This window comes from Papaver somniferum, chromosome 9 (genome assembly GCF_003573695.1).
Source record: "Papaver somniferum cultivar HN1 chromosome 9, ASM357369v1, whole genome shotgun sequence".
Classification (NCBI taxonomy): Eukaryota; Viridiplantae; Streptophyta; class Magnoliopsida; order Ranunculales; family Papaveraceae; genus Papaver; species Papaver somniferum.
This window is the reverse complement of record NC_039366.1, coordinates 94,169,660-94,241,748: the sequence shown is the minus strand read 5'-3', so window position 1 is coordinate 94,241,748 and position 72,089 is coordinate 94,169,660. Positions and strand designations below refer to the sequence as shown.

At 35.2% G+C, this 72,089-nt stretch overlaps 3 protein-coding genes across 4 annotated transcripts; 1 reads left to right on the top strand and 2 right to left on the bottom strand.

Annotated features, from left to right (window-relative positions):
* Positions 1-21,199: 21,199 nt before the first annotated feature.
* Positions 21,200-22,081, top strand: LOC113312291. The gene has a single exon (XM_026561053.1). The coding sequence runs from the start codon at positions 21,200-21,202 to the stop codon at positions 22,079-22,081; it is 882 nt and encodes a 293-aa protein (XP_026416838.1).
* A 16,017-nt stretch (positions 22,082-38,098) lies between these two features.
* On the bottom strand, positions 38,099-46,685 carry LOC113307752 (importin-5-like). Of its 2 annotated transcripts, none has more exons than XM_026556202.1 (20): positions 45,333-46,685; positions 44,826-45,029; positions 44,470-44,574; positions 44,317-44,382; positions 44,068-44,232; positions 43,352-43,426; positions 43,094-43,248; positions 42,393-42,528; positions 42,241-42,310; positions 41,968-42,095; positions 41,785-41,841; positions 40,728-40,913; positions 40,547-40,639; positions 40,281-40,366; positions 40,134-40,200; positions 39,978-40,065; positions 39,756-39,892; positions 39,133-39,224; positions 38,926-38,992; positions 38,099-38,757 (listed from the first exon to the last, which is right to left on the bottom strand). In XM_026556202.1, the coding sequence occupies exons 1-20, from the start codon at positions 46,563-46,565 to the stop codon at positions 38,593-38,595; spliced, it is 3,375 nt and encodes a 1,124-aa protein (XP_026411987.1). In that variant the 5' UTR covers positions 46,566-46,685; the 3' UTR covers positions 38,099-38,592. The 2 variants fall into 2 exon arrangements, with proteins under 2 accessions (XP_026411987.1, XP_026411988.1); XM_026556203.1 differs by having other exon boundaries at positions 39,978-40,044; positions 45,333-46,565.
* Positions 46,686-47,836: 1,151 nt separating this feature from the next.
* On the bottom strand, positions 47,837-56,675 carry LOC113308165 (importin-5-like). Its single transcript, XM_026556644.1, has 20 exons — positions 55,314-56,675; positions 54,716-54,919; positions 53,993-54,097; positions 53,845-53,910; positions 53,601-53,765; positions 53,258-53,332; positions 53,010-53,164; positions 52,021-52,156; positions 51,867-51,936; positions 51,641-51,768; positions 51,451-51,507; positions 50,516-50,701; positions 50,334-50,426; positions 50,077-50,162; positions 49,926-49,992; positions 49,766-49,832; positions 49,544-49,680; positions 49,040-49,131; positions 48,827-48,893; positions 47,837-48,676 (listed from the first exon to the last, which is right to left on the bottom strand). Exons 1-20 carry the CDS (start codon positions 56,532-56,534, stop codon positions 48,512-48,514), a joined length of 3,342 nt encoding a protein of 1,113 aa, XP_026412429.1. The 5' UTR covers positions 56,535-56,675; the 3' UTR covers positions 47,837-48,511.
* Positions 56,676-72,089: the final 15,414 nt, after the last annotated feature.

Sequence of the window (72,089 nt, the reverse complement as noted above, 5' to 3'; positions counted from 1 at the left end):
AAAAAAAATTATCCTCCGAATATTACAAGTTCAAAACAAACCATGCCATGGCTCTAGGTGGTTCCAAGGGCCAATATAGAAGGTTAGACAACCATATTCGGAAGTTTGGGTAACTAAGTTTAACTTCCGATTATTTCAAGTTCAAAATTGAAAAGTATCAGTTTTTCCCAAATTCTGATTTTTGGGCCATCGTACATTCGGGACTTTACAAAAAAAATTATCCTCCGAATATTACAGTTCAAAACAAACCATGCCATGGCTCTAGGTGGTTCCAAGGGTCACTATAGAAGGTTAGACAACCCATATTCGGAAGTTTGGGTAACTAAGTTTACTTCCGATTATTGCAAGTTCAAAATTTGAAAAGTATCAGTTTTTCCCAAATTCTGATTTTTGGGCCATCGTACATTCGGGACTTTACAAAAAAAATTATCCTCCGAATATTACAAGTTCAAAACAAACCATGCCATGGCTCTAGGTGGTTCCAAGGGCCAATATAGAAGGTTAGAACCCATATTCGGAAGTTTGGGTAACTAAGTTACTTCCGATTATTGCAAGTTCAAAATTTGAAAAGTATCAGTTTTTCCCAAATTCTGATTTTTGGGCCATCGTCGGGACTTTACAAAAAAAATTATCCTCCGAATATTACAAGTTCAAAACAAACCATGCCATGGCTCTAGGTGGTTCCAAGGGCCAATATAGAAGGTTAGACAACCCATATTCGGAAGTTTGGGTAACTAAGTTACTTCCGATTATTGCAAGTTCAAAATTTGAAAAGTATCAGTTTTTCCCAAATTCTGATTTTTGGGCCATCGTACATCGGGACTTTACAAAAAAAATTATCCTCCGAATATTACAAGTTCAAAACAAACCATGCCATGGCTCTAGGTGGTTCCAAGGGCCAATATAGAAGGTTAGACAACCCATATTCGGAAGTTTGGGTAACTAAGTTACTTCCGATTATTGCAAGTTCAAAATTTGAAAAGTATCAGTTTTTCCCAAATTCTGATTTTTGGGCCATCGTACATTCGGGACTTTACAAAAAAAAATTATCCTCCGAATATTACAAGTTCAAAACAAACCATGCCATGGCTCTAGGTGGTTCCAAGGGCCAATATAGAAGGTTAGACAACCCATATTCGGAAGTTTGGGTAACTAAGTTACTTCCGATTATTGCAAGTTCAAAATTTGAAAAGTATCAGTTTTTCCCAAATTCTGATTTTTGGGCCATCGTACATTCGGGACTTTACAAAAAAAATTATCCTCCGAATATTACAAGTTCAAAACAAACCATGCCATGGCTCTAGGTGGTTCCAAGGGCCAATATAGAAGGTTAGACAACCCATATTCGGAAGTTTGGGTAACTAAGTTTACTTCCGATTATTGCAAGTTCAAAATTTGAAAAGTATCAGTTTTTCCCAAATTCTGATTTTTGGGCCATCGTACATTCGGGACTTTAAAAAAAAATTATCCTCCGAATATTACAAGTTCAAAACAAACCATGCCATGGCTCTAGGTGGTTCCAAGGGCCAATATAGAAGGTTAGACAACCCATATTCGGAAGTTTGGGTAACTAAGTTTACTTCCGATTATTGCAAGTTCAAAATTTGAAAAGTATCAGTTTTTCCCAAATTCTGATTTTTGGGCCATCGTACATTCGGGACTTCAAAAAAAAATTATCCTCCGAATATTACAAGTTCAAAACAAACCATGCCATGGCTCTAGGTGGTTCCAAGGGACAATATAGAAGGTTAGACAGCCCATATTCAGAAGTTTTGGTAACTAAGTTAACTTCCGATTTTTTCAAGTTCAAAATTTGAAAAGTATTAGTTTTTCCCAAATTCTGATTTTTGGGCCATCGTACATTCGAGACTTTACAAAAAAAATTATCCTCCGAATATTACAAGTTCAAAACAAACCATGCCATGGCTCTAGGTGGTTCCAAGGGCCAATATAGAAGGTTAGACAGCCCATATTCGGAAGTTTTGGTAACTAAGTTAACTTCCGATTATTTCAAGTTCAAAATTTGAAAAGTATCAGTTTTTCCCAAATTCTGATTTTGGGCCATCGTACATTCGGGACTTTACAAAAAAAAAATTATCCTCCGAATATTACAAGTTCAAAACAAACCATGCCATGGCTCTAGGTGGTTCCAAGGGCCAATATAGAATGTTAGACAGCCCATATTCAGAAGTTTTGGTAACTAAGTTAACTTCCGATTATTTCAAGTTCAAAATTTGAAAAGTATTAGTTTTTCCCAAATTCTGATTTTTGGGCCATCGTACATTCGGGACTTTACAAAAAAAATTATCCTCCGAATATTACAAGTTCAAAACAAACCATGCCATGGCTCTAGGTGGTTCCAAGGGCCAATATAGAAGGTTAGACAGCCCATATTCAGAAGTTTTGGTAACTAAGTTAACTTCCGATTATTTCAAGTTCGAAATTTGAAAAGTATCAGTTTTTGCCAAATTCTGATTTTTGGGCCATCATTGGTACGAAACCTCAACGTCCATATTTTCAGAATCCTCAACGGCCATATTTTCAAAAATTAGATCCGCTGGAACTCTAATCTTTATAAGGAGGGTAACCCCATCCGATTTTCAAGTTTTCGAAAATTTTATTTTGAGGCCACTGTTATATTCGGCAATCAAATAATGTTAAACTATTACCGATTGTAAAGGATAAAAATACTGAGTTTTGAAATTTTTTGAGGAATTCGTTTTTGGGGCCATTCGGGGGTAAATAACTCTACATAACTACCGAATGTAGATTTTTTTGGAAAACCAGTTTGGGGTTTTTTCTCATATTCGGCAGTAAACTTCTATCTTGGAACTACCGATTATACATATTTGGTACTCAGTGTGTTATATTCGTAAGTTTATTCGAGAAATTATCTACCGAATCTGGGTAGTTCATGGCATTCAATGCATGCAATAATCGGTTTTTCTTGTTTACAAAAGCACACAAACGCATGCAAATCGAGTATTTGAGTTTCTTAACACAATACCTGTGTTTTACATGCATTGTTAGCTTCAATATCAGGCGATTCTCCATTTTCTTCCATGAAAGGGTCGTCTAGGTTTTTTTCTCTCCACAAAAGTTTGGATCATTCAACATTTTTGTAGTGATAAACGGTCGTGAACCCTCAACATTTTGTTCTTTGCCATGATTCTCACCTTCTTCTTCATATCCATCCATTTTTGTAGTGATAAAATGGGTTTTCCCTTTTTTCCTTCACCTTCTTCTCTATAACTCTAACAACTCAAAAATGAAAAAGAAATGGAAAAAATGAAACAGAAATCACTGTAATACTGCACCGACTACAATCGGAAGTCTGAGTAATATTTTGGCTTCCGATTGCAATCGGAGGATAACAATGTTATCATATCCTCCGAATATATAAAGATAATTTCGCCATTACGAATTACGCGAGATAAGGGCTGGCTATATTTTTCCTTTGGGTGACCTTTTTTGTTTTATTGATGGCCCCTAAATCCTTTTGAGTGGCCCCTAAAAACGCGAGGCTAATTAGGGGACACATCCAACACACCAATGTCTTAGGAAACACATCTCGATATCAATCAAATTTTTATCTTGCCATATCATGTGCCTATCAAAGAGAGCTTACGCAAAGCCATAACGTCACTTCCCAACCCAATTCGCAATACAAGACTTGCTGAAATTCTTTAACATCCCTTCTCCGACGACACTAATATTTCACTTTTAACTAAACGCGTAGTGAACCAAACCGACAAGCAACTACCATTTTCTTACAATGGAACAAAAGGGAACACGTAAAACAACCATGATGAACTGTATCGAATACGAGGTCCATACTCACATGACCTTAGAATCACTCCACTCATAATTAAGTTCATGGTAAATGAAATCGTAAAACATATTTAGTTTCTATATATAATTCAACTTGTGTTCCTGCTATAAATCGTCTCAACCCACTTTCCGAATGGCAAATCAAGCAGGTGGCCAACTACCCTTTTCACATTCACACACAACAAGGAAATAAGCCAAGGGAAACAAATCCATTAGCAATCCTAGAACACCATACGAATTATATATAGTTAGATTTAGTCCAAGAAACCAAGCCTAGTATGCCCTACTCATTATCCTTAGTACATGTATGATATTACCATAAACTTTCATAAACTAATCTTTAACAGTGCACACAAGCAACATAAAGCCAAAATAGGCATCATAGAAAGTACTACAAAATATTAAGCTAGTCGTTCATAAAAGAAACATTCGGATGTCAAGAGTTAGCCTACAATAAGAACAATTCATCACATGTAAACAAAACAATGGATCAAGGGTACAATAAAGGTATATCATTTGTTTTCAACAAACCCGAGGTATCGTTTCGAAATTCTAATCGAAGGCTAATTAAATAAATCTCTAAAATCTTTCCCATGAAGAGAGTCTAAAGAAAACTTGCCTTAGATTTGTTTAGCGCATCCAAAATCCAATCTTTTCAAAAAAAAAATCAACAACTGGTGGATCTCTATAGCATTACAAAATTGTAATCATAATTTAACCATTGATTAGAAAAGAACATCTAAAAAATCCCACTAATACTTAAAATTTGTTGCGCGTCTTTAACGAATCCAACTGTTTCCCTGCGAGACTAGATTTTCACTTCGGCCGTCACTATCCTTTTCTCTTTATTTTTTTATTTTTTTTTCTTTCTTCTTTTCAGATGATATACGAGAATTCCTTTGCTTCTTAAGAATTCTTATAACCCTAGGAAGACTCTAAGGGACCACCTACACTTGTTAAGGGGAAACTACATTTTAGGAATAGCCAATAATCCCTAGGTGATACATTATTTCAACCGCAAGATATTTAAAATGCAACTAATATCCTAGTATAAAAGACGTGTATTACAACCTATTACAAGTTGGAGGGGCAGGGATACTGAGGAAATCAAGTGAACTATAGGTTTAATTGCTTGGTCTCAACTATACGAAGTTGGTTTGATTTTTTATAGTGCCTTAATTCTGAGACTATTCAATTCTGGACTACGTCCCGGGATTTTTCTGCATTTGCGGTTTCCTCGTTGACAAAATCTTATTATGTCATTTACTTTTATTTTCTGCAATTATAATTGTTGTTATTATAATTTAAAGTAAATTACACAAACGTTAATTCCTATTTACTTGATAGCAATCCTATTGTGTTTGGTTAAGTCCGAACCCATACTTCGTTGTTGTATTGTCTCGATCTTGTATCCATAGTCAATCACACAAGTTATCTTGTTGTCGTATTGTCTCGATCTCGTATCCATAGACGATCACACGAAATGTGAACCGATTAGTTGTATTATCTCGAATCAGTCCATAAACAATCACTTTCGGAAAAAGGACTTATAGGTGGAAAAGTTTTAGATTGAGGTATATTTGGGCACCCTCGTATTTTCACTTTGACATTTATTTTCATATACATTCCATTGGAGAAGCTCTTAAGGTCTTGCTTTTGGTTTGGCAGATTTAATCAACGAGGGTTTAAATGCTAAAGGTAGTGCAAATTTTGGGTATCTAAAGTAATACACAAATTTTAGGAAATGAAACAATTCAAATGAAAATAAGCTAGAAAAAGAGGGTGGGATACACTGGACACACAGTAAATCATGTTTAGTGCGAGTTTTGGGCTCATGGCTCACGCTTGTGTATGCACCTTGGATATATATCAACCAAGGTGTTCTTTAACGTTTTTTTGGGATCATGGTTTTTTTGGGACCATGGTTCTATTTTTAGTAAGACATTTAGAAGTAAAGTGAAGCCACCCCTTATCTAAATGTTTGTGTTAATACCAAAATTACCCTTCGTAATTAAATTTATGTAACGATTAGTTAATGTAATCATTTGTTAGTGTAATTAAGTTAGGTAAATTAGTGACTAGTGTAAGATTAAGTCAATATCATTTTTCTTAAAATTAAGTTATTGAGAGGGAAGAAGGAGGAGAATATAAGAGTTGGAAAAACTCAATTATTTTTTTTATTTTTTGGATCCGTACCTTCAACCCACCCAAGCATTCTTCAAATTTAATTTTTTGTCGCTTGAATTGGCCAAATTTTTTTGAAAATCAGAGATTTTATAGCTTGATTTGGGCTAAGTCAAACAAGTTCGGGTACAAGATCTGAAAAACAGGTAGCCGAACTTATCTGCTAATGTAGTTCGGCTAATGCTCATGAAAGCGCATGTAGCCGAACTTAGTTTTAATGGAGTTTTTTGCTTTCAGAGAAAAGTTCGGTTAGGTGAAAAATTTGCGATGTAACCGAACTAAATATATAGGGAATTCGGTTAGGAGAAAAAAATTGCGACGTAACCGAACTCAATATATAGACGGGATTTCAAAGAAAAGTTCGGTTATGAGGAAAAAAGTTGCGACGTAACGGAACTTTTATGTGAAAATTTGGTTAGGAAATTAGAAGTTCGGTTAGGAAATTAAAAAGTTCGGTTAGGAACATTTTTTTGCGAAACAACCAACATGTTCTTCATCTCCAGTAAGTTCGGCTAGTTCGACAAAGGTTTTTCACAAAATTCCTAGCCGAACTTCTCTCCGCAACTTCAATTTTTATGATTACTACTCACTCAATTTATCAATCACAAATGTATAACTAAAATAGGGTTAGTTGGAAAGTACATCTAATATACAATTTTCTAAACCCCGGATTCAAAACCATTATGAAAATATAAGAGAAACCACGAGGACAAGAGAAGAGTTTAAAATGAATTTTGATTAATAGATAAGATTGTGTTTTTGTGTTAATGAATTTGAGTTTTAATTAAGTTAGTAGGTTTATGAGGGAGGTTATTAGGTTAGTCTTTAAACAATGAAAAAGGATAAGTCAGTCATTTCATAACTTTAGGACACTCCTTATAAGTATAGGGAAGGTGACCAAAGTAAATCATGGTCCCCTCAAAAAAACCATGGTCCTCAAAAAATCAGACTCAATCGAGAGCTTTAGCTATCACTTTTCCATCATTGATTAAAATCAGACTCAAGCTTTCATATGAAATCTCAAGTTAATCATCAAAAAAAATATTAAGGAATATAACAGGTTTATTAATACTAAATCTAGCAGGAAACAATGGCGTTACAGAACGAGATAGTCATCATTAATAATAACCAGATCCCACTAATTACAAAATTGAAGAAGTAACAGATTGAAAGATTTTTTTGTTTTTTTAAATCAAAGTCGTTGGGGAGGGTACAGATTTTGACATACTTGTCACCCATGTCCAAACTAATGAAGGTTCATTTTGATATGTGTAAGAATTCAATCCGTTGTTCCTTCAAATCGACAATTGGGTTAGTAAATTTATGAATAATGAGCATGTAAATTTGTTCTTTCAATCTGATATTCCTTCAAGTTAATAACGAGTATGGTACAAAATTTATGAATTCCGTAAATTTGCTACCTATTATTAGATTAGTAGATTTTTCCCAATAATTGTTGATATATTGTATATACCGAGCTTAGCATTTTTGTTTTGGTATGAAGTTGGGAGTATAGATCAATGATAGAATAGTTGGCCATTGAGGATGCGTTAAACAATTTTTCAAGGATCTTCCAGAGATGATAATGATAAAGATAACAATGAATCAGAAACCTCATTCATGTATTAATATATTGAGATCACAAATGAATCAGAAGAAGCTAGCAAAAGTTCTTTATCAATCATCATTCTAATTCCGATAGCAATCACATGAAAACAATGAAATTTTTGAAGGTATTTTTTCCTATCGTAACAAAATCCAAACCATGACTATGAAAAAGAAGAAAAAAAACGTTCTCGAAAATCTAGTACGGGGAAGAAGTTAACAAAAACAAAAATCGTGCACATTATCATTGCTGTAATTTTCTTAGAAAAGATTAAAAAAAAAAAGTAAAAAATATCCTAAAAAGATAAGGTGGTTTTTGAAATTTTGTAAACCAATAGAGGAAGCCAGAATATGCACCCCGATTTTTAGGGGTGCATAAATTTGGACTCCCATTTGTTTGTATTATTTTTGTTACGTGAAGCCAGTGTCTGGCTACCAGGAACTTCAACTGAATAAACACAAGCGATAATCTTGACTTAATTAAATAAATCAGGTAGATAAATGTTCAATCCATACTTGTTTTAGTTAGATTTATTGCATATTATCCTTGTATTACTCTTCTTTTCTATTTTATTTGTTTCTTTAGGTGAATCATCCTAAACCAATGGAAATGGTGTTAAAAAGAGCTACAAAGAGGAAAGGAGTTCATTCCGGCATAAAAATAAGAAGTTGGAAGGTGCAAACACAACTCTTGGATACAAGTTACAGGAGAATTTACGGTTGGGAAAAACATCCTAAAACCTAACCATGAAAGAGATGAATTTCCAACATAATTTTCAGAAGGAGTTACGACTAGGTCCAACCCAACGTAAAATGAAGTGAAGAGATATAAAGATTTGGTTATTTTTATCATGTATAGGACGAGAATGCGAATGCAATCCCAAAATAATGAGTTCAATCAGACATCGTATGAGAAAGTTGTTACCGAAATGGCGAAAAACAAAAAGTGTACATGAATAATTACGGCCATGTCTAAGAGACTCGGACCTAGCCGTAACTCTAGGATGTTCACACGATTTTCTGGTCAGAGTTTCGGTTGGGTTGAACTTAACTGTAACTCTGGGGATTTTTGGTGAGTTTTGATGGTCAGACTTACGGTTGGCTTGAGCTTAACGAACCCAACCGTAACTAAGGGTATTTGGCACGTGTGTGAGACTATAAATCAAAGAAAACACAGGCCCAGAGAGATTTTGAAGACCTAATTCATGAGCACTATATAAAGACACTTCCTAAACATTGAGAAGACATCTTTTACATTACTTTGCAAGCTTGGAGAGGAAAAACAATACAACGAAGCAAAAGATAGGGTTTCAGAGCGGTTCACATCAATCGTAACGATTTCTTTTCTATTTTATCATATGTATAACATGGATGCTACTACATACATGAGAATCTAATCCCACACTTAATTTAGGATGAATTCTAAGTTCTAGACAAGATCTAAGTTATTATATGAATATATTTTGAAGTTTTTCACATGATTATTGCTTGTTTATACTATAAAGAATGTTTATGATTGATTGATAGATTGTTTAGGTGGCCAATTTAATTAATTTGTTGGTTTAATCTAATGCTAGTATTGAGTTAGGAGATAAGTAATTGTCGAGTAACTTTTACACAAGTAGAGAACACAAGACCTTGCAGATGGATTCTGTAGAGCGATTATGTGTATAAACAACATTAGAAAGTGGACTTTGAGTTAAACAAGATTAAGTCAAACTACTAGTATCAACCTAATTCACAAAATATAAAGCATTAGACCAAATTACACCTTGAGTGAGATACTACTCTGTGGTTTACACGAATAAAATCTGGTATTTGAGAGCTCTGTATTCAGTGATATAAGAAATTTAGGGAATAACACTGAGCTAGTTGTTATTCCATGGTTAGTAATAATTTGTGACTAATGGTATTAATGAATGAATATAATAACTTGATGAAGGTTTGGTAACGAAGAAGGATTCCTCAATCATCTCTCTCTTTATTACTTACAACTTAATCTTTTAATTGTTTTGTTTATTTACTTTGAAATCTAAAACCAAACCCAACGAATAAATCTCACTTCTCTGCGCGGGAGTGAACTTTACTTCCATTATATTTTTTATAATTGAGTGGAAATAAGATCACTAATTTGATTGCACCTACGAGACGCATCAAATTTTGGCCTCGCTGCCGGGGAGCCGTTGGTAGCTTTAATTGTTAATTCTTTTAGTTTTATTTTTATTTTTATTTTTGTTTTTAGTCTTTAAAAAAAAATTCCAGATTTTTGTTTTAGGTACTTAATCTCCGGCACCGAAACAGTAGGATTACCCGAAGTGCGTAATTCAAACTTGCAAGGGAATAGTACTACAAGCATATCAACAATCGCAACAAAAACCGTTTACACCAACCTCAGATTTTATGTTTTCAATCTTAAACGACTTGAAAACAACGATAGGAATGTAAATAAGTCAAGTTAGTATCACTATACCTCAAGTGGAAGGATGATGTCTTCGATGTCTTCGATGTAGTCGATACGTCTTCACGATCTTCAGGTCTTCAAGGTAATACTTGTATGTTTCAACATTCCTACACTTTCTAGTCTAACCTAAAAGAAGTTGACTCCAAGCGACTCTAGTTGACTTTTGATATAAAAATATGACAGCTAACCTCATACCAACGCTTGGTGGGTTCAACCGAGCAATGCTTTAACAACATGTGAGGTTATATACGATACTCTAATATTAGACTTGGTCATATTTGTTAGAGAATTGCTCGGTCGAACTCACAAGTGTTGCTATCTCGAGCTTGTTGTCAAATTTAGTTGTCAAAACTATATCTTGATTTCTAGTTTACAATTAGATAAGTCTCGGACTAGGATAAAAATGTAGTTGAGAAAAGTGGATCACAGCAGTCATCATTGCGTTCTACCGCTTGAAGGAGAAGATCAACCGAAGCTTTTGGAGAACTTCATCAACAAAAGGTAAGTGAAGACTGAATCACCTATTTGTCAAGTTATATTTACTTTTCTATCATTGAGACGATGTCGTATAACTAATTAGACTATTTTGCATATATACAAGAATTTCGAGTCAAGTTTATCTTGATAATTAGTTTTCGAAATATACTGCTAAGCTTATTGAACATTCATACTTGATGAATTTCGGTTAAGGAACATTTATTGTTCGCAATCAAAATCATGTTTCAAGTTTTATCATTCGAAAATAGCCTGAAACAGTGATATGTGGCATTGATGTTATTCGGGAATGATTCGAATCGATTTAGAAAGAAATATATAACTACTGTAGATTCAGATACAAGACAGTGTTATCAGTCTTACAAACTGGGAAAATTGTTATAAGTCTGAAGTCGTATTACATGTACTCGTATACGTAGCGGAGTAGCTATATATCGACTTGCAGATTTGTGGTATGCATATCCTTATGCACATCATGTAAAAATATGTTTAACTCGTGAATCGGATCGGTACACATACCCGTATGCAAACTGTAAAGGAACTGTGGTAACGGAACCAGTTTAGTGTCCATACCGGTACACGTACCAAAATAATTATGTGTTCCGGAACTCGGTTGTGTATCCATACCGGTACGCATACCAAAATAGTGATTTGGACTCAGGAACCGGTCATAGTCTTAAGGTATCTATACCGGTACACACCTAAATAGTTATGTGAACTCCAGAACATGGTTTGGCTTAACAGTTTACATACCAGTACACGTACTATAACTGACCTGAGTCACGAACGACTAAGATATTTGTACTTTATGCATTAACTAACCATGTCGATTATTTTCAAGTGTGATTAAATTATTTCTACGAGATAATTAGCATTTAATCAATTCTCTAAAAACACTAGACTTATTTGATCGCATGATTGTGACTCAAGGTTAATGTCTTAAGTGTTTATGAAAATAAGTATTAAGATAATAAGTTCAAATTGGCTAGCTTCGGCTAACAACCTTGAACATAGTCTTTATACATGGTTAGGTTACGGTTTCACCTAACCAGAGTGTATATCTTGTTTACGTAAATCATATTCAAAGATTCATCCTACGGTAGATATTGATTGTTTGGTTCCAAAGTTATCTTAGCTTAAACCTAAAGTAACCTATGCTTTGAATGTCTGTAAAAGAGGAACTTCAAGCAACTAGGATTTTTGATTCCCGACACTACTTTTTGGTGTGTCCTAGTTGTAACTAGAGTCGTCATCTTCCTAACCCTTATAGGGTTTAGCGACTACAAATACTTCATAGGGATTCGTGAAGCCAGGTCCAATTATATTTTCTTGATAACTCGAGTATCATGATCTTGATCGATTTTTGAGCTGATCACTTTATCAAGATAGATAGAAATCATCAAAGTTCTCTTCATCTCAAACTTTGTTGATTCCACAAGTTTTATACTTTTGAGGTGAATAATAGCCTAGGCTGCACTTCGAGTTGCATAAGTCCGGATTTTGAGGTTAGCTAGACTCTGTCTACTGTTATCGATTTTCATCACCTTTTACCAAACTTTTTAATTGTAAAGGAAATCACATATAAGCTTAATCTGTGAGAGGCAGATTGGTTTAAAGTCTTCAACTGATTTGAAGCAACTCTTAGTTGGTGTGACGTCATCAAAGGGAATCAATTTCGCGGAGTCTTGCTGAGATTCAATAAAATGCATAAGGAGCGCGATTGTACCTTAATCAGTGGGAGAATCGATTAGGGCTCAACTATATTCCAGTCTGAAGCTAATTGGTAGTATGCTAGTGTCTGTAGCGGCTTAATACAGTTTGGTGTTCAATCTGGACTAGGTCCCGAGGTTTTTCTGCATTTGTGGTTTCCTCGTTAACAAAACTTCTGGTGTCTGCGTTATATCTTTTTCCGCATTATATTGGTTATCTTTATAACTGAAATATCACAGGTTGTGCATTAATCAATCATAGTAGATACATCCGACCTAGTTTGTTGGATACGACTTGATTGATTCTTGGATATTGGTCATTGTTACCGTCCAAGCAATCTCTTTTTAATTAGGTTCACGGATTCGATTTTGTAAACTTTCTAATTGTAAAAGAGAGAGATATAACTCTAAGAAAAAGTTGGCGGTATATTTTGGTAGCCCCGCGTTTTCAATATTAGTATGATCAAAGTGTCAAGGAAGTATATGAATTACGAAGTATGACGTTTATCTTTTGAACTTCGTAAATGCGGCATCGACATAATCTATGTAACTTGTTACTTGATTGTGTATTGGATATAGGTGTAATTTCATCCTAGGAAACTATATTTGATTACATTGGTTTATGGAAGTAGATTTATAAACTTGTTTCGTAATCGAAAAGAAATCAATAGGTTTTTTGGTCCAGTTTTCTATGAAGATCTATTGGATGACCAATTCAAACCTAAAAAGGGAATTCAGGTAGAACCGATCTTAACTTATGTCGAGAGTCAAGGTAGAACCGATCCCTACCTATCTTGGGATACTTGGTATAACCGATCCTTGCTTTTGTTGGAATCTTGGTAGAACTGATCCCTACCTATACTGGGAGTCTTGGTAGAACCGGTCCTATATTTTGTTGGGAATCAAGGTAGAACCGACCCCTTCTTATATTCAGAGACTTGGTAAAATCGATCCTAACATATGTTGGGAGTCATGGTAGAATCGGTCCCAAGAGCAAAACCGATTTTCAATGTTCATATATTACTTTAGGGTTTTGTGTCAGTTTGGAATTAGGGTTGCTAGATAGGAAAGTTCTAGATGTCTACATAATTTGAACATGTACATAATTTTTATCATTGATTTCTCAAAGATATTCCTTGATATACTCAAGGTGATCCCAAATCGAAATATTGGAGAATCTTTTAAATAAGATTTTCAAATTATATGTTTTTGATTTTGCATCAATCAAAACATATCTATAGAAAAACTATATTAGTTAGGTGTTAAACTAATATTAGATATTTTATAAAAAGAGATTTCGAAATTACAGGTTGGAAACATGAAAATCGAAATTAGGTAATTTATTGCATATCTTGAGAATCTTTTGGTTTTGGAATTTCCTTGTTGTCCAAACAACTTTGGTCTATAAATAGTAAAGTTTTTTATTCTTGCAAACTATCTTTAGCCAGACAAACTTCATTTTTTTGTTGTTTCTATTGGATCCGACTACTAGTATTACTTGTAATACAATACCAGGGAGTAAAGTACCCTAATTAGGAGAAATCTCTTACACCCGCTCGTTTAAAGACTTCTGTGGAATCAAGAAGCTCTAGAAAGTACCATTGGTGGGAAACTAGATAATTGCATTGTTATTTTAGTTTTCGATTATTGATTTGATTGACTAATAGTTGTTGAAACTTTGATTGCACCTAGTTTGATTATTCTTGAGAACATTCTCTTCTGACATAAGGTCACTTAAACTAGATCAAAGTATCAACGGGATCTTCAGAACTATTTTTGGATCTGAAGACAACTTGTGATCATCCATTGTTAACAGACTTCGTTTTGTGCGTGATCGATCATAAGTAGAATCAAGTTTTGTGTGCATGTACAATTGAAGACAATTGAAGATTTGAAGATAAGAATATTTTTTTGATTAGTTTCGTATCTTGTGATGTTAGTACACACAATTGATCGTCTGGGATCCGACTAAGATCATATCTATCTTTGGTAGATTTGACCAAGTAGTCGTATAAATCCGCAACTATCATTTGGTGGTATTCTTCAATATCCGAATATGATAGCTTGTGAATCTAGATCTGATTATCTAGGATCTTGATTGATCTTACCCGACAAAGGAGTTTACTTGTTAAACAAAGTGGTTACCAAACAACTTTGTTACTTTACTATTTAGAATACGATCAAAAGGAGTTGAGTGCTTAAGAATTTACATCGGTCAAACAACTCAAGATAGTGATTTATATCTTGAGATTCACGTGCGTTGGCCAGACGGTTATAGGCGCGGGGATACTGAGGGAACTTAAGTAACTAAGGGTGGATTACTTGGTCTTAACTATACGAAGTTGGCTTTGTTCTTTGTATAACGGATTAATTCCGAGAGTATTCAAAATTGGATTACGTCCCGAGATTTTTCTGCTTTTGCGGTATCCTCGCTAACAAAATCTTAATGTGTCATTTACTTTACTTCCGCATTATAATTTTTTAGTTATAATAAAGTAAATAACACTTGCACGTTAATCTTAGACACTTGATAGTGATCCTATAGTATATAGGTTTTATATTGTAACTATTATCAAGTGTAGACCTTGTTGTCGTATTGTCTCAACTTTGTACATAGACGAACACTCAAGGTATCGGACTTATAGGTTGATACGGAAAGATTGAAGAGAAAGAGTACGGATTGTCAATATGGCCTGAGGAATAAAAATCTATAAAGAAGTTTCAAGAAACAAGAAATTGAAGAGAAAGAGTACAAATCGTCAAAGTTTTACGAAGTTCAATAGTTTATCATTAATAGTTGAAGCCGAAGACGACGATCTAAGTCTTAGCTTGTATTTTGGCGATAGAGCTGAAACTAAGACTTAGTTTATATGGGATTTCTAAAGTCAAAAGTATACACTGGTTTTACTGACCTAATGAATTCGGGAACGAGTCATTCTTTTTTAATATTATGGATTATTATTTTATCTTTGAATGTTGGGGTTAGGAGTTTAAAATGGAGTTTGTATGAGGAATCTACATCAATTTTACTAAGATGGCTTGAATCTGAAAATTATCTGACGAAAATAGATTAATGGTTTCACTATACATGACTACTTCCATTCATTCAGTCATTAAAGAAGTGTGTACAAGCAATGATCAAGGAAGAATGAAGATTAAATCTCGCCAATAATGCCTCAATGATCAGATAAAGATGATTCTCGAAGATGGAAAAGATAGTTTGAGCTAAACAAGGAAAGTCGCATTCTTAAATGAAATCAAAGGAGTTTAACTCAAACAAGGAAACCCAAAACTAAGCCAAAAACAGTTTTTGACTATTTCTTCGTACATGGTCATCCTTACATAATGAGTGGGATGCCACTCCGACCTTTGCTCTCTCTCATTAGCACAAGAGCAGACATGATTAGGATTTTGACAAAAATAACCCTGATTTTGAGATTATTATCAATATTCCTAAAAATGATTTTATCATAAGAGCCATGCAAGTCTTCAAATACTCACGGTTGAAACTCTACATACATGTCATTCAAAGCTTCTCCAGCTCCTGAACGCACCTGAAGAGTCTAAGGAAGGTGTGGAATTTTGAGAAAATAAAGGGAGTTTAACTCAAACAAGGGAAGATTAGCTTCTCTAGACAAACCTATCCATGCCCCCCCTCTCTTGCAATTGTGTTCATATTTAGATGACATTTAATCCTTCCCCTTTTTATCAAGAGCGAGCTCATTAGGGGTTTTGACGGAAATACTCTTAATTAAAAAAAAACATTTCTAAAACAAATGGTATTTTGGTAATACAAGGAGGTGGGTCGGTTTTTCATAACTAGTGCATGGAAAAAAGTACATACAAGATAAGTTTTATCCTCAAATTCTATCTCAAGATGGAAGATGTCAATCAATGAAAGAGGAATTTGATCTAAAAAATAAAATTAAAGGAATTTGTCTCACGTAAGGAAACCTAAGCTTTTCCAACTTCCAAAACCCAACCAAGCCATGTCCAAGCCCATTCCCGCATACATGAACAACTTTTTAGTTGGGTGGTACGTCACTCAGCCTTTTGTTTCCCTTCAAGAGCAGAATATTGAACAACATTAGAGTTTTAACAAAAATAACATTAATTCCAAGTTGTTGTTTTTTTATTCTAAAAGGGGATTTCTACTAAAATGAAAGTGGTCAAGTCTCTCTATTAACTACTTTAGCCTTGCAGCATGCCTGTAAAGTTTCTATATTTCCCATATGCTACGAAGAAGATCTCACAAGGATTTTTGATGAAAATATCCCTAATTCAATGTTTTGATCAATTTGGAAAGGGACGACATTTTGGTAATGCCAAGAGGTGTTTAAGACTTCACCTAGTCATAGTATCGGCCTCATGCACTTGGTCATCATGCCCTCTTAATTTATCAAAAAATCATAGTTGAAACAGAATACATAAAGAATTTTTTTTATAGAAAATAAAGGAAATTTGGATCAAACAAGAAACTTAAGTCAACAGTTTCCAAAAGCAACGCCAAGACATTCCCACTTATCTCCCATATTTCTTGACTAACCCCAGGTGTATTCATGTCTTCTCTCATGCAAAAATAAATAAATTTGATCATGTAAACCCTAATTCGCAAACCCAATCACCCAATGCATGAATTTCATCTCTTGAAGGTATCATTTACATGAATATTACGCTTCACAACATAAATATTTATAAGAATTTAAAGTGCGCATAGTCTAATGAACAAAGACTGAGCACTAATTCTCATAGTCCGGGGTACTATGCAAGCCTTAAGAAACAAAATGATTGTAATTCTGCATCTACTATATATCAAAGTATTTTGCACCATTTATATATTCATCACAAAACGATCAAGGTTCTAATCTGAGTAGGGGACTTAATGTAGATGGTGAAATTTTGATGAAGGGTAAAATGGTCACCTCAAATAAATTTTCGGACCAGGGGTAAATGATAATTTATAACTACGGGTAGATTGTTATTTTCACGACATTTCGAGAAAGGGGAAAAAATTGCATTTTTGAGGTTTGGAAAAACCAAAATCAAAGAAGTACAAGACCTAAAGTAAATAGGATTTTAAAGATAAGTTGAGATCTTCTTAGAAACACAAGATCAACCGTAGCCTCAACCCTCAATGTCAAAAGACAAGTTAAGTCTTAGTTTCATCTCTGTCGCCAAAAGAAAAGCTAAGTCTTAGCTATGACTCCTAGTACGCGTCCCCGCGAAGACATGCTATTCTTGGCCTCCATGGAGCATCATGAAACGTCAATGGATGTCTCGTTAGCACGATCTAAAACTCAATGTCTCCCGTAAGAACGACAATCGCTCTTATCTGAGATCAGAGCCTGACTATGAGTACACCCCCACGAGATACAACTGGTCATATCTACTTTAGGCCACGAATCGTCTTATTTGGGCCTCATTATTGGTTCCTAATATATCTCTTTGAGATACATTGACAATTCTGCCCCTAGGCTTCGCGACAGACTTCTAAAATATCCTTTCGAGATACATTGGTCTGGTCTGGACCATAATATGGACATAATCATGGATTGAATCCTAGTACATCTCTGTGAGATACACTGGTCAAATATGAGCATCCCAAAATTAGTCTCATTGATACAGTTCCATATTGAAAAAGGACATTATTAGCCTCATTCTCAGTCTTCCAAATTGAAGAGACTCAAAGGCTCAGTAAGTCACACACAATCGGGGGATACGAACTAGTGTTTTGGTATGGCAGTTTGCGGCATGTGTTAGAAATATACGGATTATTTCTCACTGCAAAAGAGAATAAAGGCGGGAGAAAGAAATAAGAGGATAAACTCAGTCTAGTTTATCCTCAGTTATTCCTGAAAAGAAGGGAAGAGTGTTCCGCACATCAAGTAATCTTTATTTTCACCGACTTGAGATTAGAGAGTTCATCTGTAAATAGGTCATCTTGTCATCAAGCTAAACACAACTTTCTCAACAATCTTAGAGCAATTATTCTAGAAACCTAGCATTATCTGATCTCTATTCTCATCTTTGCTTCCCTCCCTGAGACTAGCCCTAATCTCTCATATGACTGAAGCATCCCTTGTACGACCATTCCTCTTAGTTTAGGCAAGGACAATTCGTGCTCAACCTCCTGAACTCACTTTCGGAAACCCTAGAATCGCGCTTTTAGCCTCTCACCGATTTTAGGTAACTACAGTTTCTAACATTCACGTTGGTTTCTTCTATCAATGAAATATTCACACTCAAATCTAAGGTAAAAATTCATTTGAATTACGATAAGTTTCAGATTCGATAGTTCAATCAACTTTATTGAACTTATCTATCATCCATGAAAGAGTTTTTAATCATCTATATATATGAAAAATCAATATGACGGAGGACGATAATATCTTAATTAGACATTAATCCTAAGTTTTGACCAGTAGCCGTCAGTTTTAATCAATATCAAAATACCACAAAATGAGATCACTTGTGCTTATATTCACAGAGTTCATCAACACAAGAAGCTCAGGAGGAATCACCCATTCCCCATCCTTCAAAATTTCCTTCATATTTGCAGTGTTCTAAATATTTCGTAGATTTAAGCTATCTACCTGCCCTAAAGACACATCACCAAGGGTAGAGCCAACTTAGAGCATGGGTGTGCAGTTGCACCCCAGCCCAGCTGGCTCTCAAGCCTATTTTTTTACATTTTTGCGCGTTTTGCATCTCCTTCATGTAACTTTTCTTTTTGCTCGGCAAAGAAGGAATATTAAAAGAATGAAAGAATACAAAAAACCCAACTATCCATAGAGGCTAGAGAAAGAAAAAAAAAACTTACAAACTGGAAAAAAAAAAGAACCCAGAAAAGGGTACAGTCTAAAACCCAGAAAAGGGACTACAAGTCTACAACCTAAAACCAAAAGCTAACTCAATGTGGGTTTAAAAAGAATTGTTCCCAACCCAAAATTACATTAAATGTGATAGTTCCCTTGATGCAATCGAGTCTTTTAGACCAATTAAAAGCATCAATTTGATGTCACGAATAACTTCATGGAGCTTGAAAGTTTTACCATTAAAGGCTATAGCGTTGCGATCTTTCCAAAGACCCCAAGTAATTGCTTCCGGAAGATGTTTCCAGAGTTGATTTCCTTGGGCAGAAAGAGGATAACCTACAACAATCTCTCTAATAGTATTGGGCATAACATAAATACCGCCCATGGCAGTGATGAAGTAATTCCAAACACGAGAAGCTAATTGGCACTGTAACAACAGATGGTCTTCAGTTTCTTTGACATTTCCATAAAGGTAACACTTGTTAGGGGAGTCAAGGGCAGTATGTCTATGATGCAGATTAGTCAAAGTTGGCAACTTATTCAAACAAACTTGTCAGAGAAAAAATCCTACCCTATGAGGCTCCTCACCCCATAACATCACTATACCACTTACCAAACCAAAATATATCTTCCCACCATATGAAATGAAGTAAGCTAATCAGGATCAATGAATCTTGTTCCATTTATCTTTATTTTATTTTGATCAAGCTTGTTCCATATATTTATTTTTTTTAGTCTGTGTGATTTTTGTTTTGCTTCTTTTATCATGTAAGTGTTTCTTTTGCTTTAGTCTGTGTGTGGTTTTTCTTTTGCTACATTCGACCATGAAAGTGTTCTTGTTCGGTAGCTGATTTGTAATTGACAAGGTATATACAATAAAGCAATTTCGTTGTGCGATCACTTTTCTTTTGCATCTTGTGCCACTACGTCTTTTCGCTTAGCTAATTTCCCTGAATGTCCATTCAAATGATGTCTTTCATTCAACATATATTTGTTATATATCTCAGATGAGATGGCTTACCATGAGCAACTTTCATTTGTTGAAATCAGCGCACTGCATTTGAACCATCGTCTGTGATGGATAATTATGATCCTCAATCGGCATGATAAATATATGGCTTGATGTTTGATGTACAGAGGTGATGTTGTACTAAAGGTTGTTAATGCTGATGTTGCCACAGTCAAGACTAAGAGAACCATTCAGTTGTTTGATGTTAGTGCTACCAGGCACCAACTGTTGTTCCTTCAGAGAGATACAGATAGCATGGCACTAACACTCCAATTACATGAGTTCACCTCGTCTCACCGGTTACACGTGCACTCGGCACAGCACACAACACAAACTAGTATAATCATCATATTCAGCAGCATCTATATTTTAGCACCTTCAAGGGCTTATTTATTTGCCCTAAAGCTGATCCATGGAACATACTTCATTCACTAAACACAAATCCCTTTGTATACAAAAACATCAAAATTCAACATAAATTACATTAAAAAAAAAACAGCAAACAACCCAATGGTTGGGCGAGTCACGCTCTGCAGATCGGGCGACTAACTCATTTTCATTTTCTCGAATCCCCATCGTTTTCAAGACAATCAATCCATTAATACCAGGTGTTTTCATTACCCAGATATCCAAATGATTGGTGTTTCAATCAATTTCATCTTCATTTACGGTTAGTTTTTCAGTTTTTTCCCTTGTTATTCAATTCTTTTGTTGTTGAAATTCTTTTAGGTCTACAATGAATCCTGTAATTGTAGATCTTTCAAAAACTCCAGAAATTCATCCATCGATTAATTGGGTGAATGAGAAAGATGATTTATGATATGAAGCCTGGAAATATTCATTAATTGGTCGTTTAGATTTTGTTCACCTTAAATTTTCGGATGTTGCAACGATTTTTCGGAATCAATGGAAGCTAAAAGACAAATACCAACTTATTCCACTGAGCAAAGGTTTATTCACTATCAAATTATCAAGCATTGAAGATAAATAGTATATTACTTCTGGTAAATGGGAGGTTCAAGACCAGGTTCTTAGGGTTAGGAACTGGATTCCAAATTTCCGTCCTGAAAATCAAAGAACATCTAAAGCTATGGTATGGGTTCACTATCCAGGGCTTAGTTTGGAGTATTGGGATGAAGAAACTTTATTTACTATTAGTATAGCAATTGGAACTCCTATCAAAGTTGATGCAGCTACTTTACAATACCAGAGTGGATATTATGCAAAAGTTTTAATTGAGATTGATTTAGCTAAAACAATTCCCAATAAGCTTTGGATAATTACTAAGTATGAAGCATTCTCTCAGGGTGTAACTCTTACCAAACTTCCTAAATTTTGTACTAAATGCAAAATTGTGGGTCACTTAACTACAGAATGCAGAGTTTCACAACAATCTTCAAAAGCAGGCAGTTCTAATCAGGTGGAGAAGGTGATTATTATTGAACAAAATCAAAGCTCTCCATCCTCAAGTTTGATGCCTTCTGAGCATCAAAAATCCAGTCAAATTCAAAATCCTCATAACTCTGGTAATTCTATTATACCCCCAATAACTTTAGACATTGCTAAACTTTTTCAGCATCCTCATGTTTCCATGGAAAACCGTCCAACTGAAGTTACTGAGATAAATTCTGATCTGAATGTTATCAATTCTACTGTTGATATCAAAGTTACACATAACCTCTTTGAAGTATTACAAGAAAACGATAATGAGCTTACAGAACCTGAAGATGGGGAAATTAAGGAAATTAATGCAACCAAGCTTTTAGAATTTGGTACTATCCCTCAAAATATTACTATTATCCCAAGAATTTCAACTAGCTCTCAGTCAAGTGAAGAAGTGGGTTCTTCTAAATCTTCAAAGAAAAAGCCTCATCTAAAGCCAGCAGTTGTCACAAGAAAAGCTATTAAAGAATCTCTTAAGCATATGATTGATAAGGGGAGTTTATCTCCTCAACCACCACCTTTTAAATGAAGGTAATCTTTTGGAATATTAGATGCCTTAAAAGGCAAAAGGCCAAAGACAAATTGAGAAGTTTAGTTAACTCCAATAATCCTTCTCTTGTATGGATTGTTGAACCCAAAATTAAATCTTCAAATTTTCATTTTAAGCTTCCTGGGATGCATCATCAAATAATTCATAACTCTAAGGATAACTCTAAAGGTAATATTTGGCTTTTTTGAAATTGTACAATTTCTGCTCCTTCTGTTATCAGGGTAACTAGTCAGTGCATTACCGTTGAAGTAGGTGATGTCCTTGTCACTGGAGTTCATGTCAATTCATATACTATCAACAGAAGAAAATTGTGGCAAGACTTATCCGATATTAGTCTTATGAATAAGCCATGGCTAGTGCTAGGAGATTTTAACACTATTTTGTCTATTGATGAAAAAAGAGGAGGTAGAAGTCCTATTTCAACAACAATGAAAGATTTCCAGGATTGTGTAGATTTTTGTGGTTTGTTAAAAGCTCCTAAAAATGGGCTAGATTTTTTTTTGGTGTAATGGGAGAGCTGGCAACAAGAGGATTCTCTGCAACCTTGACAGAGCCTTATATAACTTAAAATGGTTGGATAAATTTAATGGGTGGCATTATAAAGTTGGTAATATAGGATTTCTGATCATAGTCCTCTTCTGGGTTCTGATGCTATCATTCCTAGAGCTCTTAATCCTCCTTTTAGATTTCAAAAAATGTGGCTGAACTACCCAAATTTCCTGCAAGCAATCTGGAATTCTTGGAATGAAGAAATTTATGGTAATCCCATTTATGTGTTCATGAATAAGCTCAAAAGACTAAAAAAGTTTTTAAAAGTGTGGAATTGGGAGGTCTTTGGTGATGTTAAGGATACTCTTAAAAAAGCAGAAGAAAAGGTATTGGAGGAAACTCTAAAGTCTGATAGTGATCCCACTAACATCAACCTGCTAATTAACTTGGTTACTGCTAGAGGACTTTGTGATATGGTTGCAAACAATTATAATACTTTTCTTAGGGATAAGGAAAGAATTAGTTGGATTCAAGATGGTGATGTTAACTCTAAATTCTTCCATACAAGCATCAAGTTAAGACAAGCTCAAAATGCTATTTCTGAAAATGAAGACTCTTCTGGTAATATTATTACTGATCAACTGGGTATTTCTAATGTTCTTATTGATTACTTCAGCACCAAATTTGCTCACCAAAATGTTAGTATACATGATTCTTTCTTTGAAGCTGCTCCAACTGTCATAACTGCTGAAGACAATTCCTTTCTGGAAAAAGTACCATCTGAAGAAGATATCAAAAATGCAGTTTTTGATCTAAATCAGGATAGTGCTCCAGGGCCTGATGGGTTTACTGGTAGTTTCTACAGGTTTGCTTGGGAAGTAATAAAAACTGGTTTAGTAACTGCAGTGCAGTATTGCTGGGAGAACAACTTTATTCCTAGTGGGATGAACTCCAATTTTCTTGTTCTGATTCCTAAAGTTCACGGAGCTAAGAATGCTAAGCAGTTTAAACCCATTGGTCTCAACAATTTCTGCTTTAAAGTTATTACTAAGATTGTTACCATGAGAATCAGTCAATACTTATCAAAAATAATTTCTCCTCAGCAATGTGCCTTCATCAAAAATAGGAATATCCATGAACAAGTCTTGCTTGCTTCTGAGCTAGTGAATGAATTATCACTTAAAAGAAGAGGAGGCAACTTGGGTTTAAAATTAGATATCTCTCAGGTTTATGACGCTATGAGTTGGGATTTTCTTTATAAAGCTCTTACAAGATATGGTTTTTCCAAGAAGTTCTGTGATTGGATTATGGTCCTCCTTAAAACTACAAAATTATCAATCATGTTAAATGGAGGCCCTATTGGATTCTTTGGTGTTGGCAGAGGATTAAAGCAAGGTGATCCCCTTTCTCCAATACTTTTTATTCTTGCTGAAGATATTTTAAGTAGGAACATTCACAAACTAGTTCATGAGAGTAAAATCCAACCCATGGTGATAAGAAATGGCATTCATCCCACTCATTTACTCTTTGTTGATGATATTTTCTTGTTCTACAATGGAAACATGAGAAGCATTACTCATCTCATGAATCTTCTAATGGAATATCAATCTGCTACTGGTCATATTATTAATACTTCTAAAAGTAGATGTTTTGTGGGTGGTACTTCATCTGTTAGAAAGAGACAAATTGCTGATTTTTTCCACATGGATATCTCTAATTTCCCTGACAAATATCTTGGTGTTATGCTGGTTCAAGGGAAGGTAAAATCAGCTCATCTTTGGCACCTTGTAGAGTATATGCAACAAGGACTTTCTACTTGGAATGAAAGGTTATTAAGCTTTCAAGCTAGATTAACTCTGGTAAAATTTGTTCCCTGTAGTATTCCAGTGTATAATATGTCAATCTATAAGTGGCCAAGAAAGGTTTTGAAAACCTGTGAAAGAATCATTAGAAATTACTTGTGGTTTGGGAATGCTGAAGATAAAAAGTGTGTTACTCTAAAATGGAACAAAGTGTGTACTTCATTTGAAGAAGGTGGGTTGGGGATAAGAATGCTAGAAGACATGAACAAAGCTCTTTTAATGAAGTTTCTCTGGAAAATGCTTCAATCTGAGGATGAATGGGCTCTGTTCTTCTTAGCTAAATACACTAGTAAATTTGGAAATTGGACTTCTTATTATAAAAGGTCTTCCATTTGGCCTGGCATTAAATGGATATTACAAGATTTCAATGAGCTTACTAGATGGGCAGTTGGGGATGGGAAGAAAATTTCTCTATGGAATAACAGATGGATTTATGATGAACCCATAAGTAAATTATATCCATCTCACCCCTTGATATCTCAAAATCCTAACCTAAAAGTTAGCAGCTTAATTGTGAAATGGTCAATGGATGATTTCTGAAGAATATCTCCAGCTTTTTCATGTTGAACATCTCCCTGTTCTTAGACAAGGTTCAGATACTCTAATTTGGTGCAATAATCATTTTGGTTCTTTTACTGTTGCTGATGCAGTTAAAAGACCCAGTCCCCCCATGCCTAAGTTGCACTGGTACAAAAAGATTTGGAATTCAGCTGTCTTACCCTCTACTTCTGCCAACATCCGGAAAATTACAAGAGAAGCTTATGCAACTAATGAAAATTTGACTAAAAAGGGGTTCAACATGGTCTCTAGGTGCTATATTTGCCAAACTGATAGTGATTCTCTGAACCATATCTTATGGAATTGCAATTTCAGCAAGTTGCTTTGGAGCTGGCTGGGAGGTATTTTTCATTATCTCAATCCACTTTCTTTTGAAGATGTCTTAAAGAGCGGCAAAACTTCTAGTCCTATGATAAAATAATTATGAGCCATTTGCTGTTATACTCATATAGTTGAATTGTGGTTCTTAAGGAACAACATCTGTTTTGAGAATGCAAAACCAAATCTTACAAGGATAAAACACAAAATCATGAGAACTGCTCGGGACTGTAAAAGAAGAATGAAAGGTATGATGTGGGGAACTGATATTGAAATTCAAATCTTGAATTTCTTTCAGATTCATTACTTTAATCTAAAGACCATAAGAATTATTGAAATCTTTTTCCATCTCCCTAATTTGGATGAAACTCTTTTATGTTGTGATGGTGCTTCAAGGGAAAATCCATGTCAGGCTGGATATGGTTTTATTGTCAGAATTCATACAGGTGCTTTCATATATGCTGAATCAGGTGGTTTGGGTATTCTTTCAAATTATATTGCTGAATTATTGCAAGCATTTGTGCTCTGGAATGGGCTTTGAATAATCAGAAATACAAGGTAATTCTGCAGTCAGATTCCAAAGCTTGTGTTGTTGCTTTGATGAACAATAAAGTACCTTGGTTTTTGGTAGCTAGATGGCAGAGAGTGGTAAATGGGATTTATTCCATTTGCTAGAGACATGTTTATAAAGAGGTGAATTTTTCAGCTGACCATTTTGCAAAGAAGGGTGTGCTTCTTCCTAAAAGTCAAGTTCAGAGATACAATGCTAGACCTACTTCTCTTACTCATATGGAATTCGCTGATCAACCCTAATAGATTTGCTTAAGTTTCTTTTCCTTGTTTAGCCTTTTTTAGCTTTTTGTTCTTTCTTTTCTATAATGGGCCTTGTTTGGTCTTGTACTTCAGCCTTTGATTCTTAATAAAATCTGCCTTTTCTCAAAAAAAAAAAAAAAAGTGCTTAAAAGGGTCGGTTTCTTTTCTTGGGGTGTTTCCCAAATCATGTAGTTCCCTAATTTGAGTTGTTTGAGTTTCTCAACAGAAATTAATATGGAACCTCCAACAATATCATCGATCCAACCATAAATTTCGATCTCAGATTAAAGAACGAAAATTTAAATGAGGGTATTTTCTATGATGACGTTAAGGTTAATCTTTACTACTACTACCATGCTAGTATCTCAACTTATTCACCAATTGAGAATATTTCAATACCTGTATTTTATCAAGTAGTGTAGTACAGATATGGATGGAAGCAAACTAGTTGCTAGTGTTGTGAAGATAGCTGAAGTTCCGTCAGGAACTTAGATAAAATCTGATTCTAGGATCTAGATTCTAAAGTAAAAATATTGATAAACAAACTTGATAATAATATTGAAAATAAGATGTATTTCTAAACAAGAAGGCTTAGCCTTTATATAGACTAGCATGATCGACTAAAAAGAAAAGAAAAAGGAATGTAACCTAAACTAGGAAAGTAAAGGACTTGCAAAGCAAGTAAACTAAAACAGACGCTTGGGGATCAACTGTCATAGATGACACAGACAAAAGGGATCAACCGGAACAGTTGATACGATAACGGAAGATATCCTACATCAGTCCCCCCTTCTTGAAAGAAACTCGCCCTCGAGTTAGCTAATAAGAAAAAATTCATTCCTTCCATATATTGCTCCAGACTTCGAGTAGTAATCACAGAATACAAGTTCTTTTCCTCCATGAAAAATGTAGAGATCACGTTTACCGTCTTACCACGATCAAACACAAAATTCATAGCTCTAGAGATTATAAACTGAAGTAGCCAAGAAATGTGTCTCAAAGCATCATAAGAGTTGTGCTTAAATTTTCCACGATCAAAGACAAAAGCCACGTCACCAGTGTTGGTAAAGAAAACCATGCAAATAGCGACTACCATGAGTATAGCAAGTATACCTTGAGCTATACCTTTGAAAGCCCTTTTTTGAAAAGCTCTAACCAAGTCTTCTGTTTTCAACATAACGCCTAGCATCAATTGTGTGATCTAGTAAAATCGCAACTAACGATGCAGTAGTAAGCGGTGAAAAGAATACGGAATTCAAGCCAACCACGTTAGGAGTTACTACTAAGGTCCTTTTTCCTCCTACTGTTCGGTTGATCCAAAACAAATATTTGACGATAAAACTATCTAGCTCATTATTGCTTACTTGGTAATCTTCCATAGTTTCTCCATATTTCATTTTTCTTAACGTTACTGTACCTCGTACCAATGTAATTGACACCTCAAAGCTAAATTACACTTCGTCACTACTGCCTCTTCTGCCACTTACAAATGGTTCACATAGAGCTCATAGTCCCAGCTGTTGTCGAGTGCAGAAGGTCTTCGCCTCTGGTAACAAATAAGAACCAACACAAAGCTCTTCTACTAGAATAATAATGCAAAATCCACGTACCGTGTGTATTGCAATTTCTGTTGTATTTGAGATTTCTTTGTCTCTCTCATAGTAACTGCCAATGTTGCCGGGAACATTAAATTCTGGTAGAACTATTTTATTGCCTGCACCACAAGCTACCTCTTTTGCATATGCAACAAACTCTTGTGCTGACAATTTGAATATAATCATCCCAATGGTATTCGATCCTGTGAATGCAACTTTGTAGATGTTCATGTGACTGGCAAGACCGGCACTACCAAATGTCCCAAATTCTGAGAGGAAAACTACAAAATTCCAATCATATGTAAGGGACAGAAAGTTTCGTGGAATAATATGTCCCCAAACACCCAGTAGCTCGTGAAAATTTTGAATATGGTATGCTTTATTGTAAGGAATAATCAGGAAATGAAACTTAGCATCCCAATCATTATGATATCGAAATAACCACACCACTATTGGTACTTCAATCCATGCAGCTTGTTCGAAAGGCTTTCCATTGTCCCATACATCGAGCGTTGGAATTTCATCATTATGCTTTTCTATCAAAAAGGAGTGAAATAATTTGTGCTTCACAACTACTTCAGCAACCATGAAAAACTTGTCTACCCAGTCAAACAGCTCTATAATTGGACTGAACACTCCACAAATATTATGATATCCACAAAGCCTTACGACAAAATTAATTTTCTCACATGCTGCCAATAGATCTAGTTCAGTACTCGCAGGTGGTCGGATTTCAAATGCAATGCCAGGGTTTAAATGTGCGTCTGTCCTTCTTATGATTCTTGTCGCTGGAAACTTCACAAGAGAGTTATTTACAATCAATAACTTAACAATTTCTTTGTCTCATTGGATTGTAAAAAGTGGTAACAGTTCCTGTTGTTTATCGTCGTCCTGTTGTTTATCGTCTTCCAGAATGTTATGTGGAACATCACCTCTAGTCCGAGCGTGACTAGTATGTTTGCCAAACTTAGCAATATAGCTAACACTACAAAAAAGAAGGCTTCTAGGGACGGCCAGTTTTGAAAAAACCGTCCCTAAAGAAGGATATTTGGGACGGTGATGGCCTGTCCGTCCCTAATAGTCATAAAATATTTAAATCAAGGCTAAAATATGGCCGTCCCAAAAAGAAAACATGGCCAAATAGTATTAGTGACGGTGGAACAGGGGACGGTACATAAACCGTCCCTAATATCTTTTGGGACGGTTTTTTGTCCTCTTGGGACGTTTTTTGGCCGTCCCAAGAGGCCTTCTGTTTTGTAGTGTAAAACATAAACCACCTGATACAGATTCTCTTATCGCCACTCCTTGTTCGTGCTGCAAGTGATGCTTACTATAAATAGATCTACAACTCCATTCATGATCATCGTCATCGACACTAGGTGTGGCAAATATTAAGATCTTCTCGAACTCTCTAAGATCAAAAATAGGTAGCTCTTCATCATCAACACCATTAACGAACATAATAAATGAAGAATTTCCTCCAGGATCCCAAATAACGTGCTGAAAACAAGATGTTCTGCAGTTCCATGTCTCGAGCACATCAAATTTTTCAATCTAAGAAAGAAAAATATATTTGTTATTGCTTGTCCAAAGTGTAGAAAAGAGTACTGAATGCATGTTTACCATCAGATTTCCACGACCAACCTCGTCGTCTTCCACCGGCTCATTCGTGTAACTGCAAAATTTCATCGTGACAAAGTATGATATCCTTCTCGACATTTCCAGGAAAATGTATCATATTGCAATCACGAAGAAGAGTAGAATTTTCGCTGTATACACAAGGATTGACGAAAAGAATTCGAAGATCTTGAAAAATATTGGGAAGTATTTCTTCATGCTACCACCAGTTCGAACACATTAATGATTCCCCACAGTACATGGGTCTGTTTGAATAAGAAGTAAATTCATAAAACCATCATAGTATACCGTAGTAAGAAAAACATTTGACAGTTCACGGAAGTACTTGGTATCATCAGTCCACCATGGAAGAGCAATCTGATTTCCTTTATACTTCGTAAACATAAGACCACCAGTACATGACCTCTCTTTGGAAAAATTATCTAACCAGGTGGAATATAGGATAGCCTGTACAAAACCGTTGACAGATAGTTTGAATTCCAAAAAAAATTGAAATTGTAGTGCAGTGAGGTCCTTCACGTAAGCAACATGGCATTTCTTGTCCACATAAAATGTAACTTCTGTTGAAGTATAACCAAATTTCTCAATATCAACAGCCGGCACATTACTCTCAACTGATGCGTGCTCAAACTTAATTTCCAGATGTTTACCCATCCATTCAGCGATGTTCACAAGTTCAGCTCCATAAATCTCATGATAGGACATAAATATTACTGACATAAGAAAATATGGTGGGTCTCCTAAACATAGGTGTAAAGGACCATCATACACACATGCAATAGCATCACTAACATGATACCTAATAGGAAGAATGTCAGGCAAACTAAGAAATAACGAACCTTTGAATCCTAGATCTTCAACTGCAGGTGAAAGAGACAAAGTTCTCCACCCAATACCTTTTGGTGTAGACCATTGCACAAACATCTCTTTAATGCAGATTTTATCATCGGAATATACTATGCACATCAAGCTTTTCAAATTCGACCAAAACCTTTCAGCTAAAACTTGTTTACCGATGTAATCTTCCATATAAATACATCTCGGAGATAGTTGTTCACTCACATGGACAGATATATCAGATGAAACAAAAGAATTATGTTGGGTTAATTCCATTAGTTGAACCTTGTTAGGGTTTGTATGCAATACCATTCGTGTATCCACTTGATCAGAATCTTGAGTATTATCAACAAAAGAGAAAACAGGCATAACAACATCAGAAGTTATTAAACTAAGATCCGAAAGCTTGCCGTTAGGCTCTAACGTATCATCAGTAACCTCTTCAACTTGATCTCCTTCGTTCTTCTGAGAAGTAATTTCAACACATTCCATCCCAATAGAAGTAATTGAAACAATTTCATTGTCTTCAGATGACGGTGAATCCTCGTGAGCTAAAAACGAAACTTCATTAACTTGATTTTATTCATCTTCTTCTTTAAAAACAACGCTCTTTTCTTCACGAACAGATGTAGTCGAAACAACAACAGTATCAGTAGAAGACGATGATTCCTCTTGAGTTGACGATGAATCCATTGAATCATGTAAAACTTCCTTCAGCTGGTTTTCTTCTTTTTCTCTAGTAACAACGTTTTTTTCAGCCAATTGAGAAGTAGTTGTTATCTCTTCTGAAACAGCTACGTTCATCTCTTCTTTGTTAACCAAACTTAGCTGAAACATCTACAGTATCATTAGAAGACGAAGACTTCGCTTGAACTGTTTTACCGGAAAGTTTGGTCATAGCAAAGTCATATTCACGTTTAGCTTTAGCCAAAGCAATCCTAGACTTTTCACGTTTAGCTTCAGCCAACGCAAACTTTTCACGTTTTTTACGTTCAGCTTCAGCAATCAGAAATTCGTCAAGCTCCTTCAGTATTTATTTATTTTCTTCTATGGCATGCAAAAGTTTTGTGATGTTTCTTTTATCTCTTTCATCAGGATCAAATTTTTTCCAAAGCTTTAACATTTTATCGGTTTGTTCTCGAATAAGAGTTGATAATTCTTGTTTATACTTCAAAAGCTCTTCCATATTTACCTTTCGTTCCATTGCATAAAACTATCTCAAGATCAAAAACGAGAATAAGAAAACTAGGATTTTTTTTTATTTTTTTTTTGATAAATAAAGATAGGGTTTTGAGTTTGCGGAAGCTGGGTAAGGATCTGTTTCTAGATAAGAATCTAAAAACTCTGTATCTGATACCAACTAGTGTAGTACAGATATGGATGAAAGCAAACTAGTTGCTAGGATTGTGAAGATAGTTGAGTTCCGTCAGGAACTTAGATAAAATCTGATTCTAGGATCTAGATTCTAAAGTAAAATGATTGATAAACAAACTTGATAATAATATTGATAATAAGATGTATTTCTAAACAAGAAGGCTTAGCTCAATGATCAAGGTATTAAGTCTGTGAACAAGGGCTTGAGACTATTTGCTTAAGTGCCTGCGATTTTATTTTGCTTCTTTAATCATGTAAAGCCGGGTTTGTTCAGTAAGTGATTGACAAGGCACGCATAAAGCAGCTTCGTTGTGCAGCCTTTTTTTTTTCTCTTTTCTTTTTTGGCTTAGCTAATTTCGTTTTATGGTCATTGAATCAATTGAGGTTACTGAATGAATAGGATTTGTATACGTACGCACACGTTTTGCCTGGAAATACAAATCCTCAGGTGGCAAAAGTATAAGTAGACAAAACACCAATGCGGCAACGGCGCAACGCCCCAGCAAAGTAAACCTTGGGGTAACCTTACTAACATCTATGCCATTCTCGAGCTGGCCTAGAATGATGCGATTTCTCCCAACCAATATGATAAGTTGAGATTGCCTATTCGATCATTGCCTTCGCCACTGAGGGAAAACCCGTGGAACTTTGTTTGAGACGAGGCCTGATCTGAATATCAGGCATATATTACTGGGCTCGAAAACTATAATAGCCTTAGCATAATGGCAACATATGTATAGAAGAAAGAACTGAAGTAAAAACATACTAATAGGGTAGAAGAAGGGGGGAAAAAAAAATACATTTTTTAGGGACCATGGTTTTTTTGGGGGACCATGGTCTTATTTGGCCAACCTTCCTATACTTATAAGGAGTGTCCTAAAGTTAGGTAAGTACACATTTACCCTTTACTTTAATTTAAATTAAAACTAACCTAATAACTATATAAATCTAATCATATATATCTAATCTAAATGAATCTATTAACCAAAATCAAAATCAAAATCAAAAACAAAAATAGGGGGAATCGAAATTTTTTAATTTTGAAAAAAAAAATTATCCTCTTCTTCTTCTCTCTTTGCTTGACGTTCCTCGTTCGATTGAAAATGAGTATTAACCATCAAAATGAGTTGAAAATGGAAGTTGCAGAGAGAAGTTCGGCTAGGAATTATGTGAAAAACTTTATCGAACTAACCGCACCTAATGGAAATGATGAACATGAAGAACAGTTTGGCTATTTCGCAAAAAAAAAATCCCAACCGAACCTGAGTTCGGTTATGTCGCAAAAAATATTTCCCAACCGAACCCTAATAGTTCGGTTAGTAGCAAAAAAACATTTCCCAACCGAACCCTAATAGTTCGATTAGTTGCAAAAACATTTCCCAACCGAACTAAGCTAAAAACATTTCCCAACCGAACCCTAATAGTTCGATTAGTTGCAAAAAATATTTCCTAACCGAACTTTAGTTTGGTTACGTCGCAAAAAATGTTTCTTAACCGAACTTTAAGTTCGATTTAATTGTAAAAAGCTTTAAATTTTTTTATAACTGAACTATTTAATGGTCACACCAAATATAGAGTTCGGTTTGATCGCAAGGAAAAAATTCAATTTTTTGTAACTGAACTTCTTACTGGTAACTAATCATTACTAATCATTACTAATCACTAATCATTAAATTCGTTTTTGGTCATAAAATTTGGGTAACCGAACTTAATCTTAATGGCAAAAAAAATTAAAATTTCTCGTAAAGAAAATTTTCAATTTTTTGTAATAGAACTTCTTAATGATAACTAATCATTACTAATCATACTAATCATTAACTAATAACTAATTAATCATTAAACTAATACATTTAATTAAGGAGGGTAAATTTGGTATTAAGAAAAACATTTAGATAGGAGATGACTTAGGATTACTTATAATATCTTGCCTAAAGTAGAATCGTGGTCCCCACAAAAAAATCATGGTCCGAAAAAATGGTTCAAACAAAAAAGGTCAAGTAGAACAAAAGAATCTAATCTTGCTTCTCCTTTACACAAATCCATCTAATCTTGCTTTTCCCTAAAAAAAGGTAATAATATTATCTTTTTAAGACGTCTTAGACTTAGATATTGTCAATATACCTGTTGGTAGTTTCATAAAGACGTAGTCAGCAATTGCTCCATCAGATATCCTGATGACCCTATGGAGCTCTTCTTCCCATATTGAGGTTGTCTTATTAAACCTGCAAAGTTTCGGTAGATGAAAAACTATTCTAACCATTTGTCTATTTTAGCAACTTGAAGTTCTAAAGCTGATCCATATAACATGCTTTACCAAGCAGGAATCCTCAGTATGCTAATCTAAGAAACGAATCCATGCACTTAAACAAAAATTGAAACAACAAAAAGAAGTCCTGCATTTTGCTGTTATTATGAACCTAACCAAATCTTATCTCCTTCAAAAAAAAATAATAAACCACACAGGCCACAAAGACATTAATCAGTACACAGTACAAGGGTACAAACATAAATCTGTATTATAACATCTATATAATCCACCATCTTTTGCTTTTTGTATAAGATCTCTCCACATCTACAAATAAAACCATCAAAATTCACCCAACCAACAAAGATATCAAAATGCCACAAAAATCACCCATAGAAGTGGAAAAGGTAAAAACAGGAAAGTAATAGTACTTTAGGTAGTGTGCTTTTAGGATTATGAGAAGTCTGTTTTTTCCATTGACATGGCCAACTCTATGGTGCCCCCCACGCTATGCTTGCATTGACTTCCCAAGAGGCAAAAGGAAAGAATCAAAAAGAAACAGCCAAGACAATTTTGTTTATTATATATACATCTATGTCTTAGTTATGTAAATTCTTCATCTTAATAAGAAGTTCGTTCTTGATCACCATTCTCATTAGCTAGCCAGAAATAACGATGGGGAGATGGTCGGATTTTTTTTACTAGACTATCGGGTGTCTTTTTGGGACTGTGGGATATCTTTGAATGTTGCGGCTGCTTCTGCTTAAATATCTTCTTATTCCTGTTCAGCTTAGGTTTTCTTTTATTCCTCACTTGGCTTTGGTTTCGTACTTTTCTCCCTTCGATTTCAATAGAGACGTTTGAAGTTCCAGCTCTCAACAAAACTTCATATGGAACCTCCAATTTCATCGACCCAACCATAACTTTCGATCTTAGATTGAAGAACGAAAATCTAAACGAGGGTGTTTTTTATGATGCCGTTAACGTTACTCTTTATTATTACCATGCTAATATCTCAACTTATTCACCAATTGGAAACATTTCATTACCTGGGTTTCATCAAGGGCATTACAGGAAAGCCCATCATGTTGTGTCAATCTCAAGTTATGGGGTTCCATGGGACATTGCTAGATTTGAGGTTTTAAATGGGAGTACAACCACGTTTCGAGTTTACGTGGATACGAGAATCAGGTTTAAGTATATGTTATTTTTTCTGTGGTCGGTAAATGGTAAGCATTATAGAATCGGAGCAGGAGACAATATACTAGTAAATGATCAGGGTATTAAGTCTGTGAAGAGGGGTTTGAAGCTACTTGCCGATTGAAATGGAGCAAGCTGTATGAATCTTGTTCCATCTGTGTTCATTTTGCTTTTGTCTGTGAGATTTTTATTATGCATGGGTTTGTTCGCAAGTGATTTGTAAATAACAAGGTATGTAAATAACCTGATTTATACAATAAAACAATTTCGCTGGGCCGCCCTTTTTCTTTAGCTTCTTGCGCCACCACGTTTTTCGGCTTAGCTGATTCCATTCAATGGCCATTCAATGAGCACTTCCTTTTGATTAATTTGACATTCTCAAAGTGGAGAATGTAAGAGTAGAAAACACTCACGCTCAGCAATTCAAGCCTTAACATCTCGTTGCATGGAAATCTGCATCCCCTCCGGCACGCCTGCCTGATTGAGAATTTCACAGTCGCCGCTATGCCTAGAAACATGATCAGCCCGCCATACCTATTCTCGACCTGGCCTAGAGTAACTCTTAAATGGAATTTGAAAAAAACTCGAGCTAGGCCTAGAGCGACTCTTAAAGGAAATTTGGAAAGAAAAAAAAACGCCCCGAAGCTCTTTACTCGTATATTAAGCCAGGCTTACGGCCTCAATGATCAACTTCACCACCGGTGATAAAGCCTCAATGATCAACTTCACCACCGGTGATAAAGGTAATGATGGAATTATTTCACAAAATGTATCAATAGATCTCATGTTTTTCAAATCAGTGGTTTAAATTTCACGGCGTATACCAATAAATAAGAGATATGACACCTCCCTGGGTGCGTTTGGCACGGAGGTGGTTGAGGGTGGAGTTCAGTCAACAGGAGGAGTCAAGGATGGAGTTGAATTCCAAGGGTGTTTGGCATAGGTGGAATTGGAACTCCAGGGAGTTGAAACTACTTCATTCAGTGGAAAATCAAATGACACCTTTCCCATGAAATTTGGAACTCCATCCTTCCAACTTCTCCTGTTGACCATTTTGACATTTTACTTTCTTTTTCTCTTTAAACAATAATTAATTTCTTATATTTATAAATTTACTATGATAATTAAAATATAATTATATTTTATTTTAAAATTTTATAATATTTTTCAATTAAGAATATTTAATACTTTAATAATATTTTGTTTTTTTCAGCATATTAAAAAATGGAAAAAAAATATTTTCTTATTATTTTAATACATTACTAATGTTGATAAATTATTAAATTTAGAATTTAAAATAATAATTTTATTTAAATTACCAAAACTGACTATTATTTAATATTATATTTATTTAAACTAATAACTTAAATAAATTTTCAATTACATATAAAATTATTTATTAAAATTATATTTACGTAAATAATTAATTATTATTGTTGACAAATTATTTTTTCATTAAAAAATAGTAGTTTTATTTGAACAATGTCAAGACTGACTATTATTAATATTATATTTACTTAAAATAATAATTTAATATCATTTCAAAACTTACATTTATATTATAATAAAATAATCATTAATATTATCATATATTAATATTTTTATTTAATATTTTAATATATTAAAAAACGGACTATTATTTAATATTATATTTATTTGAATTAATAACTTAAATAAACTTTCAATTAAATATAAAATTATTTACTAAAATTATATTTACGTAAATAATTAATTATTATTGTTGATAAATTATTTTTTTCATAAAAAAATAGTAATTTTATTTAAACAATGTCAAAACTGACTATTATTAATATTATTTACTTAAAATAATAATTTAATTAACTTTTTCACTTCAAAAATCACATTTATATTATACTCCCTCCGTTCCATTTTACTTGATGTTTTAGGGTTTTTTTTATGTTCCAAAATAGATGATAGTGTTAGTATTTTCTCATATTCTCACTGATTTGCCCTTGCTCTGGAATCATACAGTATCATTAATTTTTATTGTAATCAAAACTCTAATTTTAAATCTACTCTAGTTTGGTAGTATATCCCAAATAAATTACTAGGGAATTGATAACTTTCTATAAAATCTAGAAACTAAAAAAGTCATTTAAAATTTTAAGAAGAATTAATATGGGTAGAATTAGAAGATTTTATTCTCTATGGTTCTTAATCTCCGTGAAAAACTCTACAACGTCAAGTAAATCGGAAAGGAAGGAGTAACAAAAATATTATATTATATTATTAATCTTATTTTTAAAATAAATTATATAATATTTAATTAATTAATATTAAATAATTACATTAATATTATCATATATTAATATTTTTAACTAATCTTTTAATATATATTTATTGTATTATATTAATATGCTAATATATTTAGTTAATATTATATTATATTTATGTCATATTTAATTAATATTATATTTATCTCTAATTGTAATTTTTCCTAATTATAGGAATTAATTTTTTTAAAATCATTCTGAAAAAAAAATGTTATATTTTTTTAATTACTAATATCATATTTATTAATTTACTAGTTTTTTATCTAGTTATTTATGAAAATATACATTATTAATGATAATTAAATTAAAAGTTAGTAAATATAATTAAATATAATCTTTTGAAGAAATTCAGTGATTCAGGAATAAATATACCAGCAAATAATATATTATAAATAAATATTTTGAAAAAATAAACATTTGAAAAAGGTGATTGGCTAATTACCAAATTCAATTTCCAGGTAGTTTGAATTCTAAATAGTTGAAACTCCCTAGAATTCAAACTACTTCCATGCCAAACGCAGCCTTAAGAGAGATGAAGCCACTGCCACCTATTTAACCCTGGGGAAAGACAATATGAGAAAGATCTAGAATACATATAGTGAGACCACTCAACAGTGCAATGAAATCTTATCGTCCAAAGCAGTCTCCAGTTCAACCCTCACCCACTCCATGGAAGGGTCTTAAATTATCTATTAGATCCAGAGCACTTCGTACTACCGAAAAAAAGAAAAGGTGCAGAGCAAAGGAAAAAACAAAAAAAACAAAACTACAGATGACACAAAAGAAATTTGGACTATCAGAATATTTGTAATACCAAATACTATACTGTTCTCACTTCTCACAGTTTATTAAATTCAAATGAGGAAAACAAACACCAAAACTGCTGCAATAATTGCCTCAACAAAATTTATCAACCCCTAAAAACAAATATAAACCTCCAACAACCTGAACTCCTTTCTTCTTTCATTTTATGATTACTCTGTTTACTATATTCTTTATTATTCTATCTTTTTCTGGTTGTCCTTTCACTCTTCTCTCAGGCACATAATCACACCAAAATCCCAATACCGCTCAAATATACACAATTACACAACAATAACCTTTCAACCGCTAAAACTCATGAACCTCAACCAAATACCATTGCATTAGCCACAAAATATGGGAAATGCATTATTCAAAAAGAATGGGTGATAAATAGGGAACTCCCATTAATAAGCAAACAACAGACCAGAATCAACAGCTCTCGGCAACCAATGCCAGCAAGAAACTAAGGTGACATTATTGATTGCAAAGCAAGCTGTTGCTGAGGCTGCAAGGAGGACCAGGTTTGTGCCAGAAGGGCAGGTGGTAATGTCTGCTGAAGTTGCCTTAACAGATTAATCATCCGGCTGGAAGTTTGATCTGTCGCCAAATCCTTACCAGCACATAAAACCTGCAAGGATTCCAAAAAAAAAAGTGTATGATGGCAGAGAAATTTGCACATGAAACCAGCCTAAGAACTGACGAAGGAGATAGTTACCAACTATGATTACAGTGTCGCCCATGAGCAAGTTAAGGCAAGCAAAAAGGTAACGATGAAACCCACACAAAAAATATATACCTCGGCAAAGACAGCAACAATTTTAGGAAGATATTGATTATTCTGGCCTAGAAGCTCACCATCTGACCTGTAAATAAATGAAAATGTGGAAGATGAATCAACTGTAAGGGAAAGTAGAACAAAAGGCACCACGATCAATAAGTGCTTAAGTTAAATCCAGAAAACTCATAAATTACACGTTACAAATTTAAAAGACCAAGTCCTCACCCCTCAACCATCGAACAAAGCTGATCATGTACAAGTTTGGCCTCAATTAGATCACCTTTGATGGGTAAGCAACTTAACCAAGCAGGAACTACCTGCAAAACAATGCACCAAGACTTCAGTCAATGGGAGGAAGAGAACAGGTATCACCAAGGTTGTCTACTGCGAAAAGCTTAAACAAACGTGACATTAGTGTATAAGATACTATGGGAGACATGGTAATAAGAGAAGAGCTCTTTATCAATTATCGAGAGTTATTGTTCAATTCTGAAGTCATCTGTCCATTACCTAAACACGGATCAAAGGAGCTGAGATTTTTTATCACGTCAATATCTTAACACCAGTAACAGTTTCGATCAATATTGACAAAAAACATGAAAACATAATTACAAATATTTGAAGGACTAATCAATTTTAGGATTTTGTGGTTAGTAAAGCATACAAAACCAACAAAACAAGAGCAAGATAACAAATACACGTAGACAGATAAGTCATATAAGTACGATTAGAAACATGCCCCCACCAATAGAGAAATGATAATTAAAAAATACATAATAATTTAGAGTGGAGAACAAAAGAAGACCGGGTTGCATACGAATTCAAAGAATTGCGCAATACAATAGTACCTGTGCTGCATCAATACTATCACGATGGTACCGGCATATTTTCCCGAGAGCTGAAACAGCATTGTCATACGCCATTACATTCTCCGAAGATAGTGCATTAGGATGCCTTATTACAACATTTAGCCTGGAAAGGGCCTCTGGAAAGACAGTACAAATCAGTATACATACAGAGAAACCACATATTATAGCTTTCGAATTTATAAGTGTGAAGGAGAAAACTACCTCCCACTAGAGGCTTAAACCCAGATCCACCAAACTCTGCACAAACTCCAACTCCATAAACAGCAGCCTGAATAAAATTTCCTATTAACTGGGAACCACGAGAGAATTAAGAAGCGAACAACCAAAACTGTATCTAGTAAGTAGTAACAAACAAACCTGACGAACATCTGAATCTTCATCGTTGCAAGCTTCCAATAGGAAAGGAAGATAAGTATCATAATATCTGTTTCAAGGAAGTGTAGTATAAATAAAATGAAAGAAAATGTAATCTCCACGTCAAAATAAAAATAAGGGAATGCATACTTGAGAGCTGCTTCTCGGCATTGTTCAGCTACATCATCAAAAATGCAAATAGCTATCCTTCTCTCATCAGGTGTTTTATCCTTGCCCTGTATATCAGAAGGATAAGAAGAAGAAAAAAATATATATATAAAATGATTTGCCCTCAGATAGGTTGAAGTAAAATTTGACCAGACATCAACCTGGTCAAAATCTGACTGATTCTATGTTTGAAATAATACAGAGAATACGATACCGATATGATTGAGGTCTTTTAATAAATAACCTACCAACATAGCTATTACGTATGAGGAAAGCTCGTCAAAGAACGGCAAGAAAGAGGCCTTGAATGTTTTAATCAAAGCGCCCAGCAAATTACCAACCTGGAAAAAAGACATAACAGTGTAAGATAAGAAGCAGGCACCAGACCTATTCAAGCTAGTTACTATAACAGGAGTCTGAAATACAAACTTGATCAAACACTTCTTCTTCTTGCTCGTTTTCTTCTTTGAGCAACTCCCCTTCCTCAGCATCAAAATCCTCTGCCTTTGACCTCTCTGCCAAGTCTCGTTTTCTAGTTGAGCTAGCAGTGATCACTTCCTTTGTCACATCCACCACAGTTCTAACTTGGCTCTGATCAAGAAGCGGACCCGAAATCTGAAATTTGGTTGGAAAAGATCATGAGAATAAGCCAGAAAGACACAATGAAATAATCAATATTTGTCAGTAAAGATATACAATGAAAAAGAAGAGTTTATAATGCCAATACAAGTAGGTAGTAAGATAATTGTGTTTGATATAAATAACCATGATACAATGAAAAAAAAGAGTTTATAATGCCAATACAAGTAGGTCACTAGTGTGATAATTGTGTTTAATAACCATAATTCATGACAACTTGATACCCATAGAAGAAAACAAACAGCATCAAATAACTATAGATAAATAATCAATCAACACTGACCAAATGCAGCAAGACACTAGAATCTTGCAGACCTTCGAGATAAGACACCAAAACAGATCAGTTATTCATGCTTTCTGAACAAAGGTGTGGGGAGACGATTAAAGGTGTGGGATATGGTGTCAATCTCAATACGACGAAAGATGTGGAGAGCAAATAGACCAAGTATCCAATGATAAGGAAAAAGATAAGAATGATTTGATTGCTGATACAATTCCCTTTTGTACTGAAGGGGGATGGAGATAGTATATTTCACGGTCTGTCATTTAATGGTGTTGTTCGTAGCTGGGAAGCCATGGGTACGTACATAGTAAGGTGTTGTTCTATTTAGGGTTTTTTGTACAGCTACCATTTGATTTTATACAATTTTCCTATAAAAAAACGAACAGGTTGATGTGTTTCTGGGTAACTTTAATCGCTTATACACGCGATAGACGGATATGCACAAGGGTTGTAGTGAACAACAGCATGTAAGTAAATACATAAAGCACGAGTATCAATCCCATTTGCATGCCATATATTTGGGTTTCAATGTGAAGAAAATAAACCTCAACTGTAATGACATACCTGCACGCATTCACTCAACGCGTCCAACATACATGCACAGATATCTGTCTCCGGCTCCTGCAAAACCAAAGCAAGTTACATAAACTTGAATAACCCTACATGAACAGATAAAATCTGGAGAAGAAGGGAAGGACTGAGTAAAAGGGACAAGCAATATATTCAAAAACAGAGCGCTAGGATGACCTTGTGTAGAGCTTCCACCAAAGCTGGTACAATATAGTCACACAACTGCTTAACATAGGTTTCATTACGACCTTGCGCTTGCCCCTTCTCTACAGCTGATTTAGCAGAACGTAGTAGCTCCGGCATAGCTACAAGAATAGAGTACATATGCTCAGATTAAGAAGATTTGTAATACTTCCAACACAAATAAAAAAATTAGATGGCTCAAACACTAGGAAAAGTATCCATAAATGAATGAAGGACAATAAGAAAGACAAGCAAGTAAAGTAATACCTGAAACAGCTGCCCTCCTAACTTCTTCATGGAAATAGAACTTCAGAAGTGGAACTAAAATAGGAGCCACCTGCAATTTTCATGAACCGTAACTGATTAGGTCGCTTTGGTTACAAATCTTGATAAGTGAAAATTTGTAAATGGAGACCAACCTGATCAATCCATGGATAGAAACCCTCTTTCAATTCATCCACATAGCAGCATAACATGTTGCATGCAGTAGCTTTCTCCTCCAAGACACTTGTCTTGATTCCGATTCTTTTATCACCAAGAGTAATTGTTTCGATACTGCAGCAGAAATGCATCCCTTATATATATGGTGTACAAGGCCAAACTAGTAAGCAAAAAAAGCTGTTTCTGGAGAAGCTTGCCAGAATCACTCATTTTCCTCACTCACAGCCGAAAAAATACACTTGAATTGAGCAAGGAAGTTATGCTGACAACATGTATGCTCGTCATTGATAGTCAGGACCGATCAAGCCAAAACATTACCAAGTTTGTATTACTTAACTTAAATGTGTAACACCCAGGAAGAATAAATCCTTTGAATGTAACACCCAGGACGAATTAATCCTTTAAGCCCATATTAGATGAACAAAAAATATACTGCTCTTTTCCAATTTTGTTAACGACAATCAGACAAAGTATTATTGGCCAATCCAAAGAACAAAGAAATCCAGACCTCTTCATAATCTATATATATATATATATATATATAACTTTAGGGGTAACTTAATAAGTGGTACGAAAGTGCAGGGCCAGAATATCCACTACTTACAAGTGATTTTTTTTTAAAAAAGGGGAGCAAAAAGGCTGTTGTAATATAAAGAACTGCCAATGGCTAAAAGCAAACCTGTCATCATCTGATTGATCTATATCATCATCTGAGTCTGCAGAAGTAATGGTTAAATCAGGCTTAAGCTGAGCGGACTGAAGTAACGGGGGCATAACAACACTCATGTACGGGAGGAAATCCTGTCCAAGGCACTTGCAGAGCCTTGCCCATGCCTGCAGCAAACACAAGGAGTTCAATTTCCAAATCTATTAAAAATTTAAAAATAGTGTACAAGGTCCCCACCTTATTTAAACAACAGAGACATCAAGATCATACCTGTAGCATGTAACTTGTTGTGGGATCATCTGTATCCAATTGTGATCCTTGCAACGTCATAAGAACTTCCATCACCTTTTGTTAGATTAAAACAAAGATCAGATTCATTACAAAAACAATAAATCAGATAATGGCAGTACACAAATTTCGCCCACTACAATCAGGTAAATAACTACAAATTTACTTTCTCTTCCACTCAATAATAATAAAGTGAACCACATTCTGTTTAGAGAACAAAAGGAAGATGATAATGTTGATGTTATTTTTAGTTTATTATTATGGAATCTGGTAGATGTCATAAAGATTGGGTATTAAGTAGACTTGGCTGGGTATAGAAAACAAAATCCGAGATAAGGAATGGGGTTTTACATAGTGAGTTGGTATAGGACAGGGTTAAGACTTAAGAGTTTCAAATTATCCCTATTTGACCTAAAGAAAATAAAGCCATAAATGTCAGTTGACTTAGCAATGACGCACACCAAAGGAGAAGTACATAATGATGGCAATGTCTGAATGACATCCCCACAGATACGCAGTGCCACTGAGCTAACTCGAAGCATGAAAACTGGATCTTAAGGTTTCAACTTTAAAGTTGAAGAACACCTCAAATTATCATGTATATAACACAAGACATGAAAGGACTTGAAGAAAGAACAACACTTGGACAAGAAGTAGTAGACCTACTCGTATATTATTTACAAAAAACTTGGATGTACCTGCTTAGCATCATCTCTGAACTTCTCCTTGCCAACAGCCATACCAACCAAACTAATGCATTCCATTGATTTGGCACGAAGCATGCGGTTAGACTTGTCAGTCGCATTCAGCAAGATAGCTTTGAGGTAAGGCATAACAACATCATAATACTTCTGGAAGTGCTCCTACAAGATGCACAAGCATATGTTTAAAATAAACGTCACAGAAAAACATAAGGTACACAGAGGAGAAAGATTCCACGATGTAACCTGTGACGAATCAGCTACTGATGCTAGAGCTGTCAAAGCTCCCTCTTGAACCATTTGTTTTCCACCCTAGATTATACACACAGACAAATTTATTGCTCAGCCTCATCTTCTTTGAGGGGTGGGAGTAGAGTGAGAAGTTAAATTCAAGAATACCTGTAAGAGGACTAGCAATTTGCTTACTATCCCATCTAAATAAGGTGTTAAGATCTCTGAGGTGCAATTTTCGCTGAAATTGAGGACTGCCGAAGCAGCATGGGCCTGTAGCAATATAGAACGTCAGAAGAAAAATAAATACAAGAAGGGATAATGCTTCTTATATACCACGAAATAACAAGTACTTTCAGGGAATAGAATATTGCTAATACTTCAAGTTGGTACAGAACAGACTGAGCAAAAGTAACCTATTGATAAGGTACAGGTACGCTAAGCAGCAACTTAAAATGACTAACAGAAATCTAATAGATAATATCACTCTGAAAAGAAATTAAAGCAGTTGAACGGCCACTAACTTGTACTCGAGGACTCTGAAAATCATCCATAGCTGATGCAAGAGCTGGTAGCACCCTTTGATGGTACTGTACTTGTAAATCAGGACCCAAATCTGTAGACAATTGGCCGATCGCGTTGATGGCTGCCCATCTAACACGAGGATGGGGATCTTGAAATGAGTTCAGTATCATGTTCACCACTTGCTCCAGAGTTTTAATCATTACCTAAACCATAGTAAGTCAGAGGAATTACAAAGACATGAAACAGTGGAACTTAGAGAAACAAAAAACATTAGACTTCAGCACTACAAACAAATGCAGAGACTTAGCAAAGAGCACTACATCAAAGAAACAACATTAGACTTCAGCACTAAACTATGTTTATTGACCAATCGCAAGAACAATAAAGTAGCCTAACCTTTCAAAAGGGATTAAAACACAGACATCAAGGCCAACTAATAAAATCAACAATCTGGGTAAACACAAACATTTAAAAAAAATGAAATAAAGAAAACGGGGTTTTAATACCTTTGAGCAACCTTCAGCTATTTGAGCAAGAGCGATAAGGGCTGCATGGTGTTTTTGCCACTCTGGTGCAGCTAAAAATACTGGCAAAAGCTCGGAAGCAACAGGAACAATTGTATTCCCTCCCAACGCCATCGAAAGTCGATCTAGACACTCCTGTGCAACGCCATAATTACTAGTCTCTCCAGCATCCTCGTCATCTTCATTATCAGCATTATACCACAGAGGATCGTCCTCGATATCCAGCAACAAATTCATTAAAATGGCAAACAATCTACTAATAAATTGTGGCAATTTCCTCATCATCCCTGGAGCCCTTTCCCTTGCTTCAGCAAGAGTAACAACGAACTCAATTGCAAGGTGTCTAGTGCCTTCCTCCAGCGATTCTGCCTCAGCAATCTGCAACATAGATCCCACAACATCCACTAATTGCCGCCTTAGGAACTTTGGCTCTGTTCCAGCCAACTCAATTAACAACTCAAGCGCCTCTTGAGCAGTTGCCTCTTGACCAGAATTCAACGCCTCGGTCAACGTCTTCATCATCACTGGCAAAAGATCTTGAAACTTATCCCTATCAGCCAGACTAGTCAGACACTGAACAAAATTAATTGAAGCTCCAAGAGCAGCGATTCGAACATCAGGATTTGAGGAAGAAGCCAAACACTGTAAGAAGACACTATGAAGAGTATCGATATGAGGAATTAGGGTTTCCCCGATGTACTGTGACAATTGAGCAAACATCAATAGAGAAGATTCTTGAAGATGTGGAGTATTAGAAGTAACACACTGAAACATAAAAGGGAGAAGCTCAGGCCATTTATTTTCAGGCAAAATACCAGCAGCAAGTTCAGAAACTGTATCACATAACTTCTTTGAGATTTGTTTTGCTTCTTCCATTTGAACACAGATTAGAAGTTGAGATTTAATGGCTGATTGTGTTGATTGTGATAGACGTGGCCATAAGTAAGAATCATCACGAGTAAGCTGTTTACGAAGAAGAATTGCAGACATACCTCGGATTTCAACATGAGAAGAATTTTGAAGAACATGAGCAAGTTTAAGTGAAAAGGCATCAGGATGATTTTGTTTACAGAGATTGAATAGAGTTTCAGCTTGTGACCTTTGTTCATTTCCTGCTGCCATGAGATGCGAAACTAGGGTTTCAAAGTGAGTTGAATCTGGACCTAAAATTGCAGCAATCTGTTGCTGATGAATCAATGAATTATAGGAATCCATTTTCTGAATATGAATTAGGGTTTGATTTCAAGGAAGAAATATGATTTTATTGGAGGAGGCGCTGTTTTTTCTCTATCTCTCTCTTTCTCTCACTCACACCCACTCTATTGTTGTAAGAGAGAGACTACAAGGGTTTAAGAAATTATTATAGACAAGGTTTTAGCGTGGATTTATTAATCCTGGTGGCTGGTGACTATGATTCACTACATCTGTATTATATGATACAAATCCCTACATGTACAAGTGGCATCAGCACATGTATCTGATCAGTTTTTAGTACTATGATCTTGACACGTGTGAGTTATATATTGGTACTGGCTTTGCGGAAAAGCATAGGATCAAGTGGTGTTTATGATTTTTACAATTTTGGAGGGAAAGATAAAATGAGAATATCCCCGAGTGTGAGCTGGACTGAGGGTGTAAATGTGAGATCACGTGAAAATTGATTTAGTGCACGTGACATTGATTATACTATCACCAATTATAAGACAGTGAATATGATTAGATTTGGCAGGTTAAACAGCCAATTAATGAAAAACATGACCGTAAAACTTGACACATTTGCACGGGATAACACAGGATCTTACCTCATAATTGTCCTAAATATATATTGCCATTAGTTATTACTAACTTAGAAGGTTGAAGGGAACTGCCCACAGGTCCCGACATGAAGGACCAGATAAAAGTTCTTCATTATGCTTTGGGAGCTTTTGCAACTAGTAAAAATATCGAACGGCCAAAGAACATATTCCCTCCCATCTTTTTAATTTTGTGATTATGAGACTAATGCGTAATTAGATATTTAGGCACACAACAGCTCCACAATGGCTGAATTATGGTACATTAACCTTGTTTAAACATACCACTAGGAACCACCCCTGAGATTTGAAGTTAAAAACATTCTTATTTACCAACTTGACTACTTGGTAGTCAGTAATTCATGGATAACCCCAGAGCTAGAAATCAGGTTACTGCATTCTTTTTAGTCCACTTCCTTCTATTTTGAATTGTGTTAGCTTCCCTCCAAAAAAAACCTAGCAAAATAATTCTTTTAAAAGGATATTGGCATCCGAAAGTTACTGTTAAAGAGGAAAGGCACTTCTATTAATTCAACAGATGGACAAATTATAGTACGCTTTAGACAAAGATGAAGGCCATGTCAAACATCTAGGACTGACGTGATTAAGGAAAATAAACGAGGGAAAAAAATAAAGTTAAGGGACCAAGCACAGCAGCTTGTCGGTTGGTACCGGAAACACAATGGAACAAAATTGGTTGGCTTGGGCCCGAAAAAACTATATTGCAGACTTTAGATTCCAATGAACTATACCAATTACACTCGATTACAGGTACAGCTGCAATATATATTAAATTCCAAGCCTACCTAAAACATTATCTTTTTTGGCTCATCCTTTTAAGGTACACCAATTTACAATTAAAAATACAAATTATTGAATGATATACAATCGCTGAACAATCTAAAAAGTAAAAGGGAAATAGATTATCCTGTTCAAGATAATCATCAGTTTTGTTCAAAGTGCAATTTCTTGAGGTGCAAAATTGGAGAATTACTAGATTTTATCGGTGTGAACTGTGAAGGTGCAGTGTCGATACTCTTTTTTTTCTTTTTTCTTTTTTGACAAATACCAGTACCATAACTATTAATTTTCTTTTGTTATTGTACACATGGAAGTACAGAAGTTAGCGATGCGACAAACAAAAATACACCACTAATAGTTTGGGTTCAGTAATTACTCGAGGTGGTATGCAGTGTACGAGTGAAATCCCTCACTGACTACCTTGGAGCTTTTTCTGAACCCTGACAAAATACCAAACCAAACAGGATTGCAATTGCAACATATGTAACACCCTGGAAAGAATGATATTGAGAATGCAAAAAAGAATCGGGTAGTAAATAGGGTAATGGACTACCAAACCAGACAGGATTATGATGAAAGAATCGATTGCAACACAAGCTGCTGTTGAGGCTGCAATGATGACCATGTATGTGCCAGAGTTGCTGGTGGTAATGTCTGCTGAAGTTGCCTCAAAAGATTAACCATGCGACCTGAAGTCCTATCTGTTGCCAAATCCTTACCCGCACATAGAACCTAATACACGATCCACAACTTAAAATAAGTCGACGAAATGACTGGACAGCATATTTAACTACGAGATATAATTATATTAAAACCTCAAGGAAATACAAATTGCAATCAGGTGTAGGATTGACCATGTACACTCACAGAAAGAGAATTTACCTCAGCAAAAACCGAAACAATTTTAGGTAGATATTGATTATTAAGGCCTAGAAGTACTCCATCTGACCTGTAAATAAGTGATAAAGGGGATGTGGTCCTATTAAACTGAGGGAACTAAGATATCAAACCAGAGAAACAGAGACAAGTAAGATCAAGAAAAACTGCTTCAGCTAAAATGCTGTAGACATAGAACAAGATAATGCATGTCCTTACCCCTCTACCATTGAACAAAGCTGATCATGAACAACTTTAGCCTCTATTAAGTCACCCTTAACTGGTAGGCAACTTAACCAAGCAGGAACAACCTGCCAAACAACACAGAAGGGTTTCAGCCCAAGAGCACAAGTTACAAACACGATAACAATTATCTGGTGACTTACTGCATTCATATAAAGAAAAAAACAAAGAAGTTGAGCACTTATTCACGTGGACAACCAATATTTTTAGCAGAAACAAACATTCAGACAAACTGTCAGCAAATACATTCAGAATCATGTGAGAACAACATAATTGTAGGTTGTGTTCAACAAAGCATACAAATGCAGCAACATATGAAAACAAACGAGTAAAACCTAGAAAGCACAAACCATACGAGTACGGTAAAATGCTACAATGATCTTAATATTAAGACACTACCAAGATAAAAATCAGGGTTCCAGTAGTTTGTCTTGTTCACCAACAAAAACAGAATACCAAAAAGGGTGAAAAAAAATATACCTGAGCTGCATCAATACTATCACGATGGTGCAGGCATATTTTTCCAAGAGCTGATACAGCATTGTCGTATGCCATTACATTCTCTGAAGACAGTGCATTTGGATGCCTTATCACAACATTTAGCCTGGAAAGGGCCTCTGGAAAGCAATTAAAAATCAGTACACCTATATAGAACTTGTTCAGATTCGAAGTGCTAAAACATGAGCAAAACAATTAAGGTACCTCCCACAAGGGGTTTAAACGCTGATCCACCAAACTCTGCGCAAACACCCAGTCCATAAACAGCAGCCTGGAAATAATGTTATATAAAATAAGAGTATAACACCCATAAGAAAACAAAATAGTGACAGAAAACTTTATAAGGACCTAGTAAAGACCAAACCTGGCGAACATCTGAATTTTCATCATTACAAGATTCCAATAGGAAAGGAAGATAAGTATCGTAATATCTGTTTCAACAAATTGTAGTATAAATAGAAGGGGATAAAACACAATACGTATGAGGAAACTAACATCTGAAAGGGTAGGCATACTTGAGAGCTGCTTCATGACATTGCTCAGCTACATCATCAAAAATGCAGATAGCAATTCTTCTCTCTTCGTCTGTTTTATCCTTACCCTGTATATCACAAGCATGGAAATATGAGCAGTAAATAAGCGAATTCGACTTTAAATAAGTACAGCAAGCAAGGTAAAAAAATCAGGCAAATATCGCTGGTCAAGAAAACTACAATAGATATTCAGAATGGTCACATATAGTATCGAGGAGGTATTTTATCGAATGACCTACCCACATAGGCATTAAATATGACGAAAGCTCATCAAAGAAAGGCAAGAAAGAGGCCTTAAATGTTTTAATCAAAGTGCCCAGCAACTCGCCAACCTGAATGGAGCAAAAAAGAACTATGAAGTGTGAAACAGAAACACGGTTTAAACTAAAGATATTTCGCTAAGAGTTCGGAAAACACGAACTTGATCAAACATTTCTTCTTCTTGCTCGTTTTCTTCTTTTAGCAACTCTCCTTCCTCTGCATCAAAATCCTCTGCTTTTACCCTCTCTGCCCTTTCTCGTTTCCGAGTTGAGCTAGCAGTGATGACCTCCTTTACCTCATCAACAATAGATCGTACTTGACTCTCATCAAGAAGCGTTCCAGAAATCTGAAATGTTCAATTTGTTGTTACATAAGAACGTGAAAATCACCCAAAACTTTATCAATCAGAGAAAGGATAAAACGATTTTTTTTAATTGGAAGAAACGATTGAATATCTATTCTCTGCTGGAGATCTGGCTGTAGGTTGATCTGAACACATGATTAAAAAAATACATGTGGTGAATCTTCTTTCGATGGTGAAATGAAGCAACTCAGTCAAGTGCACGTCTTTTCCCAATGAAAAACTATTAGCAATGACACCTTGATACCAAATGGAAAGAGAGAAAGACATGATATCAATGAAGAAAGATTATTTGGCTGCACAATTCCTGTTGAAGGAGAACCCACATTTGTTGTCTGATAAGACTATAAGAACTTAACGAGTTGCATCTCTCTTAGAAGTCTGTTTAGAATTTGGGATAGATGGTACCATACCCCATCGGTAAGAAGCAACTTTACTGAAGCACGTTAGTGATTTTACTGAAGCACATTAGTGAAGAAGAAAAACAACCTGATTTGCAGAACTCCAAAGGTGATGACCAATCCAGAAGTAAAAGAATATGCATAACAATGTTATCTCTAATGGTACTGATCAATGCTATTTTCAGCTCAAGAAAGTCGAACAAGGAAACAAAACAATGTACTGTTTTATGTTCATCCATGCCTAAACTGAATGACAACTTAAAAATCACAGGTACAAATTGCACCTACATGCTTTAGTTTTGGATTTTATCGACATCACTGGATATCTTATACCTGTATGCATTCATTCAAGGCATCCAGCATACTTGCACAAATTTCTGTCTCAGGCTCCTGCAAAATCAGTTGCGGTTCAATGAAATTTGAATGACGGAATGATAACAACAAAACTGAAAAGATATTGCAAAACAACAAACCAAACGAGAATGAGATCTGTTCAGTAAAAAGAGGAAACAAAAAAGAAGACCTTGTGCAGAGCTTCCACCAAAGCGGGTATAATGTAGTCGGACAATTGCTTCATGTAGGACTCATTACGACCTTGAGCCTGCCCCTTCTCTATAGCCAATTTAGCAGAACGTAGTAACTCCGGCATAGCTGGGTGAATAATACATTGCCCGCATTAAGAAGCAATGCCTCAGAAACGCAAGAAAAAAAACTCACTAGAGAAAAATGAATCATCAAAGATCATGTACCTGAAACAGCAGCCCTCCTAACTTCTTCGTGAAAATAAAATTTAAGAAGTGGAACCAAAGTAGGAGCCACCTGCATTTTAGATCAGGCGTTAAGGTTACATTTAAGTCTGCTACAAACCATATATATTGAAAATGAACAGTGCATTCAACCAACCTGATCGATCCAGGGATAGAATCCCTCTTTCAGCTCATCTGCATAGCAGCATAACATATTGCATGCAGTAGCTTTCTCCTCCAAGACACTTGTCTTAATTCCAATCCTTTTATCCCCAAGGGTAATTGTTTCAATGCTACAGACAAAAGAAAACAGTCACTTGAATATATGGTACACAGACAAAAACCCATAAGCAAGAAACGTTTCCATGAGAAAAAACCTTAATATTCTGGTGAGAACAGCCATTTTCAAGTTTTGCTGGCAAGAAAAAACTTATTAATGTTTATTTATTCTCCTTATCCAAGATAGTGTTTGAATCATATACATAACTCGTACACAGGGGACACTTATTTCCTTTTGCAAGCATCACGGTTTCTTAGATGCAAAACCGTAAACTAGAGAAACAGAACAAAGATAAATCGAATAGAACGCAGAATTGAACCAATAAGCAAATAACTTGTTTAGGTCAAACCCAACTCTCTTCTATAACTTGTCTAAGAAAATATCATAAAAAGTCTGTCGTGTAAGCAGAACTACAAAATCACAAGCATCATCCCATATTCTTTTATCTGTGAGGAGAAAAGAAACACTGGGAAGAATGTGAAGTTGTCTAGGTTAAGTATCTAACAGATCAGGTGAAAATGACCTATTTGATCTTGATCTTCAGAGTACTGATCTAATCAGAGTTGCAGGAATTATAAAGACGGAGACAAAAACCATCCATGGATGTAGGCCTTTAAGACTGAAGCATGAAACCAAGTATAACCGTACAAGTGTAACTAAATCTAAATGAACTCAGAAGCAGGAATTTGTAGTTTTTTTTGGGTGGATACCAAAAAATCCAAGAGATTTTATTTACTTTTTTAAAAATTAAAAATCCAAAAGATTTTGCTGTACTCCTCAGCTTGATCACAACTCGGCCTAAAGCACAGAACAACCCAGAAATATCCATCACTCCAAAAAGAAAAAAGGAACTCCAAAAGACAAACCTTTCATCATCTGATTGATCAATATCATCCTCCGAGCCCGCAGAGGTAATGGTTACATCTGGCTTAAGTTGAGCAGATTGAAGCAATGGAGGCATGACAACACTCATGTACGGGAGAAAATCCTGCCCTAGGCACTTGCAAAGTCTCGCCCACGCCTACAATATTTTTAAGGAATTACTTTTCAGCAATGATGAAAATAGCCAAGAAATACTCAGTTCAAGTTAGATAACTGGAATGATAATTTTTACTTGTAGCATGTAACTTATAGTGGGATCATCTGTCTCTAACTCCGATCCTTGCAATGTCATAAGAACTTTCATAACCTTGCATGAGAAAGGAAACAAAGATGAAACTGTCAGAAAAAAACAAAAAAGTAAAACAAGTCTCAACCACTACATTTAAATTGTATATATGTCCTTCGTAACAATGATAAAAGTATGTGTCTTCCCGGCACAGTTTGTAGGTGCAGCCAGATAGAATTGGTTTAAGGGTTCCAGTGAACAGGTTGAAGTCCACCCGTGTGCTACTGTCTTTGTACAGCATGCATGTAGAAGCTAAATCATAACTGGCAAATTACACATTCATGCATACCTGCTTGGCGTCGTCTCTGAATTTCTCCTTGCCAACAGCCATTCCAACCAAACTAATGCATTCCATAGATTTGGCCCGTAACATGCGATTGGACTTATCAGTTGCATTCAACAAGATAGCTTTGAGGTACGGCATAACAGCATCATAATATTTTTGGAAGAGCTCCTACAGTTGCCCATACAATGTCAGACACAGAATCACAAAGGAAATACAAAATAAAATAGAAGCAGAATCTTAAAGGTACCTGTGATGAATCAGCTACTGATGCTAGAGCTGTCAAAGCTCCCTCTTGCACCATTTGCTTTCCATTCTGGATTGATCAAATTGTGCAACATTACTGTTCAGCCTCGTTTTCATGGGAAGAAGATAAGTGAAAACTTTAAAAAGGATACCTGTAAGAGGACAAGCAATTTGCTCACTATCCCATCCAAATAAGGTGTTAAGATATCAGGAGTGCAATTCTCGCTGAAGTTGAGGATAGCTGAAGCAGCATGCGCCTGTATTCATAGAAAAGGTAGCAAAACATATGTGAAGAAGGGGCTTATGATGAAAAAAGAACAAACAAAAAAAAACGGGTGAAGAAAATCTTTTTTAGCAAAGGGTACTTGATAACTTGTTGAAGGCGCAGGACTGATCAGTGATGTAAGATATATTTGCTGATTTCCTATAAGCTACTTAGGAAAATTGACAATTATGAGTCCACTATGGATCAGAATACAGTCCAGTTCTAATTTCAGTATTTTATTAAGAAAATTGTTAGAACTTGACAATTTGTCTCTAGTTTTAAGATTACATGCTTATTTTGCAAGTCATTGAGTTTAAGGGGAAGAGATTATGTTCAACATGCAACATTTGATGATCCATATACTTTTCCAAGCCCCATTAAAATCTAAATTTGGCGGAATCTGTTGATTACTTTGAAAGCCATTGCTTGCTTCTTTCGTTCTATTGATCCCTAACACACATCCAACACTAGAAACAGTTTTAGCAAAAGGCATCAGCAATTAGGTACATCAAGCAGCTAAAATTATGAGTCACAACCTACACAGGTATCAGCAACTAACTAATATTCAAGGGGGCCTCAGAAGAAGAAGAAAAGTCGATAATCAACTCACTTGAACACGAGGATTCTGGAAGTCATCCATAGCGGAGGCAAGAGCTGGTAACACCCTCTGATGGTATTGTACTTGTAAATCAGGACCCAAATCCGTAGACAACTGTCCAATTGCATTAATAGCTGCCCATCGTGCACGGGGATGAGGATCTTGAAATGAGTTCAAAACCATGTTCACCACTGGTGCCAAATTCTTTATCATTACCTAAACAAGAAAATAAAACAAGGATTTATGGAAGCATAATACAGTAGCACTTACAATAAAACATGCAGAATTAAGCAATTTATCTAACTAAGATGTGTAATGTAGGATAAAAAAACATTTGACAAAAACTAAAAGGTTTGGCAACTAAAGAAAGCTTACAGACCAACCACCAACAAGAACATGATAAGCTTCATATTCAAGATAATCAAAACAAAATGATACCAAGAAACAAGCCTATATTAGAATCACCCAGCATACACTTTACTCCTCAACAATAATAAGCATATAAAGCCATATTAATCAGAGTGGTGCAGAGATAAACGGATGTCTTCAAATTTAAATACTAGTATCTTCCTATATAAAGAAGAATAAAGGAAAAAATGGGTTTACATACCTTTGAGCAACCTTCTGCAATTTGTGCAAGTGCAATAAGTGCAGCATGGTGCTTTTGCCACTCCGGTGCAGCTAAAAACACAGGCAACAGCTCGGATGCAACGGGAACGATTGTATTCCCTCCCAACGCAATAGAAAGTCGATCCAAACACTCTTGCCCAACGCTAAAATTACTAGTCTCACCAGCATCCTCATCCTCAGTCTCGGCATTATACCATGCTGGATCATCCTCTATATCAAGCAACATCTTCATCAAAATCGCAAACAACCTACTAATAAATTGTGGCAATTTCCTCATCATTCCAGGCGCCCTTTCTCTTGCCTCTGCAAGAGTAATCACAAACTCGATTGCAAGGTGCCTAGTGCCTTCCTCCAATGATTCAGCCTCAGCAATCTGCAACATAGATCCCACAACATCCACTAATTGCCGCCTTAGGAACTTTGGCTCTGTTCCAGCCAACTCAATTAACAACTCAAGCGCCTCTTGAGCAGTTGCCTCTTGACCAGAATTCAACGCCTCGGTCAACGTCTTCATCATCACTGGCAAAAGATCTTGAAACTTATCCCTATCAGAAAGACTCGTCAAACACTGCACAAAATTAATCGAAGCTCCAAGTGCAGCAATTCGAACATCTGGACTAGAAGAAGAAGCCAAACACTGTAAAAACACTCTATGAAGAGTATCAATGTGTGGAATTAGGGTATCCCCAATAAACTGTGCCAACTGAGCAAACATCAATAGAGAAGACTCTTGAAGACGTGGATTATCAGAAGTAACGCATTGAAACATAAAAGGAAGTAATTCTGGCCAATGATTTTCAGGTAAAATACCAGCAGCAAGCTCGGAAACTGTATCACAAAGCTTTTTTAAGATTGATTTTGCTTCTTCAGTTTGAACACAAATTAGAAGATGATTCTTTAGGGCTGATTGTGTTGATTGTGAAAGACGGGGCCATAAGTAAGAATCATCCCGAGTAAGTTGTTTTCGGAGAAGAATTGCAGCCATAGCTCTGGCTTCGAGATGTGGAGAATTCTGAAGAACATGAGCAAGTTTAAGTGTTAAAGCATCTGGATGATCTTGTTTGCAGATATTGAATAAATTTTCAGCTTGTGACCTTTGTTCATTCCCTGCTGCCATAAGATGAGAAACTAGGGTTTCAAATTGGCTTGAGTCGGGACCTAAGATCGCAGCGATCTGAGCTTGATAAAGCTGTGAATCCATTGAAATGAATTTAGGTTTTTCGACTGATGATGATGAAGAAGAAGAAGAAAGAAAGGATTTCAATGGTGGCTGTTTTATATTTTCCCTTCCTTTCCCTAACCAGTAGTTACCGCTGTTGTACGAGAGGAGAGAGGAAAAGAGAAGAGAGTGTTTTACGTTATTATTACGAGGTCAGCCAGCATCTGCACTGCTCAAACGGTGCACCACGAAACAAGAAAGGCGCGCGAGCATGGTTCGCCTTCGCCATATCGGGGTATTATCGTTCTTCGCTGCTGTAGTTAGGGGTGCACATACCCTACCCATACCCGCCAATCCTACCCTACCCGTCATTTTTTAACCGTATCCTATCATATCCACTATTTGGCGGGTAGGGTGGCGGGTAAAGATTTTCTTAACCGCCAGTAAACGGGTAGGGTGGCGGGTAAAGGTCGAAATTATCCTACCCCACCAGCATACCCGCCTATTTATACTATTGATCTCTGCCGTTGGTCGTTTAATCTCTGTCGTTGATCTTTATACTATTGATCTCTGTCGTTGGTTTTCATTTAATCTCTGCCGTTGGTTTTCGTTTTCCTCAACCTAAAAAGTAAAAACTAAAAACTGAATTCATTTCTCAAACCAGAAGACTCTCTACGCAGAGAAACTCCCAGAACGCAGAAGCATAATCAAATCAAAATCAAATATGTTAACAGATCTCGTTTAGGAGCCTTTAATCGGTTGATTCAAGGTAAGATCTAACTTCAAAGTTGATTTTGTTTCATTTTTTTTTTTGTGTGTTAAATTGATTGAAAAATCATACGGTTTCATGCATGTTGCAGGATACGAGGAATCTGAGTTTGCAAAGCTAATGAAGGGTTTAGTGAGTGGTTCTTCCTCCTAATTTAAAATCCAAACTAATTTTCAAAGGTATGAGTAAAATCCATATTCCTTTTTTTACTTTCTTTCCTAGTTTACCTCTTATATCACAGATTTTTAATGTTTATTTGAATCTTTTGATGCATAGGGGTCAAATTGGAAACCTTGCACAGATAGAGCAAGAAGATAGAGAGAATGGGTATGCTTCTAACAATCCAATCCCAGTATCAGGTTTAGGGAGTAGTACGAATTCTCAAACAACCAAAAGAACAACAACAATTAATAAGAAGCTTAAAAAAGAAACCCCACCTTCAGTTGGAGCACCTGTCAAGGTAAAAAATTTCATCTTTGCATGTCATCAAACTCTTTGTAATTAGTCTCATTAGGGATTTAGATTTCATAAACAGATATTTTATTAGTGATTTTGATAATGAATCGACAGGTGAAAAAAGAAAAAATCGGAGAAAGAATTGCAGCATTGCAACAACTAGTCTCACCATTTGGAAAGGTATAATCAATTTTTATTTTTTTCAATTTCAGTAAAAGATAATAGGAATTTTGTTTTATTTTTTATTTTTTTCAATTTAAGTAAAAGATAATACGAGGAATCTGAGTTTGCAAAGCTAATGAAGGGTTTAGTGAGTGGTTCTTCCTCTTAATTTGAAATCCAAACTAATTTTCAGGTGAAAATTCACTAAACCCAGATTTCTATTTCTGATCCTTGCAATTATTGATTTCTTTAAAACAGTGAGTTTTGTGTAGCATTTATAAACCCTAATTCACCTTCTACTTTTCTGATCTTTTTCACAGCAGTTAAGATCTAGGATACCAGCACTGCTGCTCAATTTCAGGTGATTCAATGTCCCCAGTTGTTAAAAAGGTTAGAGCACATCTTGTGGAAATTACTTGTCATTTGGAAATTACTTCAAAACTCAATCTATCTGATTGTCGAATTAAATCCTTCTCATAGTACATCTTTGATGGCAAATTACGAGTTTTTATTTCCTTTTTGTGGCTAGTCTATTGCAAAATATAGTGTTGGTGGCAAATTTACTCACCAACAAAAGACAACAAAAATGGTTCGAAGTTTGATATACTGACTTGGTGGAAAAGCAATGCTGCAAGATTTGATATTCTATCACTTATAGCAAGAGATATACTTGTTATTCCCGTCTGTCATTATTCCTGTGTATGCTTGCACATGGTTTTGTTTGGCCATAATATGTTAAGGTTATAAGATAATGTCCTGCTTATTCAGCACTTTTAGATTTAGGATAACATTATTTCTGAAATATAAAGCAACGTAAAGCACATGGTTACCAAGTCGTGTAGCATGTACCACTATGATCATGTATGGGTTTCTGCCTTTTCTAGCTCTCCATACTGATACCGGCACATGTAACGGTGTCATTGTTACAATGTGGAATACAGTGCTCTGAGTTGCATGTTAGTTCTAAACCTATCAAAGGAGCAGTTTCTTCTTCTTCTTGTTCTGTACTTTTTTTTTGAAGTATAGTTGCTATCTCGAACTCATAGAATTTAGCAATTTCCTAGCCTCTTATTTTGTCTTTCAAACATTAACAAATACAGAACTTGTTGTGATATTATTACTTGATGTTGGTATTATGACTGAACTTTGCATCAAATCATTCACTATTATGACTGAATCTAACAAGAGATAACTTGTATGCAGATTTATTTGGTGATCTTAGTACTTATTCCATCATCGTAGATGATAATTGAAGAAGAAGGTCAATATGAAGAGCTTTTGGTGATGATATTGTTATATGAAGAACAAGGTCACGTGAAGAACATTGAATTAGGCTGGGATTCATCGTCTATTTCAAAAAGAATAGAACTCTTTTCTTGAAAATACTTTTGTTTGTACATTTTTTATGGTTATACTTTTTTTTCTTGAGAATAGAACTTGTTCAGAGTCTGAACTTCAGACTTCAGAAAGTCATGGAAAAAAAACACGGTTATACCCGCCACCCTACCCTACCCGACCCGCCAGAGAATGGGTTGGGTAGGATCTTACCCGTTTAATGGCGGGTAGGGTGGCGGGTAAAATTTTTCTTAACCACCAGTAAACGGGTAGGGTGGCGGGTATATGCCATATCCTACCCACCCTACCCGTTGTGCAGCCCTAGATGTAGTTACCATAGATGAATAGTTCTTCCCTTTCATGCATATAAGAGAACATTATATGTATGTAATAGTTTGATGCCTCTTTATCAATATTAAGTTCTTTTCTTTTTCTATCTCTTACTTTTTCCTATTATTTCCACTGCAAAATGTTATCATGCATGAGCTCAACCACTAAATTTTTTGTTCTTCTTCTTTTTGGGTTATTATCAAATCACTGAAGGAAGCACTACTTTTAGTTGGATCCGTATTTCTGATTTTTTTTTCTCAATCAAGCAATACGTTGAGGTATACCTAAACTTTTTATCATTTTCTTATCAATTAGCATGTGATCTTGTCTTCCATGTTCTCATGTTGTATGTATGTAATTTTTTGTCTTTCTTCACATGTATATTTGTATCACATGCGTCGATCATGTTCTGATTGATTGAATGAATTTTTTAATTTATGATTGCGTATATTGTATATACACACACACATATATATATATATATATATATATATATATATATATATATATATTATTCTAATGATCCGTCCATCTACTAATCTATGATCTATCCATATATATATTATTCTAATGTTTGTTGTGAGATGTTTGTTTGTTGTACACAATCTGTTTGTTCCTATTCGTTTCTCGAGATTATTATGATTATTATAATATTGTATTGTTTGTTGTTTAATCAACTGTATAACATGTTTAAATCTGTTTGTTCCTATTCGTTACAACTGTACGCCTGATGTAGTGTAAATTTAATATTTTCATATATTGTTATGTCATCATATGTTATTAAATGTTTTCATATGCCATCATCAAATCGAAAATTTTGGACTGTTTCGTTTTTCTGTTTATTCTTTTTTGCTTGGTGATCTTCACATGTTTTATTTTATAAGAATTTTTTTATTATTTATGTCGAAGAGTTGTATGTCCTTTTTCAACTAGTGATTTATTTTAATTTTTGAAAAGTTTCGGATCATGACTGTTTGTACTGCATGTGTACTGTATGTGTGTGATTGTCTTGATTGATTTGAAAAGTAATAATAAAATAATTAATATTATTCTTAAGTGCTCTGTGAATGTAACGCCTGTTTTAATTATTTGTTTAATTAGTTGTAACGGTTGCTTTTATTATTTTTTTAATTAGTCGCAACGTTTTAAATTAGTTGTAACGTCTGTTTTAATTATTTGATTAATCATTTGTAACGTCTGCTTTTATTATTTGCTTAATTAGTTGCAACGTGTTGTAGGGATTTAGCCCATGGATGTGCGTCCCAATAGTAGGTAGGGCCTTATTCCTATTGTATATAAAGGATGTAACACATACTAACTCTAGGGAATGAAATCTTCTTTCTCTTTGTGTCTTTTTATCTTTCCCATCCACTACAAAACGTTATCATGCCTGATGCTATACCGCAGAGCGATTGATTTTTTTTCCCGACATGGATGATTTGCATAAATGGAGTTATGCAATTACCGTCGAACTAATGTTGGAATCATCGGAACCAAATAAGATAAGTTGGATCTATTTTTTTTATTTTTTTAATCAAATAAATTGGATCTATTTTCTTTTCCCCCTGTTTTTGATTTTGGTATATCAATATATTTGGGTTTATTAAATCTGTGTTGAAAAATTGATTGGGTTTATTAAATTTGTGTTGAAAATGGACCTGATGGTACTATTGGTTAATCATGTCTTAATCGGTGACATGATGGTATTGTTTATGCCTTGATTGACGAGACAATGGAACTGTTGATTGATTAGGGAAAAGCGCCCTCTCCGTAATGGAGAAGGAAAGAGTTTTTTCGCTGGAAACGAGGAGAAGTGGAAATCCAGTCCGGTCCAACTCAAACAGGCCCGATCCGGTCCAACTCAACCAGGTCCGTTCCGGTCATATTCAACCCACCTGTTCGACCCAATCCGGTCCAACCACCAGTCCGACCCAACCCGACGCAACTATGTCATGTTCCAGCCTTGGTTCTGGTGTTTATGTTCCAGCATGGTTTTAGGCGGTGCGCGGCCAAGTTTGTTCCAGTCCTGTCTATATATAGCGGGAACCAAATATTGAGGTATGTAACTAACTAATGTGGGTTTTTACATTGAGGTATGTCTATATTTAGCTGTTTTTAGAACATGTATAGTTCTGTTAATTTAACTTATCTATCTATTTTGTTTAAGATAAGTTCATAAACGGTCAATTTAAATTATGACTGTTGACCTCGCTTTTTAAGAATTTTAGTGAATGTTATTTAGTTCTCTTGAAAATGATATTGGCTATAATTAAAAGATGTCTTTTGTTCAATTGGTTGTACCAACTCTATTTCAATATATTCATTTGGGGTTTAAAAGGACTTAAGCACCATTATTGTGTAATTGATATTTTTCTCCCAAAATTTGAATGTTCCTTAAAATGTATCCACTTGCTCGACTATTAATATGTCAGTTGTTTCAAAACATACGTTCAAATAAAATCACATGTATTCCAATTTTTGTGGAAGAGCTCGCAAAAGATGATATGAGCCAGAAAATTTTCATTTCTCTACTTCATCCATAATACTAACGAACCGGTATATGTTGAAGTATGAAAACAAGAGAATTCATTTTTTTTTAATAATATATTCAACCTAAAGTAAGTGGTTGACATGTGTAGTGAGATTCTCTTGGCCAATTGAGATAAAGAAATTTCTCAAATTAAGCTAAATGTAGCAAAATTGAAAATGGAAAGAACCCCGAAGTGATAAGGGTTAGACGTACTCATATAAAGCATGTTAAAAGCGACATATATATCATGAGACGGAAATGTATTTTTTTCCCCAGTAATAATTAATGACACCAAAGTACCGGTATCAGCTGAATATGGGATGAAGCTAAGATGTAATTCATCTCCCATCATAAACGAAATAGTTGGAAATGCACATGGTTAAAGGTGTTGATATATACAATGTAATGTGTATCATAGTAGCAACCAATTGACTATTTAATTGAACTAGATCATATGTCTGCCCTTACAGTGAGAATGGATTTGATTGCATCTATAAATTATTTCTAATGAATGTGGAAGGAAGCATATTCTTAGAAAAATTAATGTGTCAATCTAGTGAATTGTATATCACTAGAACTTGAATTACTGAATCCTTATTAACCCCAACAATGGAATGATTGGGATTGATTCATAAAGACTTTGACATAACCATAAGGCACATTGGTTGTGACACGATGTTCCGTTTTGAAAGTACTAACACGAGCATCACTTCATTTGAGTGTATAAGAAAATGAACTAATAGAATCCGAAGTTACGAAATCTATCATAATCATTGATTTCTAAAGTTACTAGATTTGCACTGCCTCTCCCCATTATGCTTTAGAGTAAGAAAGCACGTTACTCATCTTAAAAAGTCTCTCTTTAGTGAAACATGATTGAGACCATCTTGTTTTACTTAGATGCAAATGATAAATAACTCATTCTCCAAAGAAATAAAGTGTTGTTAATGAACATATATCCACGCATAATGCAGACCATTCAAAGTGATTTATGGCTCTGGTGGATGATTTGACGCATTGAATCAGTTGTTGTTCATAACAAACGATGCATTTAATTTTTATAGAATTCCTAGCACATATTACACAAAGCAAAGTGAAAAGGTTCACCACCCTTGTTAATGCTAGAGAATTTACATCAAAAGGACTTGATGAATATTTCATGTTTAATAAGATCAATATAGAACATCTTATACCCAATGGTCTCGCAGAGGCTACCATCAAAGGTTACAGATGGTGTCTAAGGAATACGTTATGCATACTAACCTACCTTTTATTACTTTGGGGATATGCAATATTACGCGCATTTTTACTTAATTCGTTTTAGAACCCAATATTAGTCAACCTTTTTTTTGCGTACCAGTTGTTAACTGAATTTAAGCCTGACATTTGTGTTATTAAGCATTTTTGGTTGTACTATATATGTGCCATTACGAGTCCACATCGTACTATGATGGGTCACAAAAATGATTAAGTAACTTTGTTGGATATTTGCTCTCTACAATTATCCGCATTTTAAAACCTTTGGCAGGAGGTCTCTTACTGCTAGATTTGCAGGTTATCACTTTAGTGAGACGGTCTTTCCGTCGTTAGGGGGGATAAGAAAAATTATTTTCTAAGGGAACGACATGAATTGTCGTGGTGCGTTCCCCTTGTGTCTCATATTAATTATTGTACTCCACAAATGTAAATGTGAAGTGACAAGGAATAATCAATTTTCAGAATGCACACTGATATCGCTAAAGTGACAAGATCACACATACCAGATGTAAATATTCCTGCAAGGTTAGAAATCCTCAGTATGGGGTACACCATAGACTAAGGTGTTGCAACTACACTTGGTGGAAGTGTAGTTGAGGTCGTGGCTCCATAAAGGAAGATGGAGAGACCACCAGGTTCGATTAATGCTCACCTAGAATGGAAGTAGATGAGTAAGGCACAACCTAATTTGTATCATTAATGAAACCATCTCATTTGATTGTCTCTGACCATGTCCATGAATCAATAATGGAGGACGCTCCGAAGTTTTAATGATTCAAGAGAACAGTGAAATCGTGTACGGATTATGAGAATGCACATGAGTCAATGGAAGGATCATACGTGCACAGTGATGATATAATCCATAAATAGTTGCTCCAGAAGTAGAGCACAGTGAGATCGAACCATGCTTTATTTTGATTAATTTCAAATAAATAGCATATTTGGCCTACACAATCCAGGTAGAACTTAGTTCTTTGGCAAATATACAGGTATTTGGTGTGGTAGTGCTAACCAACCAAGTGTAAATCCTATTGGACATACATGATTGATTTGTCATAAAGCATAATGAGAAGAAAGTAGTATTGAAATACAAAGACTCACCTTGTGGCGCAAGGTTTCTCACAAAGCCCTGGAATTGTTCTCTTATCATGAACGTTATAGAGTTCCGCTATTTAGTTAGCTTGGTAATTTCAAAAGGACTTGAAATGCAGCATATGTATGTGGTTGTTACGTATCTCTTAAAGAATCAAGAGATAGAAGATACTTACAAAAGTACTTGATAGACTTTTGTTGCCCAAATCAAATGACTCTAAACCACATAGTGCGTTTACAGTTAGATAGAACGCTCACTTATAGATTCAAGCAATCAGGCGGATGTGGTACACCCGTCTAAGTGGTTATTTGATTTGAAGGGGATAGACAAGTATAAGTTCTTTTTTTATTTCTTGCGTATTCACAAGAAAGTTCCTGATTTGGAATTATAACCATTTGTGTCGATGGTACATACATGATGGGTACTCTTGATGTAATAAGAGACCTTAAAAGCTATTTGAAATCTGAATTTGAGATGAAAAATCTGGGTAAAGCTCGACCGAATACTGAGCTTGTGGTATATTATTCCACCAGTTTTCATATGTCTAAAGTTGTCAGGAAATTTAACAAAGACATGCATGTTGATAGTACTCCCATGATTAGTCGAGGTTCAAATGTAAGTAAGTGACCATTTCGTCCAAAGGAAGATGACAAAGTTGTGTTGGGAGATGAAATTCCCATATCTAAGTACAATAGACGCATTGTTGTACTTAGTATAATAATGTACTCGATTAAATTTTACATCCTCATGGAACTTGTTAGCTAGATATAGCTCAGCGCCAACGCAGCGTCATTGGAATGGTACAGTGAAAGTAATCATGTACTTAAAAGTAACCTTTGACATGAGTTTGTTTTATCCCTGCAAAGACATAAAAAGGAATCCTAAAGGAACTGCAATCCAAAAGTTGTTGATTATGAAGGAACGGTAATCTCTTCTCCAAAGAAAGTAATCAGGGGAGATATGGTAGACTATTTTCTAGGTCATTACCGATATTCAGTTTCGAAAAGCACATGACTAAATGAACTGTCTGGAACAACTCTGAAAGTAATCAGGGGGTGATGCCGACGTCAGGGGAGGATCCAAGGATATGATGTCGACATATTTTACTTCGAAATTGAAGCTGTGTTGTACTCTTTTTCCCTTCGATCGAGAATAGTTTTTCACAAAGGGTTTTGTTACTCGACAAGGTTTTTAGCGGGATAACACTAAAAACATCAAGTATGTTGAACATTGAAGACATAAAGATCGTCGTTGATATTACTGAAAATATACGAATCAAATAAATGAAACGCGATAGTATGTTAAGCAATGTACTTCCAGAATCAACAACATGGTCTTATAAACATTCAAGTCACCAAAGCAAAGTGTGATAAACTCCTTTTGTCTGCGTTAGACTAATGAAAATTGTCTGACAGCAGGGGGAGCATCTAATGGTTTGTTGAACTATTTTCCTTCACCTAGGTTGCTTTTTTCCACGGGGTTTTGTTAATCGGCAAGGTTTTTATGGGCAAACAACAAACACCGAGAAGAAATTTCCCAACTGAGGCTATTGTCTTTCCCAAGAGGATTTTCTGCCTTAAGAGTTATGTAGCAACTAATCAACTTCAACGGAGCAAAGTGATCATCTGCAAAGGATCACCTTTACTTGCATCTGTCACGTTGTACTCTTTTTCCTTCGTCAAGGTTTTATCCCACTGGGTTTTCCTTGTCAATGTTTTAATGAGGCAACATATTTGAGTCCAACTATGTTCTAAGTTTGCTTAATATTGTACTCATTTTCTTTAGTTTAGGTTTTGTCCCTCTGGGTTTTCCTGACGAAGTTTTAACAAGGCAATTAACTTAGACTCGTCGATCTTTGAAGATCGTATTATATGTGAACTACATGTAAAATACGAGACAACATGTGAAGTACTACATGTGAAGAGTTTTACCAAGATTTTTTCCCACTGGGTTTTTCCTTGTTACAGTTTTAATGGAACAATTGTCTTAGATACAATAGTCATCAAGAAGAGAACTACATTTGAAGACCTACATCTGAAGCACTGTGTGTGAAGTACTGCATATGAAGTTATATTGGACCGCACAAGGGGGAGTATTGTAGGGCTTTAGCCCATGGATGTGCGTCCCAATAGTAGCTAGGGCCTTATTCCTATTGTATATAAAGGACGTAACATATACTAACTCTAGGGAATGGAATCTTCTTTCTCTTTGTGTCTCTTTATCTTTCCCATCCACTACAAAACAACGTTTGTTTTTATTATTTGTTTAATTAGTTGTAACGTCTGCTTTTATTATTTGTTTAATTAATTATAACGTCCGTTTTTATTGAATGTTCATTCATTTTGTTTGTATTAAATCAATAAATAAATTGTAACTTATGCACCATTCCATGTTCCGTGTTATTTTTCACATTGTTTTTTTTTTGTAATGTCTGTACTATTAAAATGTTATGACGTTATTGTTGGCAATTGACTAAGTATTATTAATTATTAACCGGGTTATTATCATTGGTTGGTTATTGACTATCAACTTTGACTGTTAACTGAATTATGATTATTGGATGGATTTCTGACTTAACCGATTAACCTTTAGAACCATCAAGAAATTTGGTCTCTAAAAATCCATTTTGACCATAAAGAAATTTGGTTTGGGGATTATTATACTAAAATTATTTATTTTAATGTTCTTTATTTTGGCACTTTACGGTTGGTCCCAACTCGACTCAAAAATAACATATTGGATCCAAAAGTACTCGAGAACCATTACTATTTTTTTTTATGTGGAAATCATTTTTTTTTGTGAGAAGTGAACATATTCCTTCATAAAACCTTCTGCCAATGAAAAAGCACCGTCTAGGTGGAGCTAAATATACCTTATGTTTCTAAGCACATGCATTCCAGTTTTTGTGGAAGCACTTACAAAGGGCGATATGAGTCGGAAATTATTATTTTTTCTATTTTTCTACTTCATTCATGGTACTAGCAAACCAGTCTATCTTGAAGTATGCCAAAAAGAGATTCAATATCTTCAGTAATATATTCAACCTAAAGTAAGTGGTTGACATGCGAAGTGAGATTCTTTTGTCCTGTTGAGATAAAGAAATTTCTCAAACTAAGCTAATCGTAGCAACATTGAAAATGAAAAACCCCAAAGTAATGAGGGTTAGACATACTGACTCATGTGAAGCATGTGAAAACGAACATATACATATATGAGAGAAATATGTATTATTTTCTCAGGTAGTAATAACACCAAAGTACAGGTATCAACCAAACATGGGATCAAGATAAGATGTTATTCTATCTCACATCAAAAGGAAAGAGTTGGGAATGAATATTTCTACTGGTATCAATGCGGGTACCATAGTAACAATCGATTTCCAGAGGGAGGTCATACTTTAAACATCAAATTTATGGCAACAAGAACCATGCTTAGCCAATTGACTATCTTATTCAGTTGAACTTTATACATTGTCTGCATTTATGGAATTAAAAGTACATCATTTCCAAGAGACATTAATTTTCTAATACACTTGAGATATATTTGGATGAAAATATATATCATCCCCTCAGAAACGTAACATATATTTACTCTAAAGTACTTGAGTTAAATCCCACTTTTGTTATGAATAAGGCCACACCACTTATTAAATCTCTAAAGATTCAACGTCTAACTGATAGTGGTTTTTCTCCCACTAATTTAAGGAATGTACACTAGTTTTTGAACTTATTCTTTGTAATGTGGCTACGATATTGGATCATCGAGCGAAGCAATGCTCAAATTTTGTTTCCAAGATGGAACAAAGATTAAAAGTCACAAAAGCTCTATATGTACCGAGAGCTAATCACCTTGTTAAATTCCAAAGATACCCATGCAAGTGGATATCATATGGAAACTCACAATGATGAGAATGTAATTGATTGCATCTTTTATAGTCTCTAATATATTTGGAAGGAAATATATCTTAGAGAAATTAATGAGTCAACCTAGTGAAATGTAAATCACTATAGTATTTAGATTATTAAATCCATATTGACTCCAACGATGAAATGTTGGGAATTGTATCATACAGGCTTTGAAATAACCATAAAGGCACTTTGGTTGTGACATGATGTTTCATTTTGAAAGGAATGATACGTACATCACTGTGTTTGAGTGGACGAGACAATGGGAAAAAGATTGACAGAATGCGAAGTGACGACATATCTCTCAATAAGTGTTTTCTAAAGTACTAGATGCACAACCCCCTTCTCATTATGCTTTTAGGTAAGAAAGCATATCACTCATCTTTCAAAGTCTTCAGTAAAACAGGATCGAGACCATCCTAAGATGCAAATGGTAAAATTTAAAAGAAAACAAGGTGACATTCAGAAAAATATAATGCGGACCATTAAAGTGACTTATGACTCTGGTGAATGTTTTGACATTTTGGACTAATTATAGTTCCCAAGAAATTTGCGTTTGGAAAACTGCTAGCACATATTTTACAGTATTATCTAGAGAGTATACATCAAAAGGACTTGATGGTTACTCCATGTTTAATAGGATCAAGGTAGAACATCCTATACCCCATGGTCTCGCAAAGGCTATCATCAAAGGTTACAGATGGTGCCTAAGGAATGGTTATGCGTACAAACCTACCTTTAACTGCTTGGGGAATATGCAATATTACACGCATCTTTACTTAATTCGTTTTAGAACTCAATGTTAGTCAACCTTTTTTGCGTACCAGTTGGTAACTGGATTTAAGCCTGACATTCGTGTTCTTACGCATTTTTGGTTGCACTATATATGTGCCATTACGACTCCACATCGTACTATGATGGGTCTTTAAAACTGTTAAGTAGTTATGTTGGAAATGAGTTCCCAATAATTATCCGCATTTTAAACCTTTTTGGCGGGAGATCTCTTACCGCTATATTTGCGGGTTGTCATTTTAATGAGACAGTTTTCCCGTCGTCAGGGGAGATAAGAAAAAGTATTTTCTAAGGGAACGACAGGAATTGTCGTGGTGTGTTCCCACTGTATCTCATATTGATTCTTGTACTCCATAAATGTAAATGTGAAGTGACAAACGAAGATGGAGAGACCACCAGGTTCGATCAATGCTCACCTAGAAAGGAAGTAGATGAGTAAGGCACAACCTAATTTGTATCATTAATGAAACCATCTCATTTGATTGTCTTTGACTATGTCCATGAATCAATACTGGAGGACGCTCCGAAGTTTAATGATTCCAGAGAACAATGAAATCCTAAAGGATTATGAGAACACACACGAGTCAATGGAAAGATCGTGCGAACATATTAATGATTATTTTTATATATAGTTGCTCAATAAATAGAGCACGACGAGATCGAACCATGCTTCTTATTGCTTAATGTCAGCGAAGACCATATTTGGCCTATATAATCCAGGTAGAACTTGGTTCTTTGAAAAATATACAGGTATTTGGTGTGGTAGTGCTAACCAACCAAGTGTAAAGCCTATTGGACATACATGATTATTTTGTCACAAAGCATAATGAGAGGAAAGCAGTCTTAAAGTATAAAGACTCGCCTTGTGGCGCGAGGTTTCTCACAAAGCCCAGGAACTGTTCTCTTGTAATGAACTTTATAATGTTCCGCTACTTAGTTAGCTTGGTAATTTCAAAAGGACTTGAAATGCAGCATATGTATGTGGTTGTTACGTATCTCTGAAAGAATCAAGAGATAGAAGATATTTACAAAAGTACTTGATAGCCTTTTGTTGCCCAAATTAAGTGACTCTAAACCACATAGTGCGTTTACAGTTAGATATAACGCTCACTTATAGATTGAAGCAATCAGGCGGATGTGGTATACCCGTCTAAGTGATTATTTGATTTGGAGGGGATAAACAAGTAAGTTATTTTTCCTTGCGTATTCACAAGAAAGTTCCTGATTTGGAATTGTAGCTATCTATGTCGATGGTACAGACATGATGGGTACTCTTGATGTAATAAGAGACCTTAAAAGCTATTTGAAATTCGAATTTAAGATGAAAAGTCTGGGGAAAGGTCGAAAGAATACTGAGCTTGTGGTATATTATTCCACCAGTTTGCATATGTCTAAAGTTTTCAGGAAATTTAACAAAGACATGCATCCTGATAGCACTCCCATGATTAGTCGAGGTTCAAATGTAAGTAAGAGACCATTTCGTCTAAAGGAAGATGACGAAGATGTGTTGGGAGATGAAATTCCCATATCTAAGTATAGTAGACGCATTTTTGTACTTAGTATAATAATGTACTCGATTAAATTTTACATCCTCGGGGAACTTGTTAGCTAGATATAGCTCAGCGCCAACGCAACGTCATTGGAATGGTATAGTGAATGTAATCATGTACTCAAAAGTAACCATTGACATAAAAAAAAAAAATCCCTACAAGGACATAAAAATGAATGCTAATGAAAGTGCAATCCAAAAGTTGTTGATTATGAAGGAACAATAATATCTTCTCCAACGAAAGTAAATCAGGGGAGATATGATAGAGTATTTTCTAAGTCATTATCGATATTCAGTTTCGAAAACTACATGACTAAAGGAACTATCTGGAACAACTCTGAAAGTAATCATAGGGAGATGCCGACATCAGGGGAAGGATCCAAGGATATGATGTCGACATATTTTACTTCGAAATTGAAGTTGTGTTGTACTCTTTTTCCCTTCGATTGAGAATAGTTTTTCCCAAAGGGTTTTGTTACTCGACAAGGTTTTTAGCGAGACAACACTAAAAACATCAAGTATGTTGAACGTTGAAGACACAACGATCGCGTTGATATTACTGAAAATATCTTAATCAAAGAAATGAAACACGATATTCTCTTAAGCAACGAACTTCCAGAATCAACAACAGGGTCTTATTAACATTCAAGTCACCAAAGTAAAGTGTGATAAACTCCTTTTGACTGCATTAGATTGATGAAAATTGTCTGACATCAGGGGGAGCATCTAATGGTGTGTTGAACTATTTTCCTTCACCGAGCTTGCTTTTTCCCACAGGGTTTTAATACTCGGCAAGGTTTTTAATGATACAACAACAAACACCAGGAAGTAATTTGCTAACTAAGGCTATTGTCTTCCCCACAAGGATTTTCTGCCTTATGAGTTGTGAAGCAACTAATCAACTTCAACGGAGCAAAGTGATCATCTGCAACGGATCACCTTTACTTACATCTGTCACGTTGTACTCTTTTCCCTTCGTCAAGGTTTTGTCCCACTGGGTTTTCCCTTGTCAAGGTTTTAATGAGGCAACGTATACGCATCCAACTATGTTCTAAGTTTTCTTAATATTGTACTCTTTCTTTAGTTCAGGTTTTTCCCCTCTGAATTCTCATAAAGAAGTTTTAACGAGGCAATTAACTTAGACATGTCGGTCTTTGAAGATCATATTGCATGTGATGAACTACATGTAAAGTACGAGACAACATGTGAAGAGTTGTAATAATGTTTTTTCCCATTGTGTTTTTCCCTTGTCAAGGTTTTAATGAGGCAACTGATTTCAGCACAAGTCATCAAGGAGAGAACAACATTTGAAGAACTACATTTAAAACACTATATGTGAAGCACTATGTATAAAGCTTTGTTATTGAACCGCACAAGGGGAGTGTTATAGGGCCTATGGCCCATGGATGTGCGGTCCAT

Bases quoted from the DNA above. Each gene is read 5' to 3' on its own strand.
- LOC113312291 (XM_026561053.1), top strand. From the start codon at position 21,200: ATGGTATGGGTTCACTATCCAGGGCTTAGTTTGGAGTATTGGGATGAA.
- LOC113308165 (XM_026556644.1), bottom strand. From the start codon at position 56,534: ATGGATTCACAGCTTTATCAAGCTCAGATCGCTGCGATCTTAGGTCCC. The intron at 54,920-55,313 runs GTATGTAAACCC...TTTCTTGTTTAG, and splicing joins TTGCAGAAGGTTGCTCAAAG to GTAATGATAAAGAATTTGGC. The intron at 51,769-51,866 runs GTACATGATCTT...TTATTCACCCAG, and splicing joins TAGGAGGGCTGCTGTTTCAG to CTATGCCGGAGTTACTACGT.
- LOC113307752 (XM_026556202.1), bottom strand. From the start codon at position 46,565: ATGGATTCCTATAATTCATTGATTCATCAGCAACAGATTGCTGCAATT. The intron at 44,233-44,316 runs GTTACATCGTGG...TGCATCTTGTAG, and splicing joins CAGTAGCTGATTCGTCACAG to GAGCACTTCCAGAAGTATTA. The intron at 39,225-39,755 runs GTACTATTGTAT...ATTGTTTTGCAG, and splicing joins ATAGTATTGATGCAGCACAG to GTAGTTCCTGCTTGGTTAAG.